This window comes from Oxyura jamaicensis, chromosome 1 (assembly GCF_011077185.1).
Source record: "Oxyura jamaicensis isolate SHBP4307 breed ruddy duck chromosome 1, BPBGC_Ojam_1.0, whole genome shotgun sequence".
NCBI lineage: Eukaryota > Metazoa > Chordata > Aves > Anseriformes > Anatidae > Oxyura > Oxyura jamaicensis.
In genome coordinates this window covers 182,526,361-182,587,308 of record NC_048893.1, presented here as the reverse complement: position 1 = coordinate 182,587,308, position 60,948 = coordinate 182,526,361, and the positions used below count along the sequence as shown (strand labels likewise).

The 60,948-nt window shown below is 47.0% G+C and overlaps 1 protein-coding gene across 2 annotated transcripts; it reads right to left on the bottom strand.

Annotated features, from left to right (window-relative positions):
* Positions 1 to 12,458: 12,458 nt before the first annotated feature.
* On the bottom strand, positions 12,459 to 48,635 carry KATNAL1 (katanin catalytic subunit A1 like 1). Of its 2 annotated transcripts, none has more exons than XM_035325088.1 (11): positions 48,533 to 48,635; positions 41,748 to 41,923; positions 33,760 to 33,920; positions 31,613 to 31,781; positions 24,647 to 24,774; positions 24,039 to 24,144; positions 18,889 to 19,047; positions 17,923 to 18,049; positions 16,913 to 17,047; positions 14,461 to 14,587; positions 12,459 to 13,007 (listed from the first exon to the last, which is right to left on the bottom strand). In XM_035325088.1, exons 2-11 carry the CDS (start codon positions 41,907 to 41,909, stop codon positions 12,809 to 12,811), a joined length of 1,473 nt encoding a protein of 490 aa, XP_035180979.1. In that variant the 5' UTR covers positions 41,910 to 41,923; positions 48,533 to 48,635; the 3' UTR covers positions 12,459 to 12,808. The 2 variants fall into 2 exon arrangements, with proteins under 2 accessions (XP_035180979.1, XP_035180987.1); XM_035325096.1 differs by lacking the exon at positions 48,533 to 48,635 and adding an exon at positions 47,498 to 47,516.
* Positions 48,636 to 60,948: the final 12,313 nt, after the last annotated feature.

Here is a 60,948-nt window from a genome sequence, read left to right as displayed (position 1 = left end):
TTATTATCTATACAAATCACCTATATGTACAAAAGTCAGCAATAAGCACTGTCTGCTTTCCCTTGTGCAGTGGGTCTGACCCCTGGCCCCCCTACACCCCGTTGTTGCTGAAGTGAAGAAGTGGGATAAGGTAAAATCCAGGACACGCGTTTCTGTAGCAGTTCCCGAGGTCTGGAAGATGGTGAAACCTGAGGGCTTTCACCGTGGTGTCACAGGAGGTCTCTGCACATCTCCAGCAGCAGCCCGTGTGTCGAGCAGTTGTGGGTGCACTGAGGACCCTCCCGCTGAGCTCAGCTGGGGCATCCTCAGTCCCCCCTTCCTTGTCCTCTGGATGAGGGCAGCGTGTGGGGTGGTGCCCACCAGGACTCACTTGGAAATGCCAAGCTGTGGGTACACGGCCGCCGCGCCCTGCACCAAGACCCGGCATCGTCCCATCCACCTGATTTCCCTTCCAGCCACCCCTCTGGCTTTTCTCTTCATGTCACAAAGCCCTGAGTCAGAGACATTCCCGTTTTTATAGGGGCTTTATCCACAAAACCCCAAGCTGTTTCCGCACGAGCGTCGCAGCCCAGGGGTTGAGCACAAGTCCTTTCCCCCGAGCCGCAGCTCGCTCTCGGTTACACGCCTCCAGCAGAAGGTGGGCAGAGGAAGTTTTTTAGCTCTCAAGCGCACCACGAGTGCTCAATAAATAGAAATCATTTCCCAGACACGAAAACGCGGCGTCGGAGTCACCGGCGCCCCGGGGCTGTTTGCTCGACTGTGCAATTGGCAGCGCGCGGATCCGGCTTTGTGGTGCACGCCGCGGGTTTCTGCTCCAGCACTTCTCCTGCCTGTCTGCTCGGCTCTGAAATAACCACGAGGCACAGCCTGCCGCTGGGGGAACGTCTCAAAGGGGGCAGCCCCAGCTCGGCCCTTCTTGGATGGGAGAACAAGATTTGCCAGGAAGGAGGGATCTTGCGGTCTCTCTCTTCCCCCTTCTTCCATCGCTTTTGGCTGCTCTTCCCCAGTGACTGCAGCAGCAGCAGGGGCCTGATCCTGCGGGGTCTGAAGGCAAAGCAGAGCTCCCTACCTTGTGCGAGGGCACGGCCCTGCTCCTTCCAGCAGCCCCTCTCAGCATCCGCAGTGCCGAGGTACTTCCAGCACCCCGCTCTGCAAATATACATTATCATTCTTCATGGTTGTCTGGCATCATATTTTACAAAATCAAGTGAAAACGCACTCATGCTGGACCCAAAATTGGCATTTCTTGTCAGATATCCCACTGATGACATCCCCGCTAGCACTGCAGGCACGGCAGGCAGCGTTCCCTGGGCTGGGCCTCGGTGCTCCCCCACGCCTGTCCAGGCCGAACACAACTTCCCCATCCCTCCCTGGGGAGGCTCTGGAGTTATCATGGGACAAGAACCCTTCCCTGTAGGCTCCCTGAGTGCAGCCACGCTGTCTGGGGCTGACACGGCCTGGTTGGTGGGTGGGTGCCATTGCCCTGCTGAGCCCTGTGTTCGGGTGCCCTTCACCCACAGCTCACCTCCAGCCACCACTTGCTTTTGTGTCCGACCTGAGACAGCAGGAGCATCAGGGGGGATGCCACCAGGGCATCTTGGCAGGGAAAACCTGGTTATTTGGGGTATAATTGTGGTGTGCTAATGCTAGGGGCAAGCATTGGCTCCCACCCCCAAGCCGGCAGGTCACACCCCCTTCTTCCCTCCCTCTGCTCCATGCCCTGATAGCCTATCTTGTTTTAAAACCTCATCAGCTTCATTTAAGAGTTTATTTGGTGAGGAAGAGCAACCCGTGCTGAAGCTATGCATAACAAGAAGTGTCACCTCTGTACTCTTTATGAAGTGCTGTTACTATTAGGAAAACATCCACCCAGCAACTATTAGGAAAACATCCACCCCTAACCTTTCCCCACTCAGAAAACCCATCCTGCCTATCGGGGTCACCGAGGACAGCCAAGAAATGAAGGGCCAAGCCTCAGCTCCTGTACGGTCGCAGTGCTTCGTGCCCCGTTACGAGCAGGACGTGTCGGGAGGAAGGAGAGGAGAAACCCCAACCAGCTGCTGTACGCCGTGGGGTTGCAAGATATCATCAGGAAGACGTCGGGGCTCGTGGATAATATCTGGCTTCTTGAGCCTGGCAATTAAATGCTGAGCTCCTCATCTAATTTCCTACCACATTAAGCACACAGAACGACAACTTAGTCTTTTATGATTGCTCCCAGGGGAAGTGGAGCCATTACAGCATCCTGCAAGATCTGCAGCGAAGGCTGGAGGTTGATCCCGCATCGCCAACAACCTTGCTGGGAGAGCCCAAAATCCAGCAGCACCCACAATTTGGAGCCACCAGGGTTGTGCCTGCACCCTGCCAGTCAGCTCCCTGGCCTCGTCCACATGGGGTGGACAGCCCCTGAGATACCAAACCCTAAATGACAGAGTTTTTTACGACCATGGGAGAAGGAAATGGTCGTGTCTTCAAGGATTACAACAGAAAGGCCCTTGGCTATTAGGCAAAAATCATTAGAAATAATAGTTTTTAAAGTGTAGGTATTTTCTTCTAGGGCTTTTTTTCCACATCCCTGGTGAGCTCCTTTCAGCCACCATCTCTCCCTGCTCTCTCTGACCCCTTGCTTCCCACCCCAGAGCAAAGCCTCCCACCTCTCTGCAGCCTCCCCTGCACCCTGCGGCTCTCACAAGAGATTCAGGGCTTTCCTCTTCGTCTTTCTCCCTCAATCTCATTTCTGCAGCTATCAAGTGATGCTTAATGCAAATGTCCTCATAGGTCAAGTCACTCCAGACGCTGAGCTGCCGGAGCTGAGAAAAGCAACAGGTTGCTGTGAAGTCTGCTCAGTTTCTATGGCAGCACCGAGAGCGATTTTCCATGAGGCTCCGTTTTTGAGATGCCGCCTCCGGAGCCGATCCCGGGCCCCGGCAGCGAGCGGTCCCTGTCTGACCGAGGGCATCAGGAGCTGCCAGACCCACGGAAGTGCTGCTGCTGGAACTGGCTGGGTCGGGAATGGAGCAGGGGCCACGGGGCTGAAGTGTTATTGGGAAACTATTTGGGGCAGAGAGTGAAGGAATAGGAACAGTTGGTGAGGGCGGACTGGTAGGTGAACCAGATGAACCAGCACTCCAAGTGGTCTCATCATCAGAGGACACTGTCTCAACCCCTGTAACCTAACAAGAAAAAACCTGGTTTTACAAAGAGGTGAGATGCTGAACAAGCGACAAAAGGTTTTATCCTACATGACATTGTGCTGGGCTGAAAGGGCGTAATCAGATACTTACAGAACTGGGAGACCTTTGCCTTGCAAGGGTGGAACAAACTCTGCACGTTGAAATTGATTTCATGCATCCTGTGAACAACCTCAAGCCCACTCTTCCACTAGTGGCGTTTTGCAATGAATGAAAGCCAGTTGGTGTCGGGGCTAGGAGCGCTGGGTGAGACAGCGGGGCTTGGTCCGTACACCTGTAGGCATCCTCCAAAATCTTGTTTTGAGATTTCTATGGATGCCAAACCACATCTGCCAGCTTTATGCTGACAGAACACCTCTCTTTTTTATTATTATTTTTATTTTATTTTATTTTTTAGCTGTGGCCCAATATTCGCAGCTTTATTCTCATCTCCATTGCACTGATAAGCCAGATTAGTTGTTTTCTTGACCAAAATATAGGTCACCTTTGGGGACTCTTCCCCAGGTTTGTGCTCTTCTCTCTCTGAAGAGCAGGGAAATCCTTCCTGAAGTCTCACGAGGCTGCCCCTGGAGGATGTACCGTGGTAGATGTGCTCGCAGAAGGGGCAGGAGCCTCCTCTAGCACAGGAGGCAGGACCGGCAAACAAAACGATGGACACCATTTTGGGGAGAGGTCAGAACATCGGGGAGGTGCCTGCAGTCGGAAAGATCACGGCTGCAGATTACTTCAAACACATCAGAGCGTTACAGAATAGCAGGTTGGAAAGGACCTCTGGTCCCATTCCAGCTCAAAGCAGGCCCAGTTACAGCAAACTGATCAGGGCTGCGATGAGTCTGAATGCATCCAAGGACAGAGACACCTCTGTGGGCAACTTGTGCCAGTGTTTGACTGCCCTCATGGTGCCGACACCATCTGAAGTTCCCTGAGCTGTCCCTCGTCCTTTCACCACGCACCTCCAGGAAGGGTCTGGCTTCACCTTCGCTGTAACCTCTCCTTGGGTTGCTGTAGGCAAAATTAGCTGTCTCCTTTGCCCTCTTCCTCTCTTTCCTTGAACACCCCCAGGGATGGTGACACCACCACCTCCCTGGGCAACCCGTCCCAGGTCCTGACTGCTTTTTTTGGGAAGAAATGTCTCTTCTGGGCAGTGCAGGAGCACCCTGACCCCGCAGCGCTCCCCAGCCTGCCCGGCACATCCCGTCCTGTGGTGCTGAGCCTGCTCACCGCAGAGGTTCCTGGGGAAAACAGCCAGGGCACCGGTCTCTACCAGGCTCTGAAGTGGAAGAAAGTGTTTTCTCAGCATTTTACTTCAACTAACGCGTTCAGGCTAGTCTCACGCTGTGCTATTAACGCCGCCCCGGTTTGTAATTCTGCTTTCACGTCGGCTCCATTTTTCTCTTTTAATGCCGCTATCGAGCCTCGCGGGTCTCAAACGTGGGACCGATTTTTCTGGCTGCTGCAGCAGAAAGAGCTAATTTGGTCCTTCTGTTTATAAGCAAGAGGACTGTGAAGAGGAATAGCGGGTGATTTTATCTCTGTGTACGTCCTTGGTCAGGCTGACACCATCCTGCTGAGGTGCCCATATTTTAAGGAGGACATCACAAAATTGGAGCGGGTGAAGAAAAGAGCCATAAAAAAAAACGGCTTGAGAGCTGAGGAAAACCACTTACAGGGGAGACTTCTGGAGGTCAGCCTCTGCAACTTGTCAGAAAGAAACCCGAGGAGTGATTTGATGATGTGCGTAAGTACATGTGAGGAGAGGAAATAAGGGATGCTAAGGGGCACCGAAAAGTTCGTCCGAGAGAGGCACACGGCGAGGCAGTGACAGGCAGCCAACTCTCAGAGCTGAGTTAGGAATCAGACTCACTTTTTAATCACGGGGGTGTTCACTGTCGGAGCAAAACTGCAAAGTGAGTGATGGGTTGGAGGCGAGTTTGGGTGCTAGGGGCAGAGGTCCCGGGGGAATCATGGTGAGCTTGCCCAGATACATCTTGGGAAGGGACGGGAGTCTGGGGAAGGGCACTGCCCATCAGTTCACATCTTCAGTTCCGGAGAAGGCAATAAAATGCTGCAGTGCCCAAATCATCACAGAGACCATCAGGAGCAAGTCTGGAAGATGACATAGCACACCTGCAGCTAATATATCCCCAATTATGCAGCCCTACTAAACAGACTTTTTGAACGGCTCCTGCAGGTCTGCATCGGAAAAATAACACATCAGGAAGCTGCACGAGAAACTTCTGAGCTCACTTTGCAAATCATCCATGGCCTTGGAACAGCTTTCCATCCCGCGGACATCCAGCTCCAGCAAAGCACCGGGGAGAGGAGGGGTGGGAACAGCCAGCCTGGCAATAAATAAGTCCGGGAGAATGAACCATCTGCTTACTGCTGGCCACAAAATGTGTCCAGCAATCTCCTGAATCAGCCTCAAAGCTCTGGTAGGGGACCAAAACCTAGCGGGCTGCAGGGAGATGTGAGGGGACAACCATTGCTCTGCAGCAGCTGGGGGATTTCTGGGTTCAGTCATCGTGTCCCAGGCAGGGAGATCACAACCATCCATCTTGAAGGGATCTGAGTCCTCCTGGGTCCAAATCTGGGGACTGGCTTCACCACAAGCTAGCAGAACTCACTGTCTCTGAGAAACAAAGGCTTAACCACCAAAGCCATATAAAACAGGGAACACGGACCACTTGCAGAGCAGTCGTCTTCCTTTTAGCACATTTGGAGCTCACAACATTTCCAGGCACCTTCCCCAGGAGGAGATGGAGCTTGGCCCCAGCCTGAAGGACGGGGAGACCTGCCTGTTCTTATTTGCTTGATTACAACAGGCCACCATGGCAATCTCATTTTTCCTTGCCTTGCTGGGTCATTTGCCACGTGTGGCTTACTGTGCACCCTCCTCGTGATCTGTGTTAGAAAAAACCCAAGCAGGTGCCAGTGGAAAGAAAAGCTGCTGAAGAAGATCTGTCTTATAAAAAAGGGCTGAAGGAGCTCGTGCTAACAAAGCACAAGGTGTTGCTTTACATGGCGGCTCTATAAATATATCCACGGATGTAGGGTAAGTGCCAGGGAGCGAGAACTCTTCGCTACAAGACGGCATTAGCACAAGATCAGCTGGATACAAGTCAAGTGTGAACAGATTTGGACTGGAAACCAGTAGCAAGTTTCCAGATCACCCAGGAACGTGGAGCCTCTGGAGGTGCCACACAGCTGGAGAAGGGTCGCTGGCAGTGGCGGGCTCCACTCCATCATCAAATTGGGTAAGGATTTGGATCCGGGGAGGGGAGCTGACCTGGCAGCGCCTGCACCCTCCAGGCAGCACGAGGATCTCTCATCTCCTCCCGGTCCCCCGGCACCACGGCAGAAATGTCTCATTAGGTACAGCAGAGGAATAGATATGCATGCTCAGGGCCCTTCCTACACGGGCATAAATTAAAGAAAGGCAAATATTTGTTTTAAATGGCTGTGCCATATGCTGATGAAATGCTAATCTGCGCAGAAAAGACGCAGTGTAAATAAACTCCCCAGAAGCACCTTGCATTCGCCGAGCTTCGTCTTTCTCAGCACACTAACAATAAAATAAACCCGACCGCATCCATTATCCGCCCTTCCGTAGGAAACTCAGGTGAGCTCAGGATGACATGGGCCAGCGCCTTCGACGCTATCGCCTGCCACCCCTGGGAGCAGCACAGCCTGTTTGTAAGGTGCCTGCAGGAGGAACTGAAGCAAACTTACTGGCTTCGGCTCACAGTATCGTCGGCCTCGGTAGGACAAACACTAGGGTGCTGCAAGTCAAAAGCAACTGGAAAACACCATTGTACCCTTTGGGAACCAGGAGTCAGAGGGATGGTTTTGGCTCTCCCACTGACCCCATGGCCTTAGGTGAGTCACTTCAGTTCTACCTCCTTCCCCAGCACATCTCCCTGCAAGCATTACGGCATCTCTTCTTGTGCACTGGAGCGGTACCCAGCACTACAGAGCGCCAGCGCCCTACAGAAACAACTCCTGCCCTGGCACACCCAAAAGCCTGAAGATGTTTTGAGGTGGGAAGTGAGCCATTAGGATTTCAAATCCCTTCCCATGCAAGGCAGATTTTGCCGTGGCTGTTAAGAAGCCTGCCCTGGGGGTTGGCAGGTTTTTAAGCAGCAAGGAGGGAGATGCGACCGTCAGCAGCGTCTGCAGTTGGCTTCCTTTGTTCACCGAGTGACTTCCATCCTCTCACACGCGTCCTCCTCCCTGCGAAGGATGCGAAGACCCCCGCTTTCATCAACATGCACATCGCAGCGCTGTCAGCAGCTCCTTAAGGTTATTCCCTTTTCTTTTGGGCTATATTTATAAACCCTGCGCGGAGTTGCTATGGTTTCTGTTACCGTCAGTCCCGTTGGTATTCAGAGCGTTTCCTCTCACCTTCCCCACGCCGGTGACCTTTCCTTCAGGAGGAAGATCTCGTACCATCAGCCCGCTCGGTGCGAGAACACCCAGCGCCGAGCAGGAGAGCGCTCCGTGGAACCAATTCATCTGCGGAACGCCGGCTGCGAGGCGGATAAACAATGGTAATTATTTCCAAACAAACTGGAACCAGAAAGCGCAACCCGGCAGCCTAGCTGCCAGACAACAAGGGAAGCCACAAAAAGAAGAAATCCCAGCCCCTAACATCTCGGGTACTCTGGTGTTTTCCTTTAGGCAGGTGTTTTTCTACCTTTCTTGTTCTCCCAAGCTCAAAAACTTCTTACTTCCACGACAGCTTCTTTTACGCCGCTCAATCAACTTATGCAAGGGGCTGCTCACAAATGCGAGCTACAGAGATGTAACGGTGGGAGCTTCGCTCTTTGTCGGACCAATATTCTAAGAAACTTTGCACAAAGCTCTGCTAGTTGCTGTACAGCAGGACACACGATGCTTTCCTCCCCAGATAAGCGCGCTGGGGATGGTCTCAACAGCTCCACGTGCCAAACAGATCATTGCATCCCCAAAGCCCTAACCCAAACACGGAGCAAAAACCCCGTGGCTTTCCCTCATCTCAAAGACAAACGCTCCTCCTGCTGCAGTCACAAATGCAGAAAAGCCAGGAGAATGGAGCCTGACCACACCACAGCCTAACCCTGCCCGTGCAGTAGGGAAGGGAATGTCCCAGCACTTTGCCTCTTCGTAGCAAAACTTTTCTAGTGGCACTTCCTTAGCTGCTGTCACCCGCCTGGGTGGCTCTATACTGCCTGTTTCTTCCCTCAGAGGGCACCGAGACTGCTCCAACCTGGCACACCAGTGACACCAGCACATCCCTATGGGGGTCCCCGGGCTTCTGGCTTCCTCCCTGGCACCACCGCGTCGCCCGTGTTGCCATCCTGTTCTTATCTGTATGGTTTGGAAAAAAATCTCAGTCCGTGAGCTGATGCAGGGGAGTCCATTCCAAAAACAGACATTTTTTTCACCGTTTCCTCCGCTGCTTTTACCTGCTCATGCGCGGATTGTGGGGCCCAGTCTTTACTCGCTTGATGCACGCTGTAAAGAAGTCCTACAAGGCCTTTAATCTCCTCCCTGATCAGGACAAGCCCGTGCACCTTTCCTATTGTGCCGTCTCTTTTAAAGCCGAGCGAGCTGAACTTTCCATGCAAAGATTTGACCTCTCCCCAGATCCCTTGATCAGCAATTTCCCCTGCTCGCTCTTTCATGTTGGAGGCATTATGAAACGCTGGAAACTACACATGCTTCCATGAGGAAGTTAGCAAGAAAATTCAAATAATCGACTCAGCCCCAAGAGATGTGGGGTCTCTTTCCAGCTCTGAAAGCTCTTTCCTATTAAGAGTTTGGCTTTTGAAAGCCTTCTGGTGAGTGAGCAGCTGATGATAGTTCCTCTAGAGCCTGGTTAGACGTTCAGCCCAGGGGCAAGCCATAAAAAAAAACCTGCCCAGCTCTGTGAGGTCTGAATCAGGTGCTAACACCGAACATCTGCTGGGGCCTCTGCTCTCCTCTGCCCCCTCCTTCCCTGTGCGGGACGCTGGAACATTTACCATTTTATAGCCCGGGGCCATGAAAGGCCAGTTTAAGAGGGAAAGCATTGCTGACAGTGTTATCCAAAGAAGACCAGGCTCTGCTCTAACTGCTCTCCGCCCAGGCCTTTGGTGGCTCCAACACCACAGCGACACGCTGCAAAAATCCTCCTCAGGAAACAGCCAGAGACAGACAGACTCTCCACGTACATTTATTACTTCATACAACCAACCTGCTCCTTGTACAAAAAATTAACAGTGCCACCCAGGCGGGCGTTTCACAGACGTTTTGAAGGAGACGCGTAAACACAGCTTTAAGACGTGTTTTTATGTAGGGTAGGTCCAAGCCACCGAAGCAGCCGGCGCCACGCCATGTGCGTATATCCATGTACACACATCCACCCGTGTACGCCGCTCCACACACCAGCAGGCTGAAGAAATGGTTGCAGCAGGCTGTGGTGTGCTAGTGAGGTGCTCTCTGATCAATCGAACAGCCCTAAGTGAGGGTTTCCCCCACAGGGATGTGTGTTGGACTCCTGGAGGGTCTTGCTGTCAGCCCGGCCTTCCTTCCCCGTTCCTCCCTGCTGCATCCTGGCTCCCTTTTTGAGATAATAACCCAGCCTCTGAAGGTGGTGCACCACTGAGACGTGGTGGAGATGTAAGGGTCAGCATACAGGGCCAGACACCCACGCTGAGGTCTCAGCAAGGCAGGGGTGGCCTCTGTCTGATCAGAGCCTGACCTAGAGGAGCTCAACTCACGGGTGCAATGCTTGGGCACAACCATCGTATGGATAAAGAGCTATGCCTGGAAACTTTCCTTTCTGCAGAAGTAGGGGCCTGTACAGGAAGAAAAGAAGAAGAAGAAAAAAAAAAAACTACCACATTTGGAGTAGAAATCAGGAAATCAGGACCTTTAGAGAAAGACTGCAGCACCTGAATAACTGCCACTAGAAGGAATGTCCAGCATAATGAATTTTGGTTACCATGCAAGAGGATAGCTTAACACCTTAGGGTAGGAGGATCACCAAAAAGCCAAGGAAGGGCATTTTTGCTAAACGTGGTGCTTTCACCAACAGCGAGGGCCCTGCTGCTTGCAGTACGAAGCTGAGAAAAGGGGTAGTTACACCTTGCTAAGCAAAACACTGCTGGATCCGGCACTGCTCCCGGGCAGCTGAACGGTGTGGGTTATTGGCATTCACGTCTCTTCCCTTCTAGCGCTTGCCTGTGCAGAATAAGCTCCTCGGGCAGCAGTGGTCTGAGACTAGCGAGAGCCTCTGAAGTGCTAATCTGGCACCGGCCACAGAAGAGTCATAGCTTTACCCGTTTCTACTGCAGTAAAAGCCAAAAAAAAAAAAAAAAAAAAAGAAAGAAAGCAAAGCAAAACAGCCGCAGCACACAGCTTTCAGAAGGAAGAACTGACAGGCTGTGGCAGGGCTTTTAAAGCTTTCTCTCTGTAAAGATCCAGTTATTCCCTGGGAAGAACAGACTGGCCCTGGGAGGAATTTATCCCCAAATTATAAAGAGTCAACACGGCTCTGTGCTTGCTCATCTTCCAGTGCAGAGACAGCTGCTCCTTTCAGAGCCCGTGAAGCCCAAGGGCTGTTGGTGCAAACTGGGCAGCCGGGAGGAAAGGGGAGCTTTTATTCTGCCTGGAGGTCAAGAGGGAAAAGCTGATGTTCTCCCTGCACTGACCTCCAAGAGGGTAACTCCAAGATGCTCTGTCCTTGGGCTGATGTCAACAGCAGTCGTGTCTCGGCCAGCCTGGGGGCCTCAGAAGGTAGATTTCTGGAGTGCCACATGGAAACGTGCCTCTAAAGCCCCTGCTGACCTTAACATCAAATGCAAGATTGACACAAACTCCAAGGTGTTTCCCCATGGAAATGATCGGAGCCCTTGAAAATGACCGGATCAGCCCAAGGTGCGGTCTTCACACAGAAAGGAAGGAAGAAGGAATGCTGCAGACAAAGTGGAGATGGTAACACCACCACAAACGTTACTCTCATAATCAGATGGATGCTGCAGAGTTGTCAAGCACATATCCTCAGAGTCCCTGCTGCTGAACAGGAGACATGCTCAACAAGCATTTGCCTTCGTGGTTCACGTGTCATGCCCCAAGAGACCACTGTGCTGGATTATGGACAGTATCCGGAACTTCCAGAACTAGCTAAAAGGAGAAATAAGGACATACTCCCATCCAAGAGGAGGTGGGCAGCTGTGAATGCTTGGCCTAAATAAGAGATCCATGTCTTACACCAGCTCCCCACATCTGGCTATGCCACCAGCAGCCTCAGCAGGAAGCCAAGGGCACAGTAACCCCGGAACTGCACAGCAACTCGGATCTAACACAGTACCTGGCATCCAGCTCACAAAATCACCACGAATTTCAGAGCTTGCATGTTCTTCTGTAAATTTGACCTATTCTTCTCATTCCTTCCATGGGAAACCTTCGCTTGTCAGACTTGCAGCCCAGGTGTGTGAAAAGCATGACAATTATGCTCCAGAGAGGACTTCTCATGCTAGGGTTTATAACCCAACCCTTCTCATCCTTGCACTTCAGCAGGGAAGAAACAGGTAAGAACATAAATGAGATCATACAGGTTATTTTCTCCCTAAATCAATTGCATTTATACATTTCTAAGAAATTGCCATTTAAAAAATTAAACATTAACAGTTCTGCAACATAAACAAGTGCAAATTCCATCGCCTAGTAAAGCTAGGAAAGGGTTCAGGCCTAATTGGAAGAACTGGAAGTCCACAGTCATGTAGTTTTAGGACAGCCTTGATATTAGTGTCTTTACTATATTAAAGTCCTACTTAAATAACAACAAAAATAATAATATCTAGAAAGGAAAGTACAGGATTCTACTTAAGCATAAAAGTGCACGATATAACTTAAGTCAAAGTGCCTACTGGTCAAACGGGTACAAACTATGTCCATAGATCAAGTATGGGCTGAAAGCAGCCAAGGCCATTTTCTTTCCCTCTCATTTCCATCAGAAGTCAAACAAGTAACGTCAGTCCAGTCTGAAGTCACATCGATGCCACACGGGTGTACGAGAGAGGCGAGCCCACGTCTTGATGGCAAACCGATCCTCGTTTCCTCTGCGTAAATGCCAATTAATCCACAGGGTTTGCTCTGGAAATTTGTGCGGAGAACAGCAGCAAGGAACAGCAGCTTCGATGCCACGTCCAGGGGAGGCAGAGTCGGCGGCTCAACAGAAACGTAGCACTTTGAGCAGAGGGCGCAGCGAGCCCTCGTCAGCTCCTCTGGAGCCGCGTCCCCCGGCTGATTTATTGATTCTAGCCATGAAAGATGACTATTAGAAGGTAAACGACACTGCTCTTCATTGGAAAAATGAAAAGATTATTCTCAGAAGTATTTTTTCCCTTCCTGTTTGTCTGATTTTACTATTTCAGACATAAAACACATATTTTTTACAGTATCAGCTCGTTATTGTGTTCGCTCCCTTTAAAGGCAAACGGAGTTTAAAAGATCTTGTCACCAGAAGGGGGGCAGCACAGGGAGGGGAGGCAGACCTTTTATTAAACCTTTAAAAAAAGATTTCTAACTCATTTTGCAAGTGAAAACAACAAAAGCCATAAAACTCTAGCAACGGAGAGCTGTCGGTGAGATTAAGCAGATCCAAACTCCGCCATCCATTTTTCATACTTCTCCAGGTCCGCGGCAGAAACAGATTTGGAGATTTTCTTCAGAGCCAGCTCGAAGTCCCCCTTGGTAACGGGCATCTGAAGCTCCTCTTTAGAAAGAGCCCGAATCTCTTCTGGAGTTAAGCCGTTAATGCGCCGTCTCATTGCCATTAGAGAGGCGTCCCTGGAAATACAGGACAAGGTATGGGAGCTAATTGCTAGCAGCGCATGCCGTAAGCCTATGAATTTTGATTGTGCTCTCTTGCTAGCAACCACTGGCAGGAACCCTTCAGAGAGCATTTGTTTACCACGGAAGATGCGGTTCGCATCTTTGTTAGCATCCACGTTCCCGGATCCCGACATCAATCCAACGTAAAGAACGCGCTGGCACCAAAACCCATTTAAGCATATGGCAAATGCGCAGAGATAATTAAAACTATAAAACTGAAAGCCTTTCACAATGATTCACAGAGACGAGGTTCTACATCTTCAGCGCAGGGAAGGGCACGGTGGGAGAGGAACTGCACCCGAAGATATCTATTTATCCTTTTCTTTTTCAAAAGCACTCTGGATCTTGCAGACCCCTCTTTAAGATTTAAGATTTCCCCCTTCTCCCCACCTCGCAGCCCCAAAGGACAGCCAGTGAGCATCGTCCTAACACCACGTGGCCCTGCAGGGCTGAGGCCATCGGTGCCCATGGCTTCTCGTGCTCTTCCTGCTCCTCCTCTCCTCCCAGCTCTGATGCTTGCCAGCGTGGCCCACTGCCACAGAGAACACTGCTCATTTCTCACGCCACGGCCCACATGCAGCTTGAAATTACCTTTTTCTCTTTCCCCAGTTTTTTTCCCAGCGGGGGATAACACAGGCCTCGGGGAGAACAGGTAATTTAACTATTGCACTGTGTGACACACACCGAGTTTCCAAAACCACGGAGTCATTTCACAATTTCAGCAAAGTAGCAAGGGAAAAAAAATAATCCCAAGCCGTGTTCTTAAAGGATCAGTTTCTCTTGGCAGGGACCTTATCTCTGTAAGGGATGCACAGCTCCTGCTGGTAAGTTTTTTCAAATACCTGTCCTCCCCCAGAAAAGCCTCGATTGTCAAAAATTGACACAAGTTGTGCAAATGGGATGGAAATGAATTCAATACTAATGCTATAGGCTATCTGTTATACCCCTGCACCTATAAAATTCCTGCAGAAATCAAGACACTGCTGCGCCGGGGGTGTCCAAGCATACACCACTGGGAAGCCCCAAAGAAGCTGTCTAGGAAAAATTCCTTTCCGTTGCAAAATTACTAAATTCTAGGTCTTAAACTCACGGGATTTAAGAAAAGACTCCAACCCTGTTTTGCACTGCAGTAATGAACATCAGTAAATGCAGACAAGGGTAACACAAGAGTTGCTCAATTTTTTTTCATCTTCAGATCTAAGCAAACTTGATCGCATCTCATGCAAAACACCACGGTTTTTAGACCGCTCCACATGACAGCAACGCACATTTTCAGTAAATAGATTTGGGCCCCAAAAGCAGTCACTGTTAGCTCGGCTTCACCTGTTGTGGCCATTGCCTTTTATCACATAATGCAAATGACGACTTGCCAGGCAATCTTATTTGCAAATTAAGGGGAATGAGATACCTGCAAACATTAGTGATGTCAGCACCAGAATAACCTTCAATCTTCTCAGCAATTTCTTCGAGGCTGATATCAGGATCCAGTTCTACTTCCCGAAGATTAATCTTAAGCAGATCTGCTCTGCCTTTTGCTACAAATAAAAAATATTTGTTTGAAGCCTTGCAAGAGTAACATTAAAAAAAAAAAAAAGATACGAGCACAACTTAGATTTTTCATACAAACAAAAGGCTTTAATATAAGGAAAGGAAAAAGAGACAGAACAAATCATAAATCTTAGCAAAGTGCACAATCAAATACAGCAGAGTATATGTTTTAAAATTGGATATTAAAAGAGCATACTCTAGAGATGTTTCCCAAAGACATACATCATTAAAAATGCCTGTTATGTCTCAGGTGACAAAGCATTTGGTGACACGCTACCCAAAGGCACTAAAGCACAAGGCTACAAGCGTCTGCTGCTTCTCACATCCCTTTGGATTCACTCTCTGCTCGAGTGTTTGATTGCATATTAGTCACACAGTTTCATTAAAAACACAACGAGGATTCTATTAACAGAGCTTTAAACAACACCAAAGCCCTAACAATAGGCTGAACTTTAAGCATGTGTTTAAGCACTTTACCCAGTTGGGACCCAAGAAAGCTGCTGAAGCCTGATAGAAAACAGATACATTAAGAGGGTAAACACATTAATGTATTTACAATCCAAATGTCCTGGCATCCCACTTTCAGACCTGGGTGCAGAGAACATACAGTGATAACCAGCTGTGTAAATGAGTACTTACGCAGCCAATTAACCATTTTGCTTGTGGAGAGCACACAGGCATGTGTGCATTTGGGTACATTCGCTAAAGAGCCCAGGCTTCTAACAGGGAATTGGCATTCGACAGCTTGGGCCTCGGTGTTACCCTGCATAATGGTGGTGAAGGAGGGACAAATGCTTTCCTGGCTTTCGCTGTGCAGAAACACAAAGCAGCTCAGCATCTTCATATCCACTGTGACCGTTTTTTATGGCTTAGAATGGAGGGCAGCCATGGCAGAGAACATAGCACTAGGCAAAGCTAAAAGTCTGAAGGAAATATCCACACGTTCTACTCACTGATGCCACAAATTAAAATAAATAAATAAAAGCAGAAGGGAATCAGAAAACTCATCCAAGGCTGCTGGCTTGGAGAGCTTTGCAGATCTGTCAAGAATCCAGGCAGGTATCAATCAGACAGCTGGCACTGGATATAAAATGGGGATTTGCTATTTACAGAGCACAGTGTACACACGGCGCACCTGCCGAGAGCTTCCTGGATCAGAGAATATTCTTGTAATTTTCCTACTGGGATAAGCAAGCCCCTACAGTATTTCAAAAATGAAACACGGTAGAACATATACCTCTGTCAAATTCTAAAATACAGGAGTGTATATATGAAATATATCTCTTTTTTTTTTTCCCAATTACATTGCCTGACCACATCAGTGCCACAAGGCAGTTATAAATGCAGCATTTAGACTTGCACGGAACAGCTCAACTTTCTTATACACAGCATAAGCGCAACGGCACAGAAGACTGGAAATAAAACAGGAGCCCATCTTGTATGTTGTCCAGGGTGTAATCTACTGTGTCAAAAAACAATCTTGCTTAATTAGAAACAAGAGCAGGAGCTGATAGGATTTTAAACTAATTGGTCATAAAGACAGGCATCTTGTTAGTAGCTGTTGCTGCCTGTAACCTGCACAGACAAGCTGTAGACCTATTAAGTGTCCTTATACCTGCTAAACTCAATCACAATTGCTGTCACCACACACACAGCATCTTGTTATCTTGAGTGCTCATGCAGGGAGACGAGGCGCCCGCTGCACCGCGCAGAAACAAAGCTATGCAAACTTCAAGCGATAGGGATCTCAAAATTAATAGGACAGCTGAATGACAGCCAGAAAAGACAATACAAGCTGAGCCGTCTCGGGGCAGGAAAGCAATCAGCCCGCTGCATTCGGAGTGACTCGAAGCCTAGTCACAAGGCAAGCAAGTGGTGATTTACAATGAACTAAGCCTGTAAGTGAAAATTCATGGAGCCACTTCTCTGCATTCATCTGCAAGGGCACGGGTGCATTCGCAGTATTTCTTAACATGTCCAAAGGGTGCCTTTGATGATCACTCAAGGACTGGCTGTTAAACATTTAAAATAATTCCAGGCTCATTAAAATGAACTCTCTTTCAAAATGTAAGAACCCAGCAATGGGCTTGCAAAGCCATGCAGCAGCTCTTTGTTTTTAAGCCCCTAAGCAAGGGCTTGTCTTTTTTCCTCACTCTTTTTAAAAATAAAGCAATCCTACCAAACGATTAACTCCTGAATTTCACTGCTCATCACAAAAGCATCACAATTCCTCCCAAATCCAACAGCCCCAGAACAGTCCTAAGGTAGGCTGGTAAAGGCTACTTCAAGTAAAACGCTTGTACCAAACATACCTGTGGGTAGAGGTATATAAATCCTCTTTTCCAGTCTCCTTCGGAGAGCTTCATCGATATCCCAGGGAAAATTTGTAGCAGCTAACACCATAACCATCTTGGAGGGGTCGTCGTTCTCCAGGGCACCACCTACCCCTGCAATGGTTGAGGGAAATTTCTCTTGAGATGCTTGCTAAGAAACATTGCATGGATGTTACAAAAGCTTGAACAAAGCTCAGCAACTGCTCCTTACGCTCCTAGAGCCACTTTGCAGACTTTCCACGGCTTAGATGTGGCACCATCAGTGCCACAGACAGAGGGACAGTTCATTCTCTTGCTGAGCCAAGGAAGGGCTTTTCTTTGCCAGTGCTAAACACAGAAGCAAGAGAATCACTCCCTAGCCTCCCAGATGAGGACTGCAAAGAAATGATCACTTTGGGGCAAAAAGTTGCCTGCACAGGGTTTACTGCAGTGAATATTTGAGGCAATTATAAATGGTGGTTCAACAGCAGCTGCAGTACAGAGGTGATTAGCAAAGCCCTATGCCACAAAATGTTCCTCGGGTGGTGGGACTCAGTGCACAGAATGGGTACCAAATGTGTCTAAAAGGGTGATATTAGCTGCCACCACAGCACACAGCAAAATGAGATCTGATCACTGGGTCCCTGAGCAGGAGGTTCAAGGAAAGAAGGGAAATTTGTTTAAATTGCATCAAAAATGAAGGCCTGCTTTACACTTCACAAATTTCCATTATCTGCTTCTCCTAGAGTAAGGTGTCTCTTAAAAATGAGTTCTCAATTTTTCATCAAAATGGCTATTTTAGAAAGAAATAAAGCAGAGCAGCTTTTTCAGTTAGTTATCTGCCTTCAACCACTCAGAAAATTTACTCCTCCCAACTCGTCTTACTTTTCCCCCACCCACAAAGCTAGGTTTTCCAGATGGTTCAAGTTTTTTACATTCCCATCTGTAACAAAACAGCACCCCAGCCCAAAATTAAAAAAAAAAAAAAAAGCTAAGCCTGTGATCTTTACCGTCCATTTGCACCAGCAACTCCGACTTGACTCTGCGACTCGCCTCGTGCTCGTCAGACGTGCCTCTGCGGCTGCAGATGGAATCTATTTCATCAATGAAGATTGTCGTGGGAGCGTAAAACCTCGCCTTTATTCAAATGAAAACACCTCTATTAAGACTTGTGCAGCAAGCACAGGCCCTCATCTGACCATGACGCAGTTCAGGAAGAAATACCACTTACACGTCTTCCCCGCTTGTCACAAGAAAATAATTCAAGATCTTTGATTTACAAACTGCTTAAGTTTATACACTTCAAGCTGAGCCCCTCAAGTCAGAGGTCTTCCAGTGTTGGTTGGTTTTCCTCAGAAACCAGTCTTGCAAAGGGAGAACGAGCACAACCAATGTACGGGCAGTCTTACATGTCCAGGATTTTGTGCTGCTGAGGGCAAGGCGCAGGGGACAGAAGGGAACCCAGTCTACCCCAGAATAGAGAGGTTTCAAGTGAGTGTGCTAGAAGCGAAATGAAGATCCCAAAGAGGTGAATGACCCTGCAGAGTAGGTCCACACGGGCTTGTCTGTCACACAGCCCACGTGACGGGCTGTGCTCAAAAATTCACTGAGAAGCTCGTGCCCATCACTCAGAACAGAAACAGAACTAAAATCTGTATTGCTCCCAGAGTAACAGTTCCCAATCACTTCTAATTTCAAATTACTTCCTATTACTATGGGCTTGGTATCCCATACCTAAATAACTGAATTTCTGTCAAGATCACCACTCTACCTTAGATCTGGAAGAAAACATTTCCTTCCTAATCCTCAGTGACATATCCGAACAAGATGGATACACACCGATTGTCTTTTCCTGCCTGGTTGAGGGGGGTCTTGGAGCAGTGAACTCTGTACTTTCAGAGCGCTACTGAAGGAGCAGGGAACCGAGACGGAGGTCCCCTCTCACCTTAGAGATCCCCAGATCACCGAGGACGTACCATTTCAAACAAGAGGCGGACTAGCTTCTCAGACTCGCCCCTGTACTTAGATGTCAGCGTGGAGGAAGACACGTTGAAGAACGTCGTTCCACATTCGGTAGCAACAGCTTTCGCTAGCATTGTTTTGCCAGTGCCAGGAGGGCCAACCATCAGCACACCCTGAAAGGTGAAAACAAAGGGAATGAACAACAAATGAAGGACATTTGCACTATAGCCCTATGCTACATCTCAATATAATCCAAAATCTGTATTTTAACTGCTTAGTGACAGTTGTCATCAGTGGAGAACAAAAGAACCCCGTACAATGAGAACAGCACGGGAGGGTTCTGCAATTTATTTGCCTTGCCACTTCACCCGAGTCAGAATCACAACAGGCAACAGCTGCTGCTGCAGCTCTCACCTGGCAGGCAGGTGACAGATTTACAGCCTTGCTCTGAAACACAGAGCCTGGACTTGAACTTGGGCCCTTCCCGTCTCACAAGTGGCTGTACACGTGGGTGAAGAGAGTGAAGTCATCATCTTTTTGGAACAAAGGGTCCTTCGTGAAGAAACTTTCACAGAAACCTAAACACTTTTGCACTAAGCAGAGCATTTTTCTACAGAACAACATTTTGCCAACAAAAGCTAACCAAGTGTGTGTATGAATCTGGTCGATTTTTTTACAAGTCAGTGTGCTCAAGAGCATTCAGCGAATGCAAGGACGTGTCATACTGTTTAATCTCCCCATCTAAGTAGTTCTGTGGCTGTCAAGTTGGGCAGAGAACAGACTGAGAGCAGTCCTGCAGAGAAGGACTTGGGGGTAATGGTGGATGAAAAATTGGGCATGAGCAGGCAGTGCGCACTTGGAGCCCAGAGAGCCACACGTATCCTGGGGTGCACCAAGAGCAGCGTGGCCAGCAGGGGAGGGAGGTGACTCTCCCCCTCTGCTCTGCTCTGATGAGACCCCACCTGGAGCCCTGCGTTCAGCTCTGGGGCCCCCAGCACAGGAAGGATGTGGGGCTGTTAGAGCAAGTCCAGAGGAGGGCCACAAGGCTGGTCAGAGGCCGGAGCACCTCTCCTATGGGGACAGGCTGAGGGAGCTGGGGTTGTTCAGCCTGGAGAAAAGAATAGGACAAGGGCTAACAGTCATAAACTGAAAGAGGGGAGATTTAGATGAGATGAGATGTTAGGAGGAAATTCTTCCCTCAGAGGGTGGTGAGGCCCTGGCACAGGCTGCCCAGAGAAGCTGTGGATGCCCCATCCCTGGAGGTGCTCAAGGCCAGGCTGGATGGGGCTTTGGGCAACCTGCTCTGGTGGGAGGTGTCCCTGCCCATGGCAGGGGGGTGGAATTGGGTGGGCTTTAAGGTCCCTTCCAACCCAAACCTTTCTGTGGTTCCATGATTGTCTCAGCACTACACAAGCAGGTTTTTAGCAGGACACTGCTCTCAAGACCCATGTTAAGACTGTAGCACCGAGACTGGTTAGCCACCCTAACTATAAAGCAAAGACAGGCTCTTTAAGTGAGCCAGGACAAAAACAATACAGGTTTCTGAAGACAAGTGACCCTTCCATCATGAGATTACCGCTCACTCTCAGCACTAAACCGGAATAATGTTTTTAAATAGTTATCTTCATGAATCATCTTTCCAACCCTTTCAGCACCAGAGCTGGGACAACACATTGTTCCACCCCCTCACAGCACTAGAAAAGGACACTGGCATTTTGAGCGTGCTATGAAAACGCAGTGCTCCAGCAGCTTTTTTTCCCCCAGCTGCAAGGTCTGATTACATGCTAACAAGAGTTTCCTGAAGTAAAGTTGTGGCGTGTTGCAGGGGTAATGAAATTAGCTGGAATTAGAATTGCACATCATAATGTGCTTTGCAATTAATATCTTACATAAAACGCCACAGCAATAAAGTATCTGTTAAACGCAAGCCACGGAGCAAATTAGATTTCATCTGTTCCCCGCAAAAAATTTACTTCAAAAAGCACAAAGAATGGCATGGAAGAGATCTATAAAAACAAATCAACCGGGAATGCAATTATTCAAAAACGTACTATTCAAAAGCAATCGCCTCTCTGTATTCCATTTTCCATTAACTCTTAATACCTTTATTGCCATTTAACACTTAGCTAATGCAAGCTCAACATACATTCATCGGGAAATTAAGTCAGAAATGTTCATACTTCCCCGTGCAGCTAACGGCCCCATGTCACTCTTCAGGCTGCTCAAGGTTCCCTAAATTCCAGGGCAGTGAGCATGAAAAGTAAATCGACTTTTTTTTCTCCCCATGAACGCTCAGACATATACGGATTTGAGTTGCTGCACTCGCACTGATATTGTGGTAATATTGCAAGTACAAGCCCGGAGTGCCTGGGTGAAAATTACTCAGCCTGTACCAGGCAGGTCAGAGATGACTTACCGGCCTCTCGGAGTTTCAAAATGTGCTTATTTAATATTTTAAAACAAGCATCGCCTCACTTCAAATCCCACTTGACCTGTGTTTGACAAACTGCATTAACTGCAGGACCCAGTGACACAAGGGGCTAACATCCATTTTGGGGGATGTAGTTTTAGCCCTCCATTATTCCAGAGGGTCAAATTCCAGGTTCAGCTACACACCCTGCTCCCTGCTGAACCCAAAGCCCATCGCCTCGTACCTCCTGTGCAAGTATTACAGCGAGCGTTACCTAGCACAGGATAGTGGTGGCATTACCTGTGTGCCCGACACAGGTGCAAAGCCAGGGGAACACCATATTCTACAGGGATTTAAAAATAAAAATTTAAAAGTCAGTAATAAAAATCAGACAAACCTTGAATAGTCAGGAAAACAAGGTGTTCACGGCTGCAAAGAGAAACACATCGGATCAAGTTGCTCCTTCTCTTTGCAGCTAGGAGGGGCTGCCACTTACTCACTAGTTAAAATCCTTGACGAACACAAAGGCTTCTTTATTCCTCCTCTAAGGCTCTGTTAATCCACAGTATTCCAATAAGAAGCTGAAACACACCACGGGGAGCAAGTGTTTTGATGAAATCACTGCGGGGTTACTTCTTGTTGTTGTAACAATCACTAGCAGAGCAGTGGGAAGCACAGAGAGCAACTGGGCCTTCTTGGAACAAAACAGTTCAGAGGAAAAGAAAGAGCAAGGCTTTGGACCCTCAGAAACCCACGGCTGCAAGCACACAGCCCAGTGCTGAATCAGGAAGGCAGCTGGCTCCTTCATGCAAGGCACTGTCCTGAGCATGAATGCAGAGGCAAACTGCGAGGGCTGTCGTGGGAATTGCTCGCAGGAGCGTCTGAACATCCAAAACCAGATCTGGCTGCCTTTTCCCTGAGTTATTGTCCTGGATGCCCAGGCTCAACAAACGCCTGCTGCTCCACTGATTACTGCGAGAAACAGCCTTCCCGTCAGAACTTCTCATCCTTGTAGCACAGTCAGAGGTCAACAGTAGGGAAAATACATGCTGTTCTACGTGAAAAATAAATTCAGGAGAGTTACAGCTTCACAAGCCCCCAGGGAAAAGGCTAACAATGAAGACTCTTCATGGACTCGTCAGAAATCAATTTGCATTTCAGGCTGAAGGGAGGAAATAATCTTAGCATTCTTTCCATGTCTGCAACCACCTAGCCTTCAGAAGTGACACTGGCCAGCAAGAAAGGATAATCTCATGCAAAGAGAAAGAGACTAACTCTGAAGACGAGGCTGTGGTTTCTTTATCCACTGCCACAACATTTGGAGAGACAAGGCCACTGGCACTCTACATTCCCTGCAGAAATACCTGCCTTAGAAGACAGATGGCCACTGCTTGCTCTAGGCATGTTACTAGGTGGAAAAGCAGCATGGCAGCTCTTCAATCCCTTTAGAAGTTTCTGAAGGCAGGACAGGTGGTGCCTGGGTAGCCTAAGAAGGAACGGATCAAATTCCTCTGTGCCAAGAGGAAGGGAGAGAGATTCAATAGACATTAAAATCTTACTCTATACTTGTGACCCACAATATCTAGGATTTGTCCAAGCTTGCTTAACCTCGAGCACATTGGCACTGACCACAGACACGTTAAACCCCAAAGGCCACACAGCTCATGCCCAGGAGGTGTGCTGACCCAGGCTGGGACTATCTCCCTAAAACCTCACGCAGAAATCCTGCTCCTGCTGCTGCCTCCCACCCTTCCAACTTCCCCTCTTCGCTGTCTGCAGACACCAGCCCCAGGAATGACACGTCTTCCACTCGCCAGCTGCTGCAGCACTTTGTGCCATAAATGAACAGCGCGGTGGCGATCTAGGGGTGGCTCAGGCTGGAGGAGAGCTTTGAAGGCCAGTCCTAAATGCACGTTGGAGAAGTATAAGGACCAAACAGGAAAAGATGGGGCAAGCGTTAGTAATGCAAGGTCTGATGTATTCTGCTGAGCCAGAGCACTAAAAAACTACTCATTTACAGAGCATTCCCTACACACGCCATTTATTTGGAGACTCAGGACAACAGACAACTTGCAACAGCGTCTCTTCTCCCCCAGTTTATCACTAAATGCTTCCACATAACCAGAATGTCCCTAACATTGTGACTGGTTATTCCCCAAACAAGCGTCAATCCATCCCACGACAAAAGCAAAGTAATTTTATTTCCTGGTTACAGTAACGCCCACCAACCTCCTCGCTCCTCTTCATTTTTAGGTCTGAGCAAGGCCCAGGCTGGGCTCGTCTCTGGTCCATCAGGAGCCAGCTCAGCCCCGTATCCTTGCTGTTGCCTGCAGTTTGCAGTCAGCGTGAGGGCTGGCACACGTGGAATAAAACAGTCCAACAACTGCTTTCCTTGGTGAAATGCTGCAGAGCAGCCATTCTATTAAGCAGAGCTTTCCATTAAGCGTTTCTGCTGCTCTCAGTGTACCCTACATGCTTGCGAATGTGTACAGGCTGGCGTACAGAAAGTATTAACATCAAGAAGCAATCACGGAGTAAACACCAGAGAATTATTTAGTGTAAAACCCGCATCCATTTCCAGCTGTTTATTTCAGCACATTTTACATGAATCATTATGAGAGGATTTCACGAACAAATTCCTGAACTTTCCTGTTTGGCGTTTTAGCCATCTCCTGCAGCCATCCACACATGCTAAAACAGCAGACGTACATAACTACGGCTTGCCATTTACTCAAACACCAAATAAATCCCCACCTTCCAAGGTCTTCTGATCCCTTTGAAGAAATCAGGCATCCACATCGGAAGAACGACAGCTTCTCTTAATAATTTCTTGGCTTCTTCCAAATCTGCTATGTCATCCCTGTGCAAGAAGAAATCTTTATGAGATTCCTGTAGAACAATATTCCTCCTGCTTTTACATAAGGACAAACAAAAGCTTTTTACTCGGTGCCATCCCTTTTACATGCCAGTGTATGCCTCGTGAGAGCACTCCTATAATCCCACGACCTAAAACTAAATCCGTTTGCGAAAGGTAGGGAAAAAATGATTTTCGACTCAAGTTACTCTGAGCTGCTTAATTAAAAATTGTTTTGGATAATGTGAGCACCCAAGCAGTATCTTCAGAGATCTCTGGAGTACGCTTTTATTTCGGCAGCACTTGCAGTGGATGTGCTGCACCGCAATACCGGTTAGCAGCAAAAGCCTGACTGTAATCAAATTAACACACTGTTAAAACCAAAAGATCTTGCTTTGCTCATTCGCAGAAGATTGTGATGGCTCCCTGTTTTAAAGGCTTAAGAGAAGAACAATTCCTCCCCTCTTCCATGCTGGCAAAACCACTTCAATTGAGAAAATCCTCATACCAATGAATGCTCGGATTCCTCGACACAATATCCCTTTCAAGAGCTTCAACCAAGTCTTTGTCGTAACCCGCTCCATCAAACTTTGGAATTTCCCCATCACCAACACCTTCCTGGGGTATTTTCTTTCCCTAGAAGTGAAAGTCACACAGGCTCGTAAGGACATTTTTCTTTGCACATACCCTTTACCATTAAAACATCGCAATAACGTCTGGTTTAGCCTCTGCTTGAGCCACAAGGTGATACGAAGCTTCAATGCAGCTATCACAGCACCACGACGGGCAGCAAAACCGATGTTTTCACACCCTGCAACTCCATGAAGAGTCCCCAAACACCCGTGGTTGCTGCCACCACAGCAGCACAACGCTTCCTCCAGGGATGCAGCTCACGGTGACAAACCCGTGCCAGACCTCATTACCTGCTGCAGTGAGTTTGTTGGTTGGTTAAATTAGTGAACCCGACTCTCTTACCAGTGCTAAACCACTCTTTAGACGACTGACACACTTCCTGGACGGCCGAATGCACCAATGCACCTCGTGAAGGAACGGAGGCGGTGCTGGGACTTCGTGCTGCACTGCAGCCTGGCTGAAGACCAGACCATTTGAAGCCTGTTTGGAAAATGCTACACCTGCTGCATCCCCTGCCTGAGCTCGGCCAGGGGCACCCACCACAACAGAAGAACACAAAGCTGTTACACCCGCTGTCTTTGACGGAGGAAAACCGAGAAGAGTCTCTCCCAGTGTTTAAATAAAGCCTTCTTGCCCAGCAGTTTCTCCTGCAAGCTATCCATTTCCCTTCTCTCATTCACAAGCAAGCTCCGTAAAGAGTTAAACACTTGCAAAAAGGTCATATTTATTTAAGGACGGCACTGAAAGCCCTGAGCAAGCTCCCCGGTCACCCAGGCTTCTTTGAACTCCAGTCACTTCTGCAGCAAGCTGCAACCCATTCAGGGACCGAGCCCAGCCCCACCTCTGGCCCCGGCAGCCCCCACTTTCTGGTTTAATGCCTCCACAACACCAGCGAGCTTACGGGGTCAAAGCATTATTTTCTCTTTGAAGCATCACAGCTTGTGCTCCTCCTCCTCTTGGGCCTCTGATGATGGAAAGCACTTCGACGGCAGCGCTGGGCCATGCCTGAAAAGCAGCTGCGCTGTTTTACCCAAGGAGCTGCTTTAGGACTCTCTAACTCAGCCTCTAAATGCCATCAGCGAGCAAGTTAAAGAATCCCAGCTGGCGGCACAAGAGCAGCCTCAGCAAAGGCCTGAGAGGCAGCTGGAGACACACAAATAAACTCACGGTGGAGAAAGGAAAAGGCAGTGACTGCGCCCCTCCTGCCTGCCGTTTGCCCACGAGGCCGGTGAGGGAGCAGATTTATCTCCCCACTGGTTTTATTTCTTCCTTCCAAGCGAACACGGTGTTGTTCTGTGCTCCCAGCTCAGGGTTTCTGCAGTGGAATCAAGCTGAGGGTTGTGTTCAGACAAAAAGGTGGTGTCAAAAACGTAATGGAAAGGGGGAGAAAAAGCCCTGTGGAGTTTGGAGGGTTTCAGAAGAGAGAAAATTGAATCCTAATGTAACTATAAAAAAAATCACAATAAAGCAAAAGGTATTTGCTGTCTGTCTTTGTTAAAATTTCTCTCATATCCCTCTATAAGGAACTGATTGTCCTAGTGGAAGAATTTTCCTGTGCCTCTCAAAACGCATCCTCTGTGTTGCTTTTTCAGGGTGAAACTGAGCAAAGGCAGCTCAGAAGGCAGAGTGAGCTGGGGGAGGAGGCTGGAGCAGCTCGAACCCATGGCCCTGAGTCATGGTTGTCTGCTGGGGGGCTCAGGGGACTGGGGGAGAAAAAGGGAGGAACAAATAAATCAGCAGAGGTGACGGTGGGCTCCTAGTGTGATAGAAGGGAAAGAAGGGAGAAAAGGAAAAGCAAAAAAGGGAGAGAGGAGGAGGAGGAAGAGGAGAGGAAAAAGAAAAAAGGGGGAAAAAGAGAAAGGGAAAACAAAAGGGGAAAAAGGAGAAAACGAAAGGGGAAAAAGAAGAAAAAGCATCATGCGGCAGGGTGGTCCCAGCCCCACCTCATGGTGTTGGCACCGCACAGCCCCAGCCCTGGCCCAGGGCCCCTTCTGCCTCCTGGGGGACAGAGAGAAGGGAGGCCACCAGGAAACGTGCTGTCAGCATCATGCTGCTGCCATTTTGGTGAAATTCAGCATTTGGGGGTTTTAGTCCTGGAATCAAACTGAGATTTAAAGAATTTACAGGCCCACGTGTAGTAAGATTATTAGGGTTGGCCCCAGATTGGCCCAATATCCAATCCTCTCTCAGCAGGTGAGTAGACACCAAAAGAAAGGAAAGCGTGTCGCCTGGGTGCAGGCAGCAGGACTGAGTGACATGTTCTCACAGTGAGTAAGCACAATTTCCCCAGACGTATCCTTGTCTCTTTCCCAGCTTTAAATAAGGCTGCAGTGATGGCTTCTCTCTAAGGATGCCAGTCCGCAGACAGAGGCGTACAGGACTGCAAGAGACTGCTCGCACCCAGCCCCCTGGCAATCACATCACCCAGCCTTCTCCTCAGCCAAGTCCTCACCCCAACACAGTCAGAAATCCATCAGGAAGGGTCATCAGACCCCCTCACTGGAATAAATATCTCATTTCCAACCTCTCTCTGCTCTGGCAGTAGGTTTGTGCATAGGTTGCAGCCGCAGTCTCTGACACGTCCACCACCCTGGTGTGCTTGCAGCATGGCTGTGCTCTGCCCTCATTTACCAACCTTTTTTCTCTCCCTTCTTGCAATATGAGCACATCTTTGTAGAGCACAGCTGCTGAAATGCACACAGAATGACCCTGCCAGTGCCTCACCAGGGTCACCTGTAACAGCACCAGTATCTCTCAGCCAACCGGGCTGAGGATTTCACTCACTCCCATGGCTGCATCACACTGCTGCCTTGCAGTCAGCCTCCAGATCATTCACGTGGATAACAGTGGGGCTGCGATGACCAGAATGGGGTATGAAGACACCTTTTCTTCCTGCAGACTTTTTCCACCATGCAGAGGCAGCAACAACCACCAGATGCCCTCTGCACCCTGCGCTGCCAAAGCCGAAGGTGGCACCTCACTCGGGCAGCCAGCCCTTCCCATCACCGCCAGGGAAAAGGTGACGTGCCAAACAAAGTTAGACACGATGATTTCTGATGGTACATCTGAGTCTTTCTTCTCCACAGCTGCTGAGCTCCTGTCTTCCAGAAGAAATTGTCCTTACTGTCTTGGAGGGCATGGCCTGCCGCTCCACACTGCTGATCACCATCACATGTCCACGACATCCAACTCCTCTTGGCTCGTCCTCCTCAACTGGTGATGGTGCTTCTCAGCTCAGCGACATTAACAAATTTTATCAGCTTTTTTTTTTTTTTTTTTTTTTTTTTCCAAGGTCAATAATTTAAGGGTAAAATAAGAGTCCTGATCTTGAGGAAATCCATAGGTAATTTGCCCATTGATTGATATTTTTGGTTTGAACTCCCGTTGCTGCTAAATTCCTCCCCGGCTCTTCTTCTACACCACACGCACTCTAGATTAACTGACTAATTCCCATGGGGCACCCAGGTAGATGAATTTATTTCTCTAAGACATTAACTCAAACTTTGAGTTCTTTCATTCACAGAAAGTGCTAGTAAAGGTAACAGCTGTGCTCAAGCCATTCGTTTTCCTTCCGTTCTACATTTGTTCCACAACTTCACATACTGTTTAGATAAAATTAACAACTCCAGTTGCCTGGATCACTTTTCTTTGTCCCTTCTAAATACAGGCATGGTCAACAGAACTCACCATTCCCCTGAGAAAAGAGCAGACCCAGGAAGTTTTACTGGAAATCTCTGCTCCCAACCCTGCCATTTCACCTACTGGTTCTTTCTTCGTTCTGGGATGGAGATTAAAAAGCCTCCCAGTCCCAATGCAGGGAGGTCTGTACTTCCACCTACGTGCAACTACTTTATCTCACACCTTCTTTTCTATAATCTGCCTTGCGTATAAGCTTCTGATGTTGCATGTTGGAATAATCAAGCAAAAAAAAAACTCTTTTATGGTATTTTTAAATCACATCTTGATCAATTTTAATATTCACTTCACTGATAGAGCAGCACAGCCCTTTGCTATTTCACACCCTTTACAGCAAACATCTTCGCCCACTGAGGATCAAAAATAATCTAAAGACACTCATAAAAGTGTCCAGGTATGGTGTTATGTAGTTTCTAAAAGACATACAAGGTAACATTCATGCCACCTTGAGAACCTGCCTAACATTTTCCCATGGAAGTAAGAAGAAAGAAGCATGTGAAAGCAGTATTTTAGAAAAAGGAATGTGTAAATGTAAGGGTTTAGTGGATAAACACCATCCGTGTGGGTTTCAATTCAAAGCTATTTTACAGAGCACTTTAAGAAGCCATTTTACAGGCACAGTCAGGTTAAAACTCCTAATAGTAGGATGGATACAGCCCAAATGAGAAGATTATATGGCCTGGGAAGGAGAAACAGTGATAAAAGGCTTCACACGCATAGGCAAAATAATTAAAATGTAAAATTACCTCTGTAACGTACATCTTAAAATGTACATACTGTATCTGCCTGAAAAATATTACAAATAAATATGCGTATTGCACTGTAATATTATAGCCAGGAAAGGGTACAACCTATTATGCTGCAGGGAACATCTTAGGAAATGCTTTAACTACTGTTCTTAACTGAAAATAAAGTGTTGCTGAACTTTTTGATTCAATGTCCAGGGTGACCTCATTGCAGCTTTTCAGTACTTGAAGGGGGCTTGTAAAAAAGATGGAGAGTGACTTTTTGCTCAGGCAGACGATGACAGGACAAGGGGGAATGGCTTTAAACTGTAAGAGGGGAGAATTAGATCAGAGGTTAGGAGGAAATTCTTCACTCAGGGGGTGGTGAGGCCCTGGCACAGGCTGCCCAGAGAAGCTGTGGATGCCCCATCCCTGGAGGTGCTCAAGGCCAGGCTGGATGGGGCTTTGGGCAACCTGCTCTGGTGGGAGGTGTCCCTGCCCATGGCAGGGGGGTGGGACTGGGTGGGCTTTAAGGTCCCTTCCTACCCAACCCATTCTGTGATTCTATGAACATACTAGGCCACAGAGGAAAGTTTCTCTTCGCTTTACTCCAGAATGAAAGCCTGCAACACTTGCAAACTAAGAAAGGATAAATCTGAATGGGAAGTTAAACCCATTTTCATGCCTGTGTGTAAAATATGGGAAGTTGCTTTCATAAGAAGCTGTAACCTGGTGTGATTTTTGCATATGTACGTCAGACAAAGAAAGCAAAAACACTACCAATTTTTTTTTAAAAGCAAAATAGCCACCAGGTAGCCAGAAAAATCTGAAAAGAAGAGCACGTTTTTTGAGTAGGCATTAGTAGCTATTTTCCTTCTGCCACCTAGTGACCGATTTATTCAGATGAGGGTAGCATTTAAAACATACCATGTTAAAGAGACCTTCCTGACTTCCTCTGTCTGACAGCAGCAGTGTCACTACTCGTGTTATTCCCAGAGATAAGTATTGTACAAGTCATGCTGCTGTGGGCTCCTTATAGTAAACCCAGTAATGGTCGTCCTGAGAAAGCTTCGAGAGCAGAGCTCACCCTCATTAGAGCCAAGGCTCTGAAGGCTGCCTCACACAGCCACCGCTGGTGAACCTGTCACAAACAACGCCTCCAAGTCCCTGTGTAGCTGGCATAACTGTAAACAAGTTCACAGATCCTTACAAGCTTGTAGGTCATACCCTTGTTATTTTAAATCTTACTGATCCAGAGGCGAGAGATTTCTAAAATGATTACACTTTAACCGTGCAGTCACGCGGTGGCACTGCTGAAGACGTGCCTGGCCCCACCTGCTAGCAGTAACAAGGGCTGGTATTACTCAGTGCTTTTCTTGAATAGCAGAAAAGTAATTTATGATGGAAAGGGTGCATCTTCTGAGTTTTTCCTGCACTGAGATGCAACCTGCAATAGAAAGGCCATGAAGGGACTAACTGAAGTCATCTGGAGGAAAGCTGGACCAAACGTTTTCTGATTTGTTTGCCAACATCAATACAATGCTGACTGTGTGCGCCGTAGGAAGGGGCTTCTTTTATCGCTGTCTGTCAGGAAGGGAAAGCCACTACAGCACACTCTGGACTTGAATCACGTATACCACAGATTCCTCGTGTTCCCAGCACTGACTACACAGCTGAATTTAAAAACGCAAGCGTCTCAAAAAGCAGTTTGTGCACACAGGCACTTTTCTCAACCACAAAACAATCCTTCCTATATATCAGTTGATTTGACATCATTGACAGTGAGTCACTGTTTCTCCTTTTCTATCACTTCAGCACTGCTTCTTTGTCACGGGTCCACAGAGGACAGAATCCCCAGCCTACTCCAGTTCACTGCATTGTTATTTTTTTCTTAAAAAAAAAAAAAAAAAAGACAAAGCCTTTCCAAGAAGCATCTTCCTAAACACCATAATAATAGCAAAAGCTTTTTTCATAAACAAAAGAAAATTAAAGTTGTGCAGAGTTTGCTTTCACTGCATCTCATTCACACCAATTTCAGATATGTAATTTCAGATTTCAGACAATTTCAGACACTTACATACCACCACATCACTTACAAAACCCTACTAGACTTCCATGCACACCCAAATTTTACTTTGGCATGGCAGTAGCGGCAGCAGTGTGGAATTAACAACGTAATGACTGAAGTCTAGAGAAGGGCTCTGGTCTCACTTCTGCACCTTTTACATGGAAATCTTTATGGAAGACCTGAATTGGACCCCTTTTTTAAAAAAGGGGAGAGAAGGGACTTTACTTTGACAGATTAGAGTCAGGATTATTGTGGTTTCTTTTCCTTTTTAAAAAATTGTATTTAATCAGTGGAATTATGAATGCTTCCTTTGCCACCTGTGCATGGCAGCTCCTTCCCCCCCACGTCTTACCTTGTCATCCCTCCCTCTAGCCCTCGGCTCCCTGTCGCGGCTGCCGGCGGACTTGTCGCTCCTCGATGCCGGGTGTGCTCTGCCTGCGGGCCCCCGGGGCTGCAGTCCTGGGGAGTCCTTCCTCAAGGGCTTTGCTTCTCGGTTGGGACGTTTTATCTGAGGCGGGGCCCTAATGATAAAAAAGACACAACAAAAACACGCTAGAAACAGAGTAAAGAGAGCAGTGTTAAGGAGGAGGGATTCTAGTTGTTTGTTAATGAATTTAGTGAATTATCATCAGAGCTGACAAGCCCGTGTCTTAGCTCTTGATGTCTGAAAATCCAGCAACCTATTTCTGCCTAACAATCAAAGATATAAACAAGGCAAAAAAAAACAAAGTTTCAACAGTGGGGAATAAAATAAAATTATCAATATTATTATACCAGCCAATACTGTTATACAAATCTTGCAACAAACCCGGACACTTGCAACAAGAGAGGAAACAACTTGGTAAAAGTGCTGGGATTACAGTTTCCTCTGAATATACCAGGCTTTGTTCATATGCACAAGTCCTACACAGCCAGAAGACACTGCTAGCAAAAAAATAAATGCTGGCTAATAACTCTGACAGGCCCCAAAACAGAAAGAGAGGATTTTAAAAACAATCCTCCTACCTCCAACTTAATTCCCCTGAAAACGTCAAAACATAAAAATTGCCTCGAAAGCAAAAGCAAGCAGAGCCAAACTGCAAGCACCTGTACTTGCGTGCATCACCCAGGATATCAAAGGGAACTCAGCAGTGGCACAAGGAGGCAGAATTTGTTTCTGCAACAAGGTGTCACAGTCATTTTGCTCCAGGGATCAAACTTGAAACAGAAAACTGAAATACGTGGCCAGAAATGTCACCCAACTTTAATTAGCGTTCCCTCCTGAATCTTCTACTTAGTTTTGCCCTGAGTAACCCAAAATTTGCTAACTGCAAAAAAAAATAAAAAATAAAAATAAAAAAATTCATGGAACATGACTTAAAAGGAGTACATACTGACATGCAGCCTTGCATAAAACTGCTGCACTTTGCTTTGTATACATTTTCATCAAGCTTACCAGCACAGGAGAGCGGTTAGTTTTCCTTACTTATGTGCACAAAATTTAAATTTCAGCTAAATTTTAAATTCAGCATTTAAAAATGCAGATGAACTATTGGGTCCTTACCTCTACAACAGATACGAGAAGGAATACATCTTGTACTTCCCATGGCATTACCACAAAATTCTGATAACCATTTCTACCACTCACTAAAGTTATCAACATTAATATTATTTTTACATTTACATTTCTAAGGGTTTTTTGAAAAGTGAAGAACAGCTTGTTTGATAATCATACTGCACATGACTTTACACATAGACTTGGCATTTCTTTCTGCTAACCCAGATCTTTCACTTTCCTTTTTTTCCTTTGAATATATGAGTGCACAAACATCAAAATTCTTTGTTATTAAAATATTAGAAGAACGTTGCCACATTAACCTTTATTCTTGTATTTAAATTAGATTTGTTCATTTTTTTTTCTTCCACCAACCTGTGTCAAGTTCTATTAGGGTAAAAACTGGAATTTCACAAAACACACATGCAATTTATTTTAAGAAAACTATTTGTTAACTCAAGTTACTTTTAGAGTGATTACAAAAGGAAAACCAGCATGTATGGCAGAACATGGTTAGCTAACCAAACTAACCAGTTGATTAAATAAAGGTCACATTAACTAGGGAGCAGTTGCTAACCACTGTGTCCTTCCAGCTCCTTACAGAGTCCTCAGCCACCAACAAATTCAACTGCTTGAATAAACTGAAGTGGAAAAGTTTTCTCTCTGCATATGACAAAGGCAACTGTCACCAAAAGCTCACTGAGCTCTCCAGCAGACTCCAGCTCCAGGACTTACTTAGTCCCTCCCACCAGAATAAAAGCCTGACTTTCTTTAGAACTCCAGTAATAAATCTGACCGTAATTTATTTACATTTTGTTCCCCAACGAATTATATTTAAGCTTTATTAGAAGTGACTAGGGTATAAATGAAATGTGATTTTCATGGTACAAATACATTAAAAAAAAGAACTTGAAATCAAGGCAAACCGGTTTTATTCCATCCACCCTGCCTGAGCCTCTCATTACCTGTGTTCAGCTGGAACAGGAGGAGGCCAAACAGCAGGGTCTCTGTAAGGCTCATCTTGGCAGGATACAGGGATATCTGCAGGTCTGTCCATTTTAAAGCTCTCTAAAGTGTTGACAATGCTCTTAACTTGCTCATATTCTTCAACTAATTCTTGCCGGACCTTCAGAAATACATAATTTCAAAGTAGTTACAATTCAAACTCTTTTTTTTTTTGAACCACAGAAAACAGCTCAAAGCATGCACTGCCCTCAAAAGCGGAACACTTCCACTCACCAACCCCAGCCCTGTCAGGCTGACAACAGTCTGAACAGCAGCATCAAAAACCAAATCTGTTGGGTTCATCTTCCTGCTTGGGAGTGTCACGACCAGACTTGGAGGTGCGACTTTTAGTGCAGGGACCACCGCCCTGTAACGTGTTATTGCCCAGATTTACACACGCATGTTGACACGTATGCACACACACACACACGTGGTTTTATGGTGTAAGGGCCCCACTGACACATCTTTAACATTTGGCATAAAAGAAGCACAATCTCCAAGGTCCTAGTTATAAAACGGAGTCTGTAAAATAAAATGCTATGCAATTAACTGTGATGTGTACAGACCTACCGTACGGTTGAAGCACAAGACAATTCTTTTTTGGATTAGAAAGACTAGAAGACAAAAACAGGCTCGCTAATGCCCTATAGCATATATTCAAATGATAAATAAAGCACGCGAGGCAAGAACGAGAGGAAGTTATGTCTTAAAGAAATTTGGTTGCAGAACTCTGCAGCGGAATTACATACTTGGCTTTTCCATCGCCACTTAGAACTACCGCCGTAACTTCAAAACTATTTACTCAATATGGGTTCACTTCAAGTTTTCTGTCCATAAAGCCTGGGAAACATAAAATCTGAAGAAATTTGACAAGCTTTAAGCGATACAGCTTGTTACAAGATGGAGTTTTGTATGTTAAGGTCACTGGTTCTTAGCACATAACAGCAGCCAAAAAAAGGCACTGTGCATCCTTGCTCAGAACCACAAGCTCTCGGTGCATTACTCTAAGATGTACTTGGATTCACCTAAGCGCACTTGTATGGCATTTTCCCCATCTCCCACCTATCGTTCAAGGATGCTTTCCATCCTGTGGGATCGACCTCCGTGCTTGCCTGCACCAGGCTGGCAGCTGGAACTACAGAGACATCTTGGACCTTTCTATCCTCTGGAAAGGCACACCGTCCCTAAAAGCTCTTGAAGAGACGCTACAGCAAGGGTATTTGCAGGCTGCCACCAGGCACACAACCAAGCGAGGCCACGACTAGCATACCCTGCAGGGCTGAACCTAAAGCCAGGAGCAGAAGTCAGCCTGTGAGACAGCCAAGGGAAGACACAGACACCCAGCTGTGCTCACGTCGTGCGTCCACATGATAAAGAGCTGGGAAAAACTGCCTGGGAACGCTACACCGAGGCTTCGCTCTGTGGCAGAGGAAGGCAATCGAGGACAACATCAACAGATGCCAATGATGTTGCCCAAAATCCTGACAATCTTTGCTGTGTGTATCCTGAGTAGATTCTGTGCAAATCAAGAGGAGAGGAGAAAGGAGGTCTGCACGGCCAGCCTGCCTCCTGAGGTTAGAAATATAACAGCAGCAAATCAGGAAACTCCTACTGAGCAGCATCACGCTTCATGAGCATTGTTCCTGGTGGTGGTTACTGATGAAATGATGCGGCCACTAACCTGAGATCTTCTCTTCTCCATTTGTGCTTAGAAAGGGACCACAGCGGGCAAGTGCAGGCGGCTGTGTCTCATCAGCATGTGTGCAGAAGTGTGCCTGATTTTCACCTGCTTAACCCATTTCTCCCTCACACTCTCGGGACTATCAGAATGGCACCTTTCTTCACCAGCTCCACTCTCCCTATTTAAAAGGGCAGCAGCAGCCCTCTGCTCTTTCTGGGAAAGCTTCAAGACACAAAGTGCTGTCTCACATAACCATTTGCTGGTGTATAAAGGAACAAACAGGGCGCATTCAGAAACAAGCACACATCATCTCCTGGAGGTTACAGTTCTCCTAAAATACCGCCAGGTACCTCCCACGGTGATGTCTCATTCTGCTCTGTAATATTTTCCAGGAACTTCCCCCCACAAAGAACAAATCAGGACATTTTAGCAGTACAAAGAAATGCTTCTCTAGACTAAAACTTAAGCCCTGTTTAAGAAGAAAAATATGTATGACTATCCTCAGCCAGATACCAGCAAGGATGGAGGCAAAAATGAAGGGTTAACCCCTGAGGTCCTGCTCAGTTCTTGCAACACCACATTTAGTTCACCAGGAATTCTCCCTGCATCTGTACAAAGGTACCCGAGGGCACGGCAGAGCAGGCTTCTCGCTCATTCCCGACGGGATAGCTGCATCTTTCCAAGGATGCAGGACACCCAGCTCAGGCAGGGTTGTTCTACCAAAGGCAGTCAATGCTTGGCGTGCTGTGCCACCCTGCTTTACTCCCTCTGCTTTCTCCTCACGCAACCAGCACACAGCCCCCAGCGCGAGAGCTTGCTGCTGGGTCACAAACGTGATTGATGACTGCCTCGGTTCCCTCCAGCTGCCTGACACGCATCCCTCCTGTCCAAAAATAAATCCAGCCAAACAGCCGCAGCGAGGTGCAGGGGTACAGATGCTGCAGCAGCCCTCCGGGGCACCGCTCCAGGACACAGCCGCCGCCTCCTCCGCTGCTCCAGGAACACCAACGGGATTCCTCCTAGCAGCCTTCCAACACACGGAGAAAAGTTGGTGGAAAAGTAGTGGGAAACAACTTGCCACCACTGAGGACTGGTGCACGGGAACACGAAGGAGGGTGCTATCTGAAAATGCAGAGAAAGTGAGCTTTTGATGCCTTGGAAGCTGAAAATCTAACAGCTGGCCGTTTGTTATCAAGACCTGAGCAGCCCAAACTCTGAAATGCACAGTCCCTGTCACTGACGTGGTACCTGGCAAGGCAACTAAAAACCCTCAGCATACTCAAAACATCATAACCACAAAGAAAAGCAGTTGACAAATTCCCAGAGGCCTTAAAGAGATCCAGTCAGATGAAACAGGTGCAGAGACAGCTTCCTGCAGCTGGCAAACGAACAGCCTAGACACAAGGCGAGAAGGGCCGGGCTGTAATCACGGAGGTGAACGAGCCTCTGAGTGATGAGCACGACTCTGCAGCAGCCTCAGAAAGCTGCAAACAGGGAAATCACTGGGCTGGCCTCACCCGGTCTCTTTGCCCCTTCCCTCAGGCGTAAGGGCTCGCAGATGGCTCCAGCTCAGGTTCTAGAGAACCCCACAAAAATATAGGTTATTCATGTCAAAGTAGTTTCAGGAGAAAGCATGTGCTGAGTTAACAGCTCACCACTGCCAAGAAGGAAAGGTCTCGCTGCCCTTACTTCCTCTACCTAACCATGCTCTACTGGAACTCTTCTGGATTAAATTCTGGAAGATAACACCTAGAAGAGTAATAAGTACATATATAAATAAAGGAGAGTTTTGTGAGGTTAGCAAGCTGCAGTGGCTCACTACCCTGTGATCAGAAGAACACCAGGACAAAGAATGACTGTGCAGAGGAGGGAGAGGAGCTGGTGGTGCAGGAGGGAAGGCTAGGTGGGAAGAGCTTGGCCTCTGGGCACCACGCAGAAAGCACAGCCTAGCATGTGGGTATAAAACAAAGCTGGGTTCACTCCTCCTTGTGATAGTTTTTTAAAAAAAAAACACAACAACAACCAACCAAAAACCACAAAACACCATATTTCAGAATCCCTCTGTATTTCAAAATCTTGCAACTCCAGTAACCTTTGGGATCAACAGCTTTTCTTCATTATATTACAGCCTGTACTTCTACACAACTTTCCACAACGTGGGTATTTCATACTCTGGTAAATGCACACAACATGTGGGCTTGTTTTGAATTGCATCGTGCTGGAACTAAGCTAATCAAGTTTCTATAAAAGCGTTTTCCAAACCTGAAATTACTGCCTGCAATTAGCGTTAGTTGTTCAACAATCTCCATCCAAAAAAATGAAAGTAATTCCCCCAGCCATACTGTCTGATCCCACGGAGTCCAAGTACAGCTCCGGCATTCACAGACCTTCACGAGCTGCCTGCTGAATATCCCTTAATTACTCATGAAGAAATCTGTGAAGTGTTAATAAAATGGGCAAGAGGCAGAAACAACATAAGCACAGACTGACCGAAACGGGCTGAAGATTAAAAACAAAAAATTAACCTTTATTCTTTGAGCAAGACTGCAGTGCACCTCATCACCTGCTCCAGCAACCATGGATGGAAAGGGCGTGTTGTTGGCTGCTCAGAGCTCTCCAAGAGAATCCCTGACTTTCTGCCTCAGCTCTGGCTCCAGCGCTCCCAGACGCCGTGCAAGATGCAGCACGCAGTTACAACACGCAGCAGGTTTTGCTCAACAGCCTCCGGCCTTGTTGTAAGACGGCGCTCTCTCCCGGGGGCACGCTCAGCTGTCATTCGGCAGCTGCCGAACTGTCACCGAAGCAGCTCCTTCCTACAAGCCAGCTGTCTAGTAAAAAGACCACAACAGGCAAGAAACTCTCTCGGAGTAAACAGGGGGAATGTCAGAACTAGTAAAGCTCACGACAGTGGTCAAGAGAGGAAATCTACCTTTTATTGCTGGTAAGTATAGAGAGACATGAGTGGCTTTTGATTTTAAACAGGGTTACTCTCAGCCAATTTTTTAACCTCAACCCCTTTGAATTTTCCAAAGGGTTTGAGAAATTCTCATATCGTCACATTGCTGCTCTGGCGGGCCGTGCACTGACCTCCAGGATGCATCTTTTGTCCTTTTGAAATTCTGCAGATTGTCCCAGACTAATCATCTCCCTCCCCTACTCAGCGCTGGTTCTGACGCCTGGGATGCAGCATTGCTCCAAGGAGCTGCACCATTAGGTCGTTCCCAGAGGAGCAGATGATGTATGTTCACGTTCCTTCTCCTCCTAATTATCCTCTCTGTGCCAAGCACAAGAACTCCTGGAAATCACGGTGCCCAGTTTCAAAGCTGAAGCTGTCTGTGCTGTGTGGAATACAAGCTACCAAATAGTCGGATCGTAGCACTGAGTTATCAGTCTGTCCAGACCAACCTATACGAATATGAAAACCATGACACCAAGGCAAGCAGAGGTGGATCAAGAGTGTTTGGGAGTCTGACCCCAAATCCCACCTAGTTCTGGTTCACCTCTGCTCTACATCCCTCAGAAAACTGCTGGCAAAATCCTCCGTAGTACACAAAGCGATGAGCCAGGTTCACCTAGCATGAGGGAGCTGCCCAGGATGGAGCATCCCTACGGAGAAGTGACCGTACGGGGAGAACGACGCTTCAGATCAGGGGTATGAGCTGGTCAGCTGCTGTGGCACGGCTGGAACTGCACTTCAAGGGATGTCTCCCTTCCTATTTTAGGAGGAAATGTGTATGCAAACACCCGAAACTGAGTTTCCTACCTGAGAAGTGACAAGAAAAAACACCCTGTTCTCAACCATACAGGAAAAAAAGGGCACACTTCATGCTGCCAGATTTCCTCAGCGTCCATTTCCCAGGAATCCTTTAGGGGTTCAGGAAGGAAGGCAGACTGGGAAGATGCATACAGACAGCAGATCCCAAAGAAGAAATGGTTTAAATAATAATCCTTCCTTCTCCTCTGAGCACTTACCTACAAGCACATTCACGCCGTGTATCACTCCACCTAAAAAAGCTCCACCTACCTAGAGAATGCTAAACTCCACCTCCAGCAGGTACCAGTGGTATTATCCTCCTCAGGTTCATCAGAGGATTAAGAAACTAAAGTAACTAAAGAACACGATCGTTCCATGTTCCAGATGAGACAGAATTTAAGGTAAAACCCATCAGCATTCGTCCCCTTAACCACAACCTAAGGTTGCTTTGCTTCTGGTGCTACTTACAAGAGGACACAAGGGCAGGAGAACATTTTAATTTTGTGCATTATTGGGTTAGACCTGAATTTTGCTAAACCTATGTGTACAAATTCTGGTGGTGTAAATTTTTCTTTTACTTTTCTCATAAGAGGCAGTGTGCCTGACAGCTACTGCTTGTGACTGGAAGTTTGGAGGCAGCCACCCCTGGAGCTGGAAAGCAGTGTTAACATCCAGATCATCGGAGTCCTTCTTACTCTGCCTCAATGAGTGAGAAGGCACTGCAATTATTTATCTAGAATGGGTTAGAAAGCACATCTACCTCTCCAGGTCCCAGTAAAAAAGGAGCAGCTACGGAAAAGCTGGCAGAGTTATCATTTGTTCCCAGGGCTACAGGTAGTCCCACCAATTAATGGCAAGGCAAACAGCCTGGGGATGAAGAACATTTTTTTCCCCACCCCATGCTTCTTACTGTTTGGTATTTGTCCCCAAGCCAAGGTTGGCATCAGTAATGGCAAAGCTATACTCTGACCAAGCTTATCTGCCACCGGTGCGTTAGGAAGTTTCTGAATCAGCACGAGCACGCAGCATGACAGGCACTACCCCACCTGCTGCTGATCTTTCTGGGGGTAGTCCTCTCTAAAGGGTGTAAGGGATACTGTTGGGGCCATTCTATTTTTATATAAAATGGGGTAATTTCTGAGAAGGTGCCAACTTTAGATCCTCTGCTAAGGAACCAGCTGCCTTCCCCAAGGAGTAATCCTGCAGACTGTTACTGGCCCCTTTTTACTTGAGGCTTGTATTCAATGTACAGCATCCATTCCGTGGTGCACAGGCTTCTCTCAAGCAGCTGAAACAACACAGTGTCACGAGACTTGGAGTGATCTTCTCAAGACAAAAGCTGTTAAAAGCTTAATGGAAGAATCGATGTAATCAGGGGAAAGACAAAATACTAAGAGTGAAGACGATGCAGAGATACAGCTACAGAACAAGGAAAAAACTCACGCGCTACCTTCATGCCAGCTACAACCTCGGCAAGAACTACGGATGTGAACAGGGCATGAACCAGAATGGCCAGGGGTGGGGAGGAGCTTGAAGCCATACACCTGGAATGTGAATATCTCCTATCCAACCTTCAGCTTGGTACGGCATCAGGACAGCTAGGCACTATCAGTGCTGCTTGTCCGCACGCATACTTTGCAGGCAACACCTTCATAAGCAGACAGTCTTTTATAGTTTCATGATAGAGACCTATGAGTAGTATGTGATTAGAAAGAAAATGTTTGCCAACAGTTTTAGCTGCTGGTATTCAAAAAATGTCAGACACTTTAAGCACAAAATCTTGACCAAAGCACCTGCTGCAATAAACATAAAAATTTGCTTCCATTTTAAGTGACATTAGTTAAACACTAATATTTAGAAAAACACTCCTTGAAATCTTCTCTTCACCCATTGCAGAATTTTATCTTCTATAAAGGGGTATGTTCTTTCAAAAAACAACATTTACACAATATGATTTTTTTCCTGGAACATACCTTTACATGTTTATCCTCTGAATATTATAATTTCAGATGGAGTGCATTTTCTACAAAGAAAAGTATCCACGTGTAGAAGGGTGATGTACATGATATATGATTCAGACTAAGAGTATTGCTTGGGGTTTTGGAAACCTGATCCAAATTTGCACGCTGTAGAGTCACAGCTACCTGCTACTCAGACAACCGCTCCGCCGATGCTAACCCCTTCACTCACATCTTAGTTTACTGGACCCAAGGTAAAACAGCAGAGAAGCCCTCAGCAGAACAGCTTTGCCAAAGTAAGCAATCACACGCAAACAGACCGGTGATTAGCCAAACATCACAAGTGAAGGCAAAAAGAGGTTCAATTAGAACAAAATGATTCCTTTTAAGTACACCGTAAGAAATAGTTCCCCATAAATATCAACCAAGTGTTGTGAAGAAAATGCTGTAAACTCGGTTGAAATACACATCCTCTATACCACAGAAGTTTGGGGATGTACAGTGTATTTTTCAAATCTCAGGTAAGAGTGTAGAGGCAGCCTTATTTCACCTTACCTGTTGCCATTTGCCCTTTATCGCTGGATCTCTGATGGACTGGCAATGCCTCTGGATCTGCTGGATTACACCCTGGTAGTATACCATAGAGGAGTCATAGTTCCCAAGGAGCGCGTATTCTCTTCCCTTTTTGGCATTATCGCAGATCTCTGCTAGATTCATCTTCACTCAGAAGTCTAAAAAAGAACACAATCATCAGAAAAATTGTAGAATAATACAGACCATGAAATCCAGTTTTGTTATTTCTCTCACAGCTGAATTGTGTCCTTTTTTTTCCTTTACCAGTCATTTAGCTCTTGGAGTTCGTCTTTACCAAACTAAGGTTAGGGATCATACGTCACAATTCAGTTACAGTGATTAAAAAACAAACACACAAAAAGACTGTACAACTTCTTCATTGCCTTTGGTCCCAATCCTATTAAATTAACGTACGAAAATTAAATGCCCTGCCCGCACTGAACTTCAAGGACTTGACCAGCCAAACTTTCATTTGCAGCTCACCACAGCACATTGGCAGCCATCAGCCCACGAATCACAGGTCACACGAGGCAGTAAATTGCTTTTTATGCTGGTGGACCATATACGTGCCTAAATACTCCGAGCAGCACCAGGGAAGTCTGCCCTTAGCTCTTTCAAGAGCCCTCACCCTAATGAGACTACAATGCTGCTGAATGGCAGCCCCACTACGGGCAAAGTTGAGGACCTCCTTCTGTTTAAATACTCTCGCCAAGTACTCCAACATCCACGTGCTGACGTGCACCTTTTCATTAAATTTAACGTGTCACTTGGGGCTTTATGGCAGTTTAAGGCTTCTTAAAACAGCAAGTCTCAAAGGACCACCTTTCCCTAGTCCCCAGAACAATTTAAGGTTCATATTTTTACTACCTTTTTCATATATAAGCAGCGAATCACAGCACAACTTGAAGGCAAACCTGCAGTCCAACTTCTCCAGGTATGAAGAAAGCACTATGAAATCACACGCTCTCAAGCAAGGTGTGTTGGACAGAGTGGTTTGTATTTCAGGTTCAAGATCCCTTTAGTTTACCTGAATCCCATACAACCCAACACCTAGGGCCCTGCCACCCAAAAAAGCATCAGCTCCTGTGCCACGACGCAGAACACGGGGCTCCTCTACACTCACCCAGATGGAAACCTGTAGAAACCCAAAACAAACTTCAGGTTCATAGCTCTGCAAGGCGAAGTCACATCCTCCCAGCGAAGCCACCGAAGGCTGCCACCCATCCCCAGACCCAGGGTCACCTCTGCTTCTCCTTGCTGAAGACATGACATTCCTGGCAAGAACCCACTGCTTGCCCGTAAGGAAAACACTCCTCAAACCCCCAGATGTTTTCCATTTCTAAGGAACCGCTGCATGCAATTCCTAGAAATCCATAATACTATGAAAAAAACATGTAGCTCCTTCAGCAGCCTGTTGTTTCTGTTTGGGGCAGCCCGTTCCCACCTTGCTGTGTGTGTTCAGTTCCCTGTGGCCCTAAGTGGGCTGACCCTCACGTCCGGATCCACAATCCTGCTCGCAGGAGGAGATGGCCCCATCGTTTTGGTGGGAGCTGGGCCACCCTACAGGCACTCAGGAGAATGGCTGGAGCTAGAAAAGCTGGAAAGCAGGAGGTAGACAGTTTTACATTTGGAGGGAAACCCCAGAAGAACCCATTTCCTCCAGGAGCTCTGAGTTTGGGGGCTTCTGCCCTCGTGCTTGTGACGCAGAAGCTCAAGCAAGAGCTCGGTGCCGGGTGCACCACACCGCAGGGCTTCCACACGCCCACAGCACCCAAGCTTGGAGCTTACGGGGAAGTCGCTGGGTGTACACACGTGCTCCTAAAGGCACGAGGATGCCCAGCAGTGCCTCCAGAGGTAGGCTGACTGGCTGAATCTCTGGGATTCAGGCACCTCGGTTCCACCCATCACTTCTTCTAGGCACCAAAGGAGATACTATAGGCCTGAGGTGTCTGTAACATCACCCGTATATACCTGAAACACATTGGAAACAGCAGCTGTGGACCTCAGCCCTAAAGCAGCACTCAGGCAGTGCTGAGGACACAGTGCACAAAGACGGCTTGTTTTAAACTAATGGCCCCAAAATAGCTTAAACAAGTTCCAAACCTCTTACGCCCATCAGCTACGGCACTCTTAGTTCAAAAGAGCCAACTTCCAAAGGAAGTCAGAACAAATATATCCAAAATTAAGGGGAAAAATGTTCTTTGGGGAAGCCATTCTTTCCTGGATGGTTTTCTGAACAACCCCATGCTGCAGCGCCAGGGGTGGGAGGAAGTAACGAGATTTAGGTATGGATTTTCTCCATGCTATACATGTATTTTTGATGATCTGTTCTACATCATACTGTGGAGTTCATACATTGTATACACCAAAGAAAGCAGAAATAGAAAACGTAGAGTTTGTGTTATTTTGTTTTGTTTTTAAACATGTGGTTTTCCTGTCCTATCACAGCCACGTATTTCAAGAGGATGCACAGCAAAGGTCGAGCGTTGTCAGGCACCCTCAGAACAACTCACGCGTTCCTTGTGACACCAGCTCTCCATCCGACCATCGCGTGGCTCCGTCCTGAAGACTGTGACAGCTCCACGGCACGCCAAGATGCCCTCCGAGATCCCTCAGCAAGCAGAACATCGATGAGGAGAGGCGCTACAGGCGCTCATGTCAGCGGAGCTGCCACACGCAGGGTCTTAGCCCACTTGTTAAAAACCCTGCAGCAGCAAGGCTGAAAGGTCGCGGGGGATATTAACCGCTGTTCTCTGGAGCATAAACCCGGCTGATCCATCCCTAGCCAGGGTGAGGAGTTTTTCTCCCAGAACCAATGACTGAGCACGATCCAAAAGATGGTCTCTAACATACCTGGTCTTTAACTCGACTAACATCTTTCTCTGACCAAAACACACCCAAGCAGACCAAAAATTTTCCGCAGCTCCCCTGGACTTGTGGCCACACGGCCTCACGTCGTAGCAGCTGAACTGCCCAACTGGGCAGCTGAACATCTGGAAAAGCTGGGCAGCCAGGGATGAAGAGCGGTTACTAATTCTGCTCTTTCATTTTCAGCATATCAGCCTCACAGCGTGGTGCTGGGCATGAGAGCACCACCTCGCTGGCATCCAGCACCACCACGCTCCTTCCCCAGCAGGGGCAGCCCTCGGCACCAAGATGTTTTTCACGTGGAGCAAAGCTAGGAAGGCAGCTCCGTGTTAAGAGGTTTCGATTTTTGGACTAACCCACCCTCCACTTGCACCCATTTCCATTGCCAGAGGCTAAGGAGTGAACTGGTGGTTGCTCCTTTCTTCTTACTGCTTGGAAGCTTTTCCTCACGATTAATCTAAAGCTGCCCTTCTTAGTTTAAGGCCACACTGTTCTTGTAAGTTATCTCCAACCAGTTCCAAACATACTCCTCTCCTTCAATCACAATTTCATTGGATATAGCCCAACAATCATATTTTCCATCATTCCCTTCAAGGTCAAAATTCATTAAAATAGAGACACGGAACAACGTGACAACAGGGCCTTCCTGGAGAGGCATCACCTGCAACACTAACTGGAATGATGTCAGAGGAGGAAAAAGCATTTTTACCACATCCCCCACAGTCCCCACCAGAAGCCTGCAGAAGCGTATTTCTATCAGACTATTTCTTCACGTACCTGATGTATTTTAATTGAGTTTTAAGAATGTTATTCAAAGATGCAATTATTCCAAACAAAATAATAAATAAACCTTGTCTGTTTTATTAGAAAGATCACCGCCTTCATTTTGGATGAGGGTGCAGAACCACTGGTCTTCCCTTCCCATGACTGGCCCTGCTCAGAAGCAATCCCTGACACCACAGGCGTTACGTTGGCACGCCAAAAACAACACTTTAACCCATCACTGCCAGACGAAGCACAAACAAACACAAGGGCTTGCCAAGTTCCGCAGCAGAATTATTTTCTTTCTCTTGTAACTTGGCTTTGCTTAAATTTGTTCCGTTGGCCCAGGACGGGGACTAATGACTCTAACCTCGCAGCATCCCAACTTCTTTTTGGTTTATATATATATATGCATGTGGTTCTTTTTGTTTTATATATATATACCTGTGGTTCAGTTCCAGCAGGTCTGGATTTAAATGGTGATTCAAGAAGCCATTTAAATCAAGATTAAAAGCGTGCTCCGAGATTTTTTTAATGTTTTTTCTTTTTCCTTTTGCTGTGCACATCAGCAGTGGCACGTACGGACACAAACACGGCGGTGGCAGCAGCACCGGGGGCTGCAGCAGGTAATGCCATCAGAGCATTCCCTCCTCAGACGTGTCGATTTAAAGGGCACACGCCAGATGAAGTGTGTGCACGCCACGGGCCAGGAACCCCAGCACTAAGGGGATTGTTTTCTGTGAAGCAGCGTTTGGCTTCTTTGCACTGAAACTCTGTTTTGAAATATATTTGATAGGGAAATGTGCACCAAAGTGGGAGGAAGACGCATGCACGTGGGTGTCAAACAATGTGTGTGTGGATTCTTCTGAGAGCGAACTTAAAATATAAAGGGGAAAAAAAATCTTCAAATGAAGTAAAAGCAATCACCACAAGTTAATAGAAATCACAATTACACAACAAAGCACTGAGCAAGCTGGTCAGTGCTTCAGAGAGAACATGCTATTGCACTGAACAGCGAGCATCCTGGAGAATGAAATGACCGTCTGCAAAGCCTCTGAACTACAGGTGTCTGAAGAACTAGAAAGAGAAGCACCAGAGACTGCTGCGCTGCTCCTAAGACTGACTGCAAACCGTATTCTCCTCCCAGGCACCTTATGTGCCAACTTCAGGTATGCCCGCAGCCACATCTGCTCTACTTCAGGCGATGAGGTGCTCATCACATCACCCAGGCTAGATAACAGAAATGAAAATGGCAAACACAAGCACTACGGGCACTCGAGGGAGTGTAACTCCACACACACGAGTTAGGTTCCTGAGGTGCTGGATCCCTTCTCCAACAGCATGCAGGGCTAAGATAACCTGAAGGCTTTTATAGGGCCTGTCCAGAGCTCAGCCCAACCCAGTAATCCCTCTGGCTCCTCGTGGAGCCACTCGCATCTCTGCACATCACACACATAAGCGCTTCTGGAAGGGAGCAAACACACCACCAAAGACTCCCAAGATGGGTCTGTGCAGAGCCGGCTCGGGTTCAAAGCGTTTATTAGGTCAGGCTCTGAGCCAGGGAAGTTAAACCGCTTCTGCACCTGGCCCTGGATACAGCATATCCATGTTCCCACACCGCCGTGGCGCGTCTACCCTGCCAGCCCGTAGCCAGCTCCGCTCAGATTCAGTCCTGGTGCTGCCACATTCCTAGCGCAGCCGATCTGCAAACCAGATAAACTTTCCATGAATAATTGAAGGTTTAATGGATTCGCATGTGTTTATAACCCTGACTCATAAGGTCAGAATTTAGGCCTGGATGCTTTTCCTCCTTTTGAATTCCCGTTTGAATGCTGGAGAATTGGCTCTCTAGACTATGACTGCATATCTCCTGGAATTTTGCTTTTTAAAAGTTCTTTTGAAAAATGCATTCTTTAAGTAGAAGAATTTTGAAGGATGTATTCTATGTATGAATTCTTTAAGATGTGTATTTATATACATCCTGCTGTTAGTGCTACAGCCTTCAAGTCACCGGATTCCTCAGCTCATCACCAACAGAATGAGTTGTTTTGCAATTATTTACACAGAAAGCCACAGATAAAGGCCTATTGTTATTTCCCTACCTTCCCCTTACTTTTCAGTCTTGAGATTGTGACTGGCTCAGGGCAGGCTCCGTACCTTCACAAGCAGCTCAAAAGCCATCTCCCTGCGAGGAGAACGCCGTGGGAGCATGCTGCTGCAGAGACGGTCACTTCTGCAGTACAGCAAGCGCCAAGAGCTGCTGAGAACGTGCCTGACACTGGGGAAAGGAGGAGAAGGAGAAGGGAAACACCTTCAGCTGCAAGAGAAGTCAAACACCCGCTGGACAGAATCCCACCTCTGAGCCAGTTAATGCTGTATATACGTGTGAAACGGTACAGAACTGGAACCGACGCCCAGTGTTGACACCCAAAGGGGTACCGCTGCGCTGACGCTTGCGCCAAACGGCTCTCCAGGAAAACTAAAAAAAAAACCCACACCTGCACGCTGCACACCTGCAACAAACGCACATATTTTAAATATCCCCTCGAACGGGAGCCGCAGTTTTATTTCCCTGCCCCTCCCCACGCCTGTTGCAGCGCAGAAGGGGCAACGCCAAGCCCATCACCAGGGGTAACGGGGGGGTGGGGGGCAGAAAACACGAAAAGAAAAAACAAAACGGGGGGCATGACCAAAACCCAGAATTTTAACAAATAACGAAGCGCCTACGGGCGTTAACACCCCCTCACAGACCCCAGCCCAGCCCTCAAATCCCCTTCTCTAGCCCCAAAAACCCCTCCCCAAGCCTCCTGCCCCCCAACCCCTCAGAGGGGGCTCGCCCTCCCCCCCGGCCCCTCACATCCCTCTCAGCGGGGGCAAAGCCGCAGCGCCCATCCCCGCGCATGCCTGCTGGGACTTGTAGTCCCCACTCGCCTCCTCCCCCCTCAGCGCTCAGCGCGCGGCGGCGGCCGCCGGACTACATTTCCCAGCAGGCTCCGCGGGAAGCTGCCCCCCCAGCTCCCTATACACCCCCCCCGCCCCCCCCAACAAGCTTCTTCCTTCGGCGCTGCCGCGGGGCCGAGCCTCCTCGGGCGGCGCCTTGAGGGACCGTCGAGGGGCCGCCGGGGCCCCGCCGTTACCTCGGGAGCAGCGGGGTGCGTGGCCGGGCGCCGGCGGAGCGGGGAGGGGGGCGCGGCCCCTTCGGCTCGGCCACACCGGGGGGAAACGGGAGGGGAGGGGAGGGAGGGGGGGGGAGGATGGGCGACGGGCGGTTGCCATGGCGGCGGGGAGGGGGCGGGGCTTCCCGCAGGGGGCGGGGCCTCGCCTCAGGGCCGGCGGGCGGGCTCGGGGCCGGCGGAGGGCGGCCGGAGGCGGCCCCTGGGGCGGGGAGGGCTGAAGGGAAATGTTCCCTTTATCTCCCGTATACCCCTCCTGAGGGGTTTTGGGGTCGTGGTGGGGTGCTTTCGGCCAGCTGGAAGCAAATTAGGAGCCCCCCCCGCCTGCTGGAGGGTGGCTGGGGGTGTTGTGTACAACCCTCTCCCCGCTGAGCGCCGTTTTTGCGGTCGTTTTTATGTGGTGATGGGGGAACAAATGCGGGGATTTGTCTGTTCTGGCGCCGAAGTGGCACCTGGTGAGGGTGGAAAGCACACGGGCTGACCCAGGTTGTGGCGTCTGAGGGTGAACCTAACCTCACACTTCTGAGCACACGTCGCACAGCCCCTGCGAGCAGCCTCTGAGGGAAGCGGAGCCCGTACAAACCTCTCCGAGGGTGCAGCTTCGCTGTTAATGTAAACCAGCCCTGCCTGCATCGCCACCAGAAAGGGCAGACCTGCCCGCCTCTCATCCTGGCTGGGCTTTCCTGTTTATGTACACAGCAATAACCCTGCTGTTGCCATCTGGCGAGGCGTGCCCGGGCTCCGATCCGGCCGAAAGCCAGTCATGCCCCTCGTGGAAAGGAGCTGGTTTTCAGCGGGGTCAAGCTGCTGACCCTACGGAGCCACGCCAGGCATGAGGAAGACGAAGCTGTGGAGGCAGAAGGAGCCTGTTCGGATCGTGGCCGTCCCGAGCTGCCTTTCTGTGTGCAGCTGCTCGCTGCCGCAGCTCCCTCGTGACAGCTCGGAGAGCGTCCCACTAACCACGATCTGCTGATAGCTCCCAGCGGCGGCATGTGATTTCTCTGGAAAAATGTAAATTGTTATCTTAAGGTAGCAGCGTGAGGTTGCGTCTAGCAACAAGAGCCTCAGAAATGTCAACTGACACGAGTGAAAGAGCAGGGACTGAAGCTAATGCTCAGGACGCCTCTTAAACAATACAGCATGTGTGGATGTGTCACTCGTACATGTACATATCTTGCTTCCCTCAAAATCATGTGGAGATTCTTATGCCTTTGTGAGTATTTTAGAACTGGAGCCAAAATCGTGATGAATTCATAACAGCTGCAACTCTGGCTTCCCCCTTTTTCCAGATTTCTTCAAACTCGCCTGCCCATGACTCCAATTCCTGCTGTTTTTTCACATACCCAAAAGCGTAGATGCTGTGCAGACCTTACAGAGCTCAACGCTTTTTGAAGGGGGAGCGGATCATACACAGCCTGCCCCCCTGTACCACCATAATATCCATTCCCGCAAGGCCCTATACCTCTGATCCCATTAGACAAGATATAAACTGCTTTGTCTGAGGATTGTATCCCTCAACTGGGAAACTGCGACACAGAGAAGGTTGGGTAGTTAGTCATAACCTCTCTCTGTTGTTTCTTTTATTTTTTTAACCTTCAACTTTTTCTGTAATACTCGAGTCAAGTTGGGCTGCTCTCTAGTGGCATTGGGTACCCTTGCTCCCAGTGACCTCCCTCTGAAAAGTAGTTGCTGAACGCCGTAGCAATACCTGAGTCGCTCTGGTTGGACCCCTCAGAGGGAAAGTTTGTTTTGGGAAGCATTGGTCTGCACATTTTGCCAAGATCTGCTAAGTGATTGGGACAGCAGGGAGGGAACCACATCTCCAAAATCCCACCCCTGCACATTAGCTGTACTTCAGGATCATAGGAGACTGGAAGGGGCCTCAGGAGGTTGTCTCGTTCAGCCTCCTACTCCTTGTGATCGAGCTTGTAGCTATACTCCTGCATGGTCTTTGGTACAAGAAGTGACAAAAGGAGGGGAAGAATTAACAGGCCATCGGGAAATCATAAATTTGTTAATAAAGTAAAAGAATGGTAACCATGAGGGTGATATTTCATAGCTTTTACTACTGCCATGATCAGACAAACTCCAGCAGATTTGGCTGGAGAGACCCAAGAAATATTGCTCCCCTGATCCTCTGTTCTGCCTCCTTACTGAAGGTTCCTGCCCCCACAACTGGGATAGAAACCACTAATCCTGGGATAGAAACCACTAATGTTTCTAATCCATTTTAATACAAAAATATGGCATTAAACTCATCTTTATCAGCAGTTTAAGCTAATTTGCTGGACCTTGTATCGAAACAGCTGGGACTCGTGCACGTATTTCATTTCAGCAACTCTGCTGTCAGGCAGTAATCGCAGGCAGAGGGAAGGTACAAAATTTCTGTGTGGGGGCGACACTCCAAACCACCAAAACTTCTTCTGCTATGAGTGTGTTTTCATGGCTTGCGTCCTTCTATTTTTCGATAGAGGCTGTGTACCTAGCAGTTCTGGGTAAGACATGATGGTGGTGGGTGTCAGCAGCTGTGGCTAGACGGGCTCCAGCTGTGCTGGTGGAGAAGGGCATTACTCACAGCCAAACCCCAGAGACTTATCATGCCCCTTTCAACGATCTGCAAATCTGCCAGCTGAGCTGATTGCATGCCTTCTCTCTCTGATTTATTCTAGTCAGTTCAATCAGGAGCTGATATAAATTAATGTAGCTCTTTTGCTGCGAACGTTTGATTTGGTTCAAAAGTGTCTCTTAAGCTAGAGTAATTGTAGGCTCTGTCAGATCAGTTTAGAACTATCCATGCTTAGGGTCTGTGTCAGATTAGCAAAACTGGTTTCTAAATTGATTTGGTTATTGTTACATAAATTCTGTAGACCGTGTCTAACTCAGATGGCTGGTACAGGCATTTAGGACAAAGTTGCAGGGATCTTCATTTGTAACCTTCTCCCATGCACCAAGTTCTGCAGGAGGAGGTTGAAAGCCCATGAGGTATCTTACGAATTATCAACTGCCCTTTGCTTTTGTCTTCCCCTTGCAATTATATTTAACTAGACTACCAGCATTATTATCCCTTCCTAATATTGTTTAGTGCTCACGTGCAAACATAACTCTTTACCAGAGGTCTTAGAGGTTGCATTGAGAAATGCTGTAATAATGGGAGGTAAAAAATGTAGGGAAGCAATAAGGAAAAGAAGGAGCGTGTAACATATTTATGGACACCAGCCTTCTAAGGGAAGTTATGTACCACTCAGTAAAGGCCTCAGTAGACACACGGTTAATTTCCATGCACACATAGTAATTCTTCTGCCTATGTGTTTATATTGTATGATACTTATCAGAAAGATACATCCACCAATTTCTCTTTAGGAAAGAACGTCAGAGCCTGAACCTGAGAGAGAGAGAGGTACCTCCCTCTTTGACCAAGGTGGACTGTGTCCTTACTGCATTTAATATTTTTTCCAGTGCTTATTGAAGGACTTAGCCAATGACCATAAACGTGGGTGTCTGCAACTGTAGATGCATAAAGTTAGCTGAGAGGAGTACTACCTAAAGTGTTTGTTGTATCATTACAGCCATAGAGAGAGAAATATGTCATGATAGTTATGACTGGGTTGATTAAAATGATGAAGAATGAGCCAGTGACAAATTCATGAAAAGTACGGTTAGAAAAAAACGTACATCTCTGAGATGGGTTGAAGCAAGCTCGCGGTAGGTTGGGGAAAAAAAAAACAAACACAGCAATTCTGCTTGGAGTCTTTGGACAGAAATTGAAAGAATTATCAGAAACTAGGGTACTGTGTTTCTTTTCTGTGTATACTCAATATGCAGAAGCACTTTGCATCTGCTACAGTATTACTCTTTGGAGAAGGATTAAGAAAGCAATTTACAGAGATCAAAAGAGAGTAAGGCTTGGACAGAAACCTCAGAGAAAGTGGAGCCGGGCCCACGAAGCTGCACGTCAGCAATTGTTACCTGAAAACTGAGTGCAGGAAATGAAAAAATGCAGTCACATCATCCCAGCCCAGCAGCAGATCACCAGGCCTTATAAAGTGGCTGAGCTGTGTCTATTTCATCCCCATGCGAGGGCTGACAACTAGGAAGAAACCTGTGATGCACGATCAAGCAAAAAAATGTTTGGCAGTATAATTCTTCTGTGGTAGGGTGTGGATTTTAGACTGGTTTGCCAAGGGTATGACACTTTGGAGTTGCACATGGTCTGTCCCACTGCAGTGATTTTGAACCCCACTGGCCAATTTCTACTGCATTTGAGAAAAGGATGGAAGCCTTAATGATAACTGAGTTCCTTTTAGTTTTCAGTAAGTGGCCTGGTAGAAAGCATGGGCTCAGCTGGTGCCTCTGCTGAGCACAAGGTAGGCAGAGCTTAGCTGTTAAATATTTCATCTGGCAACAGGCTGCCCAGTCAGCGTGCATAAAGTGACTGACCGCTCCGCGCTGACTGCTGCTTGCAGCACCCACTTCTGTGCACGGTTGCGGTGTTAGGCGTGACCTGCAGGCAGCTGTTTTATTGAGGTATGAGAGCTGAGGGGAAACCATTACAGAACCATAGGATGCTACCCTTCCGTATTTTGAACTAAACAGTTATCTCAGTCGAGCCTGTTAACTCAGGCACAGGCATAAATTTAAGCCATACTGGTATGTATTATTCTCCTTCCTCTGTAAATATGTCTCTGACTTAAAAGTGGAAGTTTCAAATAAGGGAGCGGTTGGGCAAATTTTTTCATGCACTGCTCAGATGTGCGAACCAGTAGGATAAACAAAGCACAGTCTAATATCTATTAATGGCTTGTCCAGCATTTTAGATCCAGTTCTGCACTGTGAGATACTAGAAGATGAATTGGCTTTAATGATCCATTCATGTAAACACGTTCAACCAGAATAGAAGATAGCCAAGTCCAAAAAGCGTTCTTTAAAGTATCAGTAATCCTTTTCAGGATTGTCTTGAACAGTCCTTTGAATAGTGCTGGGACCAAAGGCAGTGAAGGTGGTTATGTGGAGAGAGAAAAATACACTGAAAATTTGTGTTCTGCTGCGTGCCTAACAATCAAGAATCTGCAAGTCAGGAGCGCAGGAGGCAAGCAAACAGTGCCCGTGCATCAAAACCAGCTTTTGTCATTTATCAATAACTTCATACTTCCATCAACTAACGTGTAGAAAGTTCTGAGCAGATAGGAGCAATGTACTAAATGGCAGAATGTAATTACCAAAATGTAATTAGCCAAAATTCTGCATGAAAACTTTTTAAAAGTGCTTAAGGAGAACAACAACAACAACAAAATGAATAAGATATGCTGGTGATCATTTCAATAATCACTTTGTCCCTTTCAGGTCCTGATAGAAGATTACTGTAGGGAACATGCCGTGGTTTCCATGTGAACGACTTAATCTGGTTTGTATTTTGAGAGAAAAATTGGGAATCTTTTTTTAACTTTAAAAATTTGGACTGCGTGGAAGATGTACATTTCTTAACTTTGTTCATTTATCTAACAAACAAGAACCATTATTGTGTCATTGGAGGGTCAGTGGCGCAAAGACAGTATCTCGTAAAAGAACAAACGTTGTTATCATAGCTGTGGTTAAACATATTTCAAATTATTATAACATCCCATTCACATTCTCGGGGGAAATATTCACTGCATACATTTAAACATCTAACTTACATGCCTAAATTAGGAGGCTTGTCTCCCTAGATGCCTTGCATAGCTGAAGGAGTGAGAGAGGCTCCTCCAGGGAGCAATTCAGACAATGTTAGCGAGGCTTCTGCTCTGAATTATCATCTGGAGGAGCCTCTTCAACTTTGAATGCTGTTCTGTGCTATTCTTTGCATCTTTGCCTTGGCAACAAAACTGAGTTAACTGATCTCCACCCCTCAACACTTGTTCTTGCTTTTGCTTATCACTCTGTTGCTTGTGCTGGTACAGCTGTTTGTGCAGTGGCACTGCCGGATAGGCTGCTGAAATCAGCTGGATTAAAAGGCACCCTGAGAAAGAAGTCGTGGCTTTTCACCCAGACCACATTTCTGATCCGGTGTGTTGTATGATCTTGTAAACAGTTAAACCTACACATCCGAGGCAGCGAGGAGCTTTAGCAAGAGGCAGAAATTAATCGAACTCTGGGACCTGTTTGCCAAGTGTTCTACCAAGAAAAAGATCTATTCAACTTCAGGATTTAAGTAAAGGAGACTAAGTCCTTTACAAAGCATGTGTGTTTGTGTATGTGATTTTTATACCATTAGTGTTTCACAAATATCCTGGAGGTTTGTTATAGATTGCATCACTGTAAGAAAGAGAGGATCTGACCTTATGCCTCTGTTATTCTTGTAAAAATGGCCATCATTTACCAACAAAATAGCTTGCAGGATTTACAAGTGTACCATGAAAAGGTCTGCTGAACTTTATAAATGAACCTAAAAGGGTAGCCACTAACACAGAGCAACTGCAATCAGGCTTGAGTAGCAGAAGTTACCTACCCTTCGGCCAAGAGATGCTGATGTTTCATCAGAGACACGCTCAATGCAATTTACCCAAATTGAATGGTTTACACTGCAGACATCTGCACATGAGCTAGTCACCTTAGATTCCTTTCAAAATCGTTGGAAAACCTGACCTTCTGGGTGGTGCTTCAGACAACCTCTGCTAGATATCTGCTGTGTGACAGAAACGAAGTAGCTCTGTAAGGCTGTGACTGCAGAGGGAGGTGGTTACCTTTGTCAGACGTGGAATAGCTGCGTTGGGCTGGCTGAATCCCACCCACAGGCTGCACCACTGGTCCTCGTACAAAGCACCACAGACTACACTGACACTCAGCTGCAAACATGCGGCAGACTAAAACTTCATTTTCTGATTATTAAGAGCCCTTCCAGTTCAGAGGGATTTACTGCCTACAGCTGTAAAACTGTCATGTTTTAAAACAGGATGCTTTCAAAACAATTAGGAATGCTGGCCACAAACCCAATGAGCTGAGAGAATGGTTAATGGCTTGTAATGGTTAATAATTCTACATGGTATCGGGGGCGCTGCTTTTTAAAGTTGTGTAGCCAGCAGGATAGGCTTCTTAATAACCTGTGAAGAGATTGTTTAGTTACGTATTTATCTATGACATTCCATATATATTTCTCTACGACATGACCTGGCTAATTGCTTCTAGCTGAAGCCTCACCTCTTTCTGGTCCTTCTCCATGTGAGACTGAAGACATTCCTCAAGAATCACTGGCTCACACCCAGCTGCCTAGCATTACTACAGAGTGCCCTTTCCACCACACATAGCCCTCTACCCTGGAGCTTGTGGCATCCTCCTAGTCCTGGAGCAGAATTATTATTTTAATGTGTGTTTCAGCTCCCAGTGTGATATGTCAGGGCTGTACAACAACCTATCAGAGTGATGTTGTTACAGCTTGAAATGAAACGTATGTATTATATGCCCTGGGATATAAGTAAGGGCGTCTGGCAAAGGGTTTGCTGAGCCTGCCAGAATAGTGTTGGACAACAACGTGGATCCAAGGGAGCCAGGTATAAAGCTGGTGGCTTTATTTCTGTCTGGGAGTAATCCCGAGAGCAAACTACCCGAGATCCATGCCTTATCCCGAAGGTACGCGATGTACCTCAACAGATTCCCAAGGAGTGCTAACAGTTAAGCAGTGGGGACAACTGAATGCTCAAACTTGTTCCCTCTTATTGCTCTGTAGACACAGTGTAGATGTCTGAGTGCCCAGTTTAGCCTTGTGGAGGAATGAGTACAATATAACTACACAGGGGTTCAGACAGATTAACTGTAATTGTAAACAAATTTTGAGAACAGAAGTGGTTAATGCCATATATCACAAGCACCTGAACATTTCATACATGCTGCTGAAATAAAGCCACTTGCATCCCTGGTTAACAGCTCTACCTGCAACCCAGCAGAGCTTTGGCTGGCTCTTAGATCTAAAAATAAAATTCTCCTTACTGAGATAGCATGTAAGTCAGTGATATTCTCCGTAGGAAGGGAGTGTAAAAGCGGAGTAGGTTATATTTAATTGTCGTGTGGAAGCTTTTCATACATTGCGTAGGAAACTTTTATTGTATTCTTGATTGTACCATATGGCATCCAAGTGTAATGTGATAAAATTACTAATACAGGACAATAAATAACATCATGGTTATGTGTTCTGGGCGCCACCTCATCCATGCAAAACAAGTAATTATAGCTGGAGTGAATAATGGAGGTGTGAGTGTTATATCTAGGAATACATTAAAAAGGACACAGTTTGCTATTAAGGGTGGGAATTGTCTCATCTGACTTTATGGATTCAAGAAGAAGGTGTCCACACTAAGCCAGTCATCTGCAATTGCGTCTGTGATCAGCGGAGGGGAACAGGCACTTCAGAAGATAAATGGCCCCTCCCGTCTTAGACAAATATTTTCAGAGGAATGAATCTCAAAACCTCGCACAAACAGAAAATCTTCAGCAGTATCTTCCAGAGTGAAACAGAGAATACATCCAGGAAAACCTGGTCACCCACTGTAACCTTTCTCAAACAAATCACCAAGCCTATTCTCCGCTTCAATGGACGATCACCAATAGCAAAACTTTTGGTAATGTTTATTTACATTTTTTTACACATCCCAGCATTGAAAATTTCACCATTTCTCTGGGAAGTCTCTGCTAATGCTTTATTTTCCTTAATCCTGGACAATTTTCTAATATTTAATGTAAATGTCTTTAACTGCAGTTTAACTCCATTGCTTGTGTGCTAACAGACACAAGCAGCAGTTTATTTCATTCTTCTTTACGACTACTTTCTGCATATTTGGAGGTTACTGTTCCCACTTCCCTCCAGTTTCCTCTACTCTTGACATCATTTGTATCTTGACACCGAAATTAAGCGCTGTTGTGATACCAGCAGGATTTATGCACAGTTAAGCCTCTCAGGCAACGTGTAAGTGGAGTTAAGTTCTGGTGACTGGGCTGGGGGAGGAGGAAGGTCCTTCTCCATCTCAGCCTTCTTTCAGCCCCATGTCCTGTGGCTTATTTTACCTGATCCTGGACTGTTCCTGTTCCTGTCCACCCCCCTGTAATGGATGTTGTAGGACAAGGTGACGCTGGGGCCCTGGAGCTTCCTCTTTGTTCCGCATTACTTGAATTTAGAAAGGAAACCAAACCAACGCCTGCTCTCACCTGCCCCTTCCTGGCCCCCGGTAATCTCCGTGATCCAGTAACTCCACGAGAGCACTGATATTTCCTGGTACACGTACAATTGCAATACCATTACGGTGTTAGTCCGTCACTCAGCACTAACTTAGGTTGAGCAATCCCAGTCCGTTCCCTCCTTCCTGATACATCGGGGGGAGGAGGGGATTAAGAATTTGATTGTTTCTTTCCCTCTTTTCTGGCCTCTGACTGGTTCACCGCTTTCAAAGGCACAATGGCCACACTCAACAGTGAAAATGTTGGGGCTTGTTAGGCAGTTTTTACAAGCATAATGTGATTTTTATATCTTATATTCCTTTCTTCCCTACCTTGCTGTTTTCCCCGAGTTTCTACACTTTCTAATTTTAAACAGAAATCCAGCCATTTTATTTGTGTACTGAAATATGCTCAAGGATCTTGCAAGTTACCTTCAATACAGAACAAATCTCAGGACTATACAGTATACCACAAAAATATCCCTAACATGTTAATTTGAAACATATTTTTCTTTAGATTAGTTCATAAAGAGAGAGGAAGGAAGATATTTAGCTCCAGACAGAATTTGCAATAGAAATTGGTTATTTCTGTACAGCATCTTTCCTTTGAAATATCACTAAATGATTTCCAGAGAGAGGAAGAGTGTAATTTAATGATCCCTTGCACAGCTCTAACACCTTTCATCAGAGCATCTCAAAGCACTTCAGGCAAGCCTGAAAGCTTGTCTCCTTTTCCCCGACTAGATCAGTTGGCCTAATAAAAGATATTTTCTCTTCCTACACACCTTGTATTGTTTAGCACTCAAAGTATTATCGTGCTTGTTTTACAGATAACTAAAAAGAGACCCCAAATCCTTGTAGTTTTATTTCAGGCAATGAATCCGAGATGAGCTCTGTGGGGTCCCATTTTCGCCGAGGCTCCAGCACTTGCAGAATGCGCGTTCTCGGATTACAGTCAGACATGTGGAGCGGAGTCTTCGTCCCACTGACATCAGTGGCAAGTTTCCCCTTGATCTGAATAAGGCTGAAATCGTGTCCTAGCTTCCCTGACTGCTGCCTGCCAAAATCGACTTCAGACCTGCGCATCCTTCCTGCTTTATGCGTCACCATTAGTAACGACGGCTCTGCGGCCCGCACCGTGCCTGCCGCTATGTTCTCGAGAAGCGACTGAGACGAATCTAAACGAGGAATAGGAGACCCCAGCAACAGGAGGGGTCGTCGCGCAGCGAGTGTGCTGTGTGTAGTTAGCAGTCTCCCTGCAGTCACCGCAGAGGGATCCATCTGCCTTTTATGCACGTACTCGGTGCTGACGAAACGAGCCATGCGAGAGCCCCTTGAATCAGCTCGTCCTGACGTGGATGTGTGCTGTCCTGGTGAGTGTCCCAGGTTACAGGTGTGCTGCCAAGACCACTGCAGAGACTTGTCATGTCCCCGCTATCTTTGTCCTTTTCTGATTAAAGGACAGCCTAACCTTTTGAAGCAAGTGGAGGGATCTCTTCCAGCTTCATTTTTTGCCTAGTTAAGGCTGCGGATTTGGGTCTACAGCACCCAGTGCACCTAAAGACAAGTGTTGTCTTGAGAAATTGCAGTCTCAAAGAACAATTGAGAAGTCTCTCTGCTGTAAAGGTCTCTCTGCTGTAATGTCCTTGGAGTATGCGCTGTCATTAGAAGCTCTACTCTACAACAGAAACACTTTAAAATACAGATTAAAAAAAGAACACAAAGGGAGAAAATGCCTGTGTATGCAGGGTGCAGCTGTCATCTTTTGCTATCAAGGACGGCTGAATATGGTCCTGGTGAGGAAAAGGGGAATCATTCATTCTCTCTCCCTATATTGTCCACTTGCCCCTTGCTGCAGGAGTCTTCTCAAGCTTGATGGAGTTGTGGCCACCCAGTCTTAGTACGTTCCTGATGATTTTCTTGCTGGACGTTCAGTGAATGCTCTGGCTGTTGTGCTAGCCTGAGAAAAGAAAGCTCTTCCTCATCTGGCATTTGTTATCCACAGCTGTCTTTCCCCCTTTCATAGCATTTCAGGTTATGGATAAGCTAGAGGAAAAGAAAGGGGAGTTTTTTCATACCACCAGTTTCAATTTGAAGCTAAAGAGCACCAGACAGCTGAGGTCTGAGAGTAACTGCTAGCCTTACGGAAACACTCGCATGTCTTTTTGGCTGAATTAAACGTTGGTCTTCCTATTACGTCCCGCATTATGAGCTGCTTGCAGATCTTTCTATCTGATCGTTCTCTCGTCCTGTTGGAAAACAATATGTGGGAGTTTCTTTCCATACCAGATCTTTGCGGGTTACTTGCTAGTAAACTAATTTTACATGACTCAGATTTAAATAATAAAAAGGCTTAACTCCAGTCTGAGAGGAGTTTATTGTCCACAACTGTAGCCTAGAGACAAACCCCAGCACCTTTGGGACTCAGCTGAGGCAGCAATTAGGCAGCATTTTATTGTGATGCAGTGAGTGCGCAAAAGATGAAGCTGGACTACTCTCAAGAGCTTAGAAACAAAATTGGCTTCCTGGAGAGAGAACATAAGAAATCTGGCAACCTAAAAATATTTAAAGAGCTTAGGGTTCCCAGGGGAGAATTTCAAGCTATTGAAGTGGAAAAGACTGAGCATTTGCTAAGATTGGAAAAAAAAAAGGGGGGGGGGGGGGGAAGGGGCTACATGAAAAACGACAAAGTGTACAGATTTTTTTTTACTGTAGCATGTTTCAAAGGGGAAAATATAATAAACCTGAAATCAATCAGTAGCACAGACTTCAATGCAGCCTTCCAAATCAAACGGCCTCAGTTTGAAAACCAGAGTCGAAACAAGATTTTTTTATTTTTCTTTTTTTTTTTCTCTCATTTCAGAATTATGAGTGATCGAGGCCAAGAAAACATTAAATGAGGTGAAAGGTCTAGGCTAGAGGGCATCTTGAGCAAGTCTAATGAAGTCATGGTTGCTTCAGTGGCCGCGTTCCCAAAGGATTTTGCTGTGTCTGTCACCGTGTCTCTCTGTTCCTCCACGCCAGGCACCCGCCGTAGCCCTGCTCCTGGCAGCAGCCCCGTAGCGTGTAGCAGCCCCGTGTCAAAACAAAGACGTGTGAAACGGGATTTATCTCACCCAGCGCCCCTAACAGACAGCTACCTGCGGGCTGGTCGTGCCTGACTGCCTTTATTGTCAGCGGAGAGCAGCAGGAGCTTGCGAGGCA

Bases quoted from the DNA above. Each gene is read 5' to 3' on its own strand.
- KATNAL1 (XM_035325088.1), bottom strand. From the start codon at position 41,909: ATGAATCTAGCAGAGATCTGCGATAATGCCAAAAAGGGAAGAGAATAC. The intron at 33,921-41,747 runs GTAAGGTGAAAT...GTATTTCTGAAG, and splicing joins TAAAGGGCAAATGGCAACAG to GTCCGGCAAGAATTAGTTGA. The intron at 18,050-18,888 runs GTACGTCCTCGG...ATTTGAATAAAG, and splicing joins TCCGCCTCTTGTTTGAAATG to GCGAGGTTTTACGCTCCCAC.